At 44.8% G+C, this 71,899-nt stretch overlaps 2 long non-coding RNA genes across 8 annotated transcripts; both read left to right on the top strand.

Annotated features, from left to right (window-relative positions):
• Positions 1 to 17,704: 17,704 nt before the first annotated feature.
• On the top strand, positions 17,705 to 34,094 carry LOC116597007. Of its 7 annotated transcripts, none has more exons than XR_004288440.1 (5): positions 17,705 to 21,141; positions 23,655 to 23,727; positions 24,949 to 25,053; positions 25,203 to 31,180; positions 33,211 to 34,094. It is a non-coding gene; the product is annotated as an uncharacterized LOC116597007 (long non-coding RNA). The 7 variants fall into 7 exon arrangements; XR_004288432.1 differs by having other exon boundaries at positions 25,203 to 30,962; positions 31,104 to 34,078; XR_004288444.1 differs by having other exon boundaries at positions 25,203 to 30,908; positions 31,104 to 34,078.
• A 29,336-nt stretch (positions 34,095 to 63,430) lies between these two features.
• Positions 63,431 to 65,349, top strand: LOC116597028. The gene is made up of 2 exons (XR_004288448.1): positions 63,431 to 64,297; positions 64,397 to 65,349. It is a non-coding gene; the product is annotated as an uncharacterized LOC116597028 (long non-coding RNA).
• The last annotated feature ends 6,550 nt before the right edge of the window (positions 65,350 to 71,899 follow it).

The following is a 71,899-nucleotide window of genomic DNA, read 5'->3' on the forward strand; positions in this document are numbered from 1 at the left end:
CTAAGACCACCACTCTGGTCTCACCCTGCCACTGGCAGGAGTGAAGAGGGGGGCCCAGATTCTGTGTGCTTCTGGAGATACCCCCTCTCATTTTTGCTTTCCCCCACTTGACGTTCGCTGTACATGCACACCTGTCACACACACAGAATCAGGCTCTGCTATCTCCCTCGAGAACTTCGGGACTAATATAGTGAGGCCCTTCATTCTCATTGTGAGAGTCACCACAAGAAGGCTGGGATTTCTGGGTCATTCCTCACCCTCAGCAACCCAATCTCCATTTTGCTCAGTCTATTCCATTTTTTGACTATGCAACTGGGATCCCCCTTGGAATTGCAGGATTGTATGGTAGATCTATTTTTATTTTTTTGAGCAACCTCCATGTTGTTTTTCTTCGTGGTTGGACCAATTCCCATGAAGAGTGTATAAAAATTTTCTTTTCGCCATTTCCTTGCTGGCTCCTGTTGTCTCTTCTTGGTGATAGCCGCTCTAACAAGTGTGAGATGATATCCCATTGTGGTTTTGATGGGCACTTCCCCGCTGATGAGCGAAGTTGAGCATCTTTGCATGTACCTGTCGGCCATTTTCATGTCCTTGTTGGAGAAAAGTCTATTTAGTTATTTTGCCCATTTTTAAATCAAATCACTTGTTTTGTTGAGTTGACTGAGCTCTTTATAGATACTGGATATGAACCGCTTATCTGGTATATGGGTTTGCAAAAATTTTGTCCCTTTCTATAGGTTTTTTTTTTAATTGTTTCTTTTCCCGTGCAGAAGCTTTTGAGTGTGATGTTCCATTTGTTGACCTTTTTCCTTTTGTTGTTTGTGCTTTTGGTATCATGCCCCCAAAATTGATTGCCATGACCAAGATCGATGTTAATTCCCTATATTTTTTTCAAGGAGTTTTATCATATCAGGTCTTGTGTTTAAGTCTTTGTTGCATTTCAAGTTAATTTTTGTGAACCATGTGAAGTAGGGAACCATTTTCATTGTTCTGGCCTGTGTTTCACCAGAAGAACAAGTTTCTATTGACTGGTCTCTTCAAGAGACCACACGTGGGCCTTTGGTGCTTGTGGGCACAGCAAGACTTCTCTGGTCTGTTGACTCCCATCTTTCCCAGGTAGATATTTCCTTCCTTCCTTTCTCCTCAGTCTTCTAGTACATCTTTGCCCCCATTTCACTCTCAGCTGATACATGATCTTGCTCCCTTTTTTACCAAAAAATTGAAGGCAATCAGAAAAAAGTTCCACAAATGCTCAGACCGCACCTCCTGTTCTCCTTCATGTAACTGCATCCCACCTTCCCTCCTGGATGCACTGCCCATGATGCTGGAGGGGTCAGGTCTCTCCTGGGCCTGGGTACCTGTCCCCTCACACCTGCTGGGGGCATCACTCCAGCAAATCTACCCCCTTCCTCCTGCCTCACCAAACTTCCCCTGTCTTCTGGGCATTCCCATCAGCCAAGACATAGGCTATGATTTCTTGCAGAGAAAAACTTTTCAGGAATTATCTGTGGTCATCATTTCCTCTCCTCTGAGTCTCTTTCATGAACGTAGTGGTGAAAGAAACAAAAGAACCCTTGTACTGAGGTGCATTCCCCACACACCTCCTTGGGCTTGCTCATATCTCAGGTCAAGGTCTCCAAGCCCAAGCCCACTTGGCGCTCACTTCACTCTCCTACTGGCCCAGCCACAGTTGCTAGAAATGGCATTTCACTCAGTTTTAGGGCATTATGGCTCTGCTCATCCCACCAGTGTCCTCCGTGGGCTTCTGGGATGGTTCCTTCTCATTTCTCAGACTCTTAGTGTTGGGGTGCTCCAGGCCCCACCTTCTCTGTGTCTCCTGTCACATCCCCTGTTCTGGTTTTGTGTATATATGTATACCCCCAGCTTGTGTCTGCCATGGATTTCTGTCCTGGGCACCACGCTGGTATTTCCAGTGGCCTACAACCCATCTTTGGAAGCTGACAGGCACCTCAGTCTTCACGCAACACTGAGCTCCTGCTTCGCTCCCCATCCCCCAAGCCTAATCTTCTGAGTCTCTCACCTTCCACTGCCTCAAGCCCCAGATCCTAGAATCACCCTGGACTCCTCGCTTCCCTTCACATCCCAGTCCTGTCCCCTCAGCAGGTCCCATTTTCTGAGCTTCGGAACGTACCTGAAATCTATCAGATTCTCATCTCCTGCACTGTTTACCACTGGGGCCCCAACCACAACATCTAGAGCACAAAAAGAACCTCCTGGGTGAGTTCCCTGGGGCTGTCCTAACAAAGTATGATGGATGAGGACATTTCAAACAACAAATTTACTCTCTCCCAGTTTTGGAGGCCAGAAGTATGAAATCAAGGTGTCCACAGGCCTGCATTCCTTCCCAAGGCTCTTGAGTGGGATCCTTCCTTGTTCCTCCAGCTTCAAGTGGCTTCTGACATTTCCTTTGCTTGTGGCCATGTTGTTCCGGTCACTGCATCTGTCTTCACATGGCTTCTGCCTGTGTCTCTCTGTCTTCTCTCCTCTTCTTGGCCTTACAGATTTTGATCTCGAGTCCACCATACGTCCAGGGTGATTTCATCTCCACATCCCTAGCTGCTTCAATCTGCAAAGACTCTATTGCCAATTAAGGTCACATTCTAAGGTTCTGCGGGGGATGTGATTTTGGGGGACACTTTTCAACCCACCCATCTCTCCTCATGGGGCTCCCTGATTTGGTCCTGGCACCCTCTGGTCTGACTTCAACCCAGCAGCTTGAGCACAGCAGTTATCTGTGTAAACCTTGTGAAGGCTTCTGTTTCACTCAGAGTGAAGGCCAAGGCCCTAATGGCCCGGGCAACCTAACTCTATCTGGTCCTCTCACCACCCCCCATCTTCTCTCCCACCCTAGCGCCTCCCCACCTCTGGCTCTCACCCCTTGGGTGCTGGCAGTGCCGTCTTCCTGAACACTTCCTGGAATCTTCGCGTTGGCCAGACACACACAGAGCAATTTATTATCTACCAGGCCCGCACCCCCGCTTTGCCCCTTGCTTCCCGGGCCGGATTGTTCCCCACTGCACTTACTCTGCCTGGAATGGTGCCTGACCCATTGCAGCAGGTTGGATGTTGGATGGGATGAACCAAGAGGAATCCGTCAAGCTGAAGCCGCGTATCTCGGGTTAGAGAGCTGCCCTGGGCGGTGAAACCTCTCCTTCCAAGAGAGCCCGTTCCAACAGCCCTTCAAGACATCCCAGGTGGAGAATGGATGGGTGAAAAACTGGATAAACACCAGTAAGGAAAAGGACAGCAAAACACCTGCAGGTGTAAAACATGAATTACCAAGGCCGAGTTGACTATAAGTAGCAAAAGTCAAAAAAACGCATGCGTGTCCTGTGACTCAAGTTCTACTTCTGGGCCTTCACCTTGAGTCATGGTGATGTGCAGAGCTCTGCATACGGTACTGGGATGTTCACCAGATTGTTCTTTATTAAAACCAAAACGTTGAAAACCACCTAAAAGTTCTATAATAGGAGATCACTGAAATAAATTGTGAATGGATTTACTATGCCTCCTGTAAAAATCCACGTGGAAGAGTGTGAGAAAATATTTATGACCTATCGATGGGAGTAAAATGAAATTTAAACAATGCCTAATGGCATTTTAGATAATAAACTTAATATGAAAATAAAACAGAACATGCATCAAAAAAAGAGAACTAGTTTTATAAAACAGTAAAAAGAAATCAGATGGGTCCGATTAGTAGTATCAGTGGGAGTTGATAAAATACATCAGAAAATCAGCGATTGTATGTTAGCATAATCTTGAAACAAAAATATCATTAGGTAGGCACCAGTTGAGAAGAAAACCACCTAGCCTAAGGGTCATTGCCAGGGACTGGGTTAGACACTAAGCAAACTCACTTATCATCACAAGGCCTGCTTTAGCTGCACTGGTGTGCCCGTGATTATGCTAGGGCCCTGATGGAGGCAGCCTGGTAAGGCCGTTGTAGGGGCCCCAGGGCATCCTGGAGAAGGTCCCTAGTGGAAACCTGGGTAGACTCAGAAGACGGAAAAAAGGAGAGGTTTTGATTTGAATGAACATCAGCTTTGCCTTCCTTCTGAGCACCTCCCAAGGGCTTTCCAGTGTGTTCTACCTACCTACTGCTTTCTCTGGTTAAATGCATCAGTGTTGGTGGGTTCATTTTATTTTGCTACCTAAACCAATCTGAGCTGCTGCTAGGACTGCTTCTGAGACCAGGAGCTGCCTTGCATTGAATTGGGTTGTAGCAATGGGGACGGTCTAATGCAATGACCCAGCAGCCTGACGGGGGAGGCGGCCCTGAGCAGGGGACAGGGTGGGACCCCGGTCCTGGAGCTGAAGAGCAGTACAGTGCAGTCTGGTTGCTTCTTAAAAATACATACATCAGAAAGAAGCCCTGAGATATGAAACACCAACTTCTGAGCAGATGCTATCTCTGAGGAGTGCAATAATGGGTAACTTTTATTTTCTTCTTTTTGTTAACTGTAATGGCTACTTAAAAACAAAACAACAATGGCCATGCGCTGAAGAACATAGTAGAAATATTTCTAAGACCAATAAGAGAGGCTGAGCAGTATCTGAAACTAATATAACACTGTATGTTAATGGTACTCAATTAAAAAAAGAAAAAAGCCTTAAAGCTAAAGTATTGGAAAAATTGAAGTATTGGAAAAAAAAAGAAGGAAAAAGTCAGAGAAGGAAAGAATGAGAGAGGGAGGGAGAGATTAAGGGAGGAAGGGAAGAGGGAAAGAAGGAAAGAGAAAAGGAGAGAGGGAGGAAGGAGAGAGTTTGCAAAACAACAGAGGAGACAGCCTAATGGGTCATCATAGCAAACGTGTGAGTGAGGCCAGGCTTTTGAGTAGAGAGAGCTCCAATGGTGTGGAAGACAGCAGACCTGGTTTGTGAAATCATCCCCAGGGCCTTTGTCATGCTCTTCCTAGTCTTAGGAGAGACCCAAGAGGGCTCAGCGAAGTAATAGAATGAAAAATAATAATAGAATGAAATAGATGATAATAGAATGAAATAATAATAGAATGAAAAAGATGATAGCCATTTGGATTATTTAGCCTAAAAGAAATTAGGGTTTAAAAATTGGCTTTAATCAAGAGGTTCTAGATGAAAACACTGATCAGTTGCAAACCATTTTCACAGAGAATAGAAGAAATGGCCTTAAATTGATAAAGAGAGCTTGAAGAAGAGATCCTTGCCAGGGAGGCTGATGATAGCTTGGCATGGGCTGATGGTGGGCTTGCTCAGTGCTGGGAGGACTGAATAGAAGAAATACCATCTGTTCTAGAAGATCCAGGGAGACTTTCCAGAAGGTTCCTTGAAGTTTCAATCCTGTGATGTCTCGATGAAGGTACAAACACCTAATCCATTCCTGAATGAGCTATCCTGGAACTCGAAGTGTCTGTATTCTTGGCCAGGACTGGTCTTGGGAGAGCTGGTGGCCATCTGTGTGATGGGAGGGCCACCTGCCAAAATACCGTTTGTACCGCTGAGTCATGCTGTCTGAGATCCTACCAGGTGGCAATCATTCTTTGGTCATCAAGAGCCCAATGGAGTGTAAGTGATGCCCTTATGGTTTTCTTTTTTTCTTTCTTTTCTTAAGTTCAGGAGGGAATACGTGTGGAGATTTTGAGATAACTAGTTTAGAATTTTCTCTCTTTAGGGATTGTTAAGAAAAAGTATCCAAAACTTAGAAATAAGGCAAAGGGCACGTCCTCTCAATGTCATACTGAGACACTGTTTGACATGCTCACCCAAGGATTATTTAATTCTTTAGGAGAATATACTTGCGTTTGACTTCACCGTTTACTGGTTGATAAGCCTAGACACAGTAGAGTTACATGTTAACTTGTCGATTTCTGTCCCTTAGAAAAATAACCACAAGGGTTATGGTTTTATTCCCATGTAAGGCGTTAATCAGTTTTGTACCTCACTGAGCAGTGATTCTACCATTCTGTTTTGTGTTTAAAGGTCGTAGGTTCTGCAAATGCTCTTGGAACCATCTTTGCTATCGTACTGGTTTGCTCATAAGTGAAATACATTTTGGACACAGGTATATATTTGTATGTGAGTCATCATGAGTTTGACTTATTGGAAGTTGTGCTTTGACGGGAAGGAGATGAGGTAACATGAGGACAATAGCTTGAAAGAGCATGACATTGATTCTCCTCTGGATAGAGGATTTTTTGGTCATTCTTTGAAAGAGAAGGATTCATTAATTCTCGTGCAATCCATGATTAACCAGCCCCTTGGTGAGCAAAAGGTAATGGAATTTTTTCCTAACCTTAAGGAGGTGTTGGGTTTTTTGTTTTGTTTTGTTTTGCTTTTTGTTTGTGCTTTTTTAGTTTTTTGTTTGTTTGGTTTGGGTTTTGGTTTTGGTTTTGCTGAGAGCTGTGGGTGAAGCCAGTGTGGCCAGAATGGAAAGGAGGGGATTCCGAGTGACAGAATGTTTAGGACTCTGATGGATGCACCTGTCACACTGGAGAGCAAGAGTTCAGAGGCAGAGGGATTCAGGGGGAAGCCTAGGCCCTGACACCGTCATGGGAGAAGGTGGCTGAAACTCCCCAGAGCACAGGAGTAAAGGCAGAGAGTGGCTGGGAGCCAAAGGAGTCACGGGTGGGAACGTGGAACCCCTTTCTCATGGTGACAGACTCTGTGGCAGCAGTGCTACGTACCCAGCGATGCCTAGTGGGTGACCAGAGGAGCCAAGGTTTAGACCGTTTTGGGAGTAAGAAGCACAAAGGGGGAGGTTGGCCATTGGAGGTCCAATCGTCATAAAAATTAATTGGGTGACACATGGGCACAGTGTCAGCCTAAGGTTGGTGACTACCCTGACCTAAGAGCAGAGACACAGGTAAACCTCAGATACCAAGCCTGTCTGGTGTTGACACTGCCTTCAAGGCCTTTCTCGGAAAGTATCCCCTTCTGTCTCAAAAGGGTCTGCTGTTGGGGAAGGTTGAGGATGCCTTCCCAAACCATAGAGAGCAATACCGAGCCCCGGGAGCCTTTGGACGTGCAGGGCTGTGTCACTCTCGGACGGCAGTCTGCAGATTCTTAAACTCACTCCCCACCCCCTACACTGGGGCTGCTCTTGTGCTTCTGTTCAAGACTCAAATGCCACCTCGCGCTGTTCGTCCCAGCTCGGGAGTGTCCCCCAACTCAGAGATGCCTCAGAGGCATCTCCCAAATAAAACCCGGCACCACACTCAGGCACACTTGTGTGGCGCAGTCTCACTCCGTGGGTCTCTGTCACAGCTGCAAATCCCAGATAGATCTCTCTTGTGTTTTTGAACCTGTTTTGCTTTTGATTGTGGTTTGGTTTTGAAAGGGAAGAGTCGCACACCATCCAGCTCCCTGTTTTCTTTCTCAGATGGAGTCATAAAGCTTATTTATAGTGGAACTGTTTTTTTCCATTATGGCATATTTAATTTTATTACCCTACCGCCTTGTGCTTTGAATTACATAGGGGAAGCAACACATAAAAGAATATTCCGTTGTGTTTTTTTCCCCCTCGTGTAGTTGATTGTGGAAAAAAGGATGTAGCATCCTCTTAGTCATTCTGTACCATGATGACTTTTTTTGCCTGTGACCAACAAAATTACATTTTACACTTGAAGGAACTCTCTGAATGAACCCTTCTATGCAACGTATGTGGAGTAAGAGTAAGATGGCCAACCCTACGCATCATACCCGAAGTCCATTTCGGCCATGGGGGATGGTTCTCTCCAGGAATGCCACTGCTGCAGAGCACGATGGTTTGGGCTTCTGGTGAGAAGTTTGAGCATGGTATTTATTTTGTCCTTCCATCTTTCTGTTCAGACCATTTGAAAAGATCACTGAACTCTAGGCACTTGGGGATAGCATTCAGTTATACCCTCCGGGGCCCCTCGGCTTATTTCTTTGTCACTCTGGTCTCTGCTCTCTTCAGCCTGGAAAAAGGACAAGGAAAATCTCTCTCTTTGGAACCAAGGAGGTTTCTTAATTGCTCAAATAGGCCTGTGAAAGCTATGGTTGTATTTCACGTGAAGCTTTTCACATGTTCTAAAGTCATGGGTTTGAATCCACATTTCTTCCCATTTTTCACCAGGTTCTCCAACTGTGTTTTCTAGTATTTTGGACCGAGTAGGTACTTGAATGAGATGCTTCTGCCTCTGTTGTTTCCTTCCTGGAGAGAACATGGAATCAGAGGGGGAGGTGTTTGCCATGCTGGAAATCCCCACAAATTAGGAGAAAGACTGATCAAACCCTATTGTTCTGTCTCGGTTTGTACCAATGAAAGGGAAGTGAATTTTTAACAATGTGTGTTGCTCTCCAAGAAAGAGGTGGCGATGCCGAATATCCCAATTTTCTGTTTTCAGTGGCCCCTCAGTTGCTCTGAAAAGCATCCTACCAATAGGGAAATCAGAACCTTCATATGCTGCTGGTGAGGATGTGAAATGGTGCGTCTGTTTTTGAAATGGCGCATCTGTCTGGCCGTTCTTCAAAAATTTAGACATAGAGTTATATGGGACCCAGGATTCCCAATCCCATATATGTATGTAAACCCAGGAAAACTGAAGAATGTTTGTCCACACAAAACTTACATGTGAAGGTCCATTGTAGCACTATTCCTAATAGTCAAAACATAGAAGCAACCCAAATGTCATTCAGCCAATGACTGGATAAGTAACGTGATATAGCCCTATGGTGGGATATTGGAATATTATTTGGCAGTAGAGAGGAATTCTAGCAACCAAAAATAAAAATAAATCATTAAGGCCATTTTTTTACTTCACACCAAAGAAGGCTTTATACCTAAACATGTAATAATAGTAATAATATCTAAACATGTAATAATAGTAATAATAATAACCATAATAATGCCCATTTTTTAAATTATAGTTACCATCCTGCATCACTCATTTCATTGTCATGATAATCTTCCCAAAATAGGTATTATCATTCCCATTTTCAGACAAGGAAACTGAGGGTCAAAGAAATGTGATCCTTTCTGAAGCCTCCAGTCATTCTGTCTCTGACCTTCTTGCAGTTTCTAAAATGTGTGATGCCTTTGACCTCAGCCTGGCAGAGTCAGTTGGGGTTCGGGGTGGAAAGAACCCATTGCAGTGTGGTTTTGTGTGTCCCAACACCTATTTCTTCAGGTGAAGAAGCAGACTGTATAGACATGTCCAGTTGTCTGTGGTTCTTCATAGTACACGAGTCGGCAGTGGGAGAAAAGGTTCAGTCATTTTGCACCCGTGGCCCGATCAGTAATCAGTATTAACTGTGGGGGCAACTCTGAATTCATGGATAAGAGGAAACTTTGTAATATATTAGTTCGGTCATTCCCTTATGCATGGTAATTCTTTTCCCCTCTGTGGCTTGGTCTGGGTTGGAAGCAAGCTTCCCGGGTCCCGGGGTAGAGTTTTTCTAGTTCGGTTTCAGGAGCCAAGTTGCTCCTGGCAGGTCCTGGGTTCATGCCAGTGCCAGCCTCTCCTGGCGCAGCGACCTGCGCTCCTCTGCCTGTACGGACCCCAGTCGTGGTCCCGATGTCCCCAGCCTGTTCGAAGGACTTGTTCTTGTCGTACTCTGCCAGGCTTTGCACTGGTATAGACACTTTAGCAATAACCCAAGTGTTCTGTGCCACCTTTTTTTCCCCGGTCTGTTGGCTTTTGAGCTCAGCTGCGCAACAAATTTCTGTTGTATTTTATTCAATATTTCCGTTTGTTCAGAGCAGGACATCTCTCCTCATTGTTCAGTCTTCCATGTTGACCAGGATGTCTATATTTTTACTGTTTCTTTTGTGGCCTAATTGTTATGGACTGAATGTTTGCTTCTCTCCTCGCCAACACCCAAATGCAGATGTGGAAGCCTCATCCCCAAGGTGGTGGTGTGAGGAGGGGGAGCTTTGGGGGTGGCTTTGGGGTGGGGTCCATTGAGGTGGAGCCTTCTCCTAATCTCCTTCATGCTATTTAAAGCTATTGGTCTTAAATTCCACTTTGTCTGATCTTGGCCCTGCCCCCACTCTCATTTTGTTTATTCTTGCCTGATATATTTTTCCATCTCTTTCTTTCCAAGCTTTCTTTGTCATTTCACTTGGCTGTTTTTCATAAATAGCATGGAACAAATGGTTCTTTAAAACTCTATTTCAGATTGTGTGTCATTTAGTGGAGGAATTTAATCGAGTCCTATTTATTGAGATGTCTGATGTCTTGGTCTTCTTTTTTCTTTTTCATTTTTTTTTTTTTTTAAATGCATGGTATTGACCAGTCAGGGGGATCTTGGATCAGAGACCTTACCTCTCAAAAGCCTTAAGCCTGGCTATACTGCCTCAGTGTTCCAGGTGTTCCCAGTGAGGAATCTGGTGATATTAGAATTCTCTTCCCTGTGTAAATAATTTGTTTTCATTCCCTGATAGCTGGCATTTGGGAATTCACCAGATTACGTCTAGGCATGATTCTTTTTTTGCTTTTCAAAGTGTTGTTATTAATCCTGCTTGGTATTTGAGTTTATTTCTGGTCCCCAAATTATTCTTTAAGGAGTAAGGAGTATTCTGCTTGTTTTTCAAGTTTTCATCTCCATGTCATTTTTCTCAATATTCAGTAGCCAATATTTGCCCAGTATGCAGTATTCTTGAACATGTACTCCCTACCTCTTCTGTTTTCTTTATGATTTTCATTTCACTGAGTTTTTGAGCTATGCCCTGAGATCAATCCAGTTCATTGGTCATTCAGATAAACCTGTGCACCATCATGAGAAAGTTCAGGAGGGAGGAATGGATGTATACTGTTAGCACGCTAAACTTTTTATGCTGGTTTGCTTGGGGCTGGTTTACACCTCCAAAGTAATAGGATTCCAAACCTCTTGATGGGGAGACTACCTCAGTCAGGAGTCAGTTTCAGATTTCCAGGCTGATCCCAGATGGCATTTCAGTCTGCCAGATCCCGGGATGATTCTAGCTTCTAGAGGAAGTACCAGTGCTGATAGTTTTTGAAGCTGAGTTTATTCTTTGACCGAATTGGGTATTTACTGGAATCACTTCTTTTTTCCCTTTGTGCCCTGTTTATGGGCCCACCCGCTTGCTTTCATCACCCTGAAGTGGGTCCTGGGTATTGTTATCATTTGTCCCTAGGTCAGCTTCCTCACGAGCCTGTGAGTTCCATTTACCTTCCACCCTCAGTCAGCTCAGGCTGCTATGATAGAGGACCACATGCTGGGAAGCTTGAACAACAGAAATTTTTGTCTCCATTCTGGAAGCAGGAATTGCAAGAACAAGATGTCATTAGGTTTGGTTTCTTTTGAGGCCTCTCTCCTTGGCTTGCAGGTAGCCATCTCTTTGCTGTGTCCCCACGTGGTCTTTCCTTTGTGTGTACACATTCCTGGTGTCTTTCTCTATGTCCAAATTTTCTCTTCTTCTAAGGACACACATCAGACTGGATCAGGGCCCACCCTAATGACCTCATTTAACCTCAGTTAACTTTTTAAGGTCTTATCTTCAAATTTAGTCACATTCCGAGGTATTGAAGATTAAGGGTTCAACAGATGAATTTGGGGAACACAGTTTAGTCTGTAACACACTACCTTGGTGCAGGCTTTGTTGTTGGTAGAAAGGTTAGTTGAGAGGCTGAGTGGAAGTCCCCTAATTTGTTCTTCAATCATTTTGACTTTCAAGCAAGTTATGTTGAATGGGATGGTGTCATATGCTCTTTTAAGATAAATAAGTGAACTAGCTCTTTATTGTCTTTTTTTTTATACTTAGCCAGTAATATTTTGTGTAAGTAACTCTCAGTAGTGTAAATACATGGTCCTTCTTTTTTTCCCCCTTTCAAAATATTCTTCTATTGCTTGGTAAAGAAATGAGTTCAGTGCCTTAGGGCAGATTCAATTCACAATCTCTGTGTCAGAGCCACTGGATTTCTCGCAACTGGCCTACATGTGTTTGTGGGGATTTGAATCTGTTACTATGTTCTGGATTTACCTGCCTTAGGAATTCAGTTCTTTTTTTCTTTCTTAGCACACTTTCTCTGTTTCATTATATTTATTTCCACACTCTGCGCCAAGCTCTGACAAATTTGAATTTTTCAAAAAGCACAGAGATATGCATTATACTGATTATGTCTGTTATTTGTGGTCTTTCTAGTTTATAATAATGAAAAGCTGGAATTAAATTTTTTTTCACTTGGCTATTTTACTCTTTTGCTGTCTTCATTTTTATATTTTGCTTTCAGTCTCTCATTGAATTTTTGATCTCCAAAATAGCAATTTAAAATAGCTATCCAATGGTATATGTATCCACAACAGAGTTTGTTGCCAAGCATACAAAATGAATGGGTTCCTTATTCAAATGTTAAATGCCTACATACAGAGTCTATGTATAGAACTGAGATCAAGATCTGGAATTGGATTCCATAATGGATATCATCAGGATGACAGCTTCCAGTGGACTTAGGATTTCATTGAATTTAGTAATTCATCAATGCTATCAATAAAACAATTGATTCTCTTCTGTGCATGGTCTCAAGAGCCAAGAGAAGTTCATGTCTTGGCTACTCTGAACATTTGCTATGACCTACACTTTCCACACTGGTTCTTTTCTGGCTCATGAGGATGATTTCCATCTACTGAGAATACTCTTCCTCTCTTGACCACTGGGAAGCCATCCTGATTTCAAACTAGCCTAGGTGTTCTCTCAAGGCTTCCATAGATCCTAGCTGTTCCTCCTGAGCATGTATATGCTGATTTGCAAGTGACCGTTGATATGTCTGTCCCTCCTTCTTGTCTGAAGGTCCTTTCTGTGCCATGGATGTCTTTGGAAGCTAATGAAGCCTATGAATTGTATCTTAGAATCTTTTTTTTAATGTACAAAATAAAACACATTGAGTTCTGCCTCAGGGTGAGATGCAATAAGCACAATCCATTCTGTCTCCAAGCACATGCTGCTCTAGGAGTTGGTAGCATGGTGAAGACAGAATCTGAAGTACCCCTGAACTAGTTGCAAGATATCATTTTCCCATTCTAAAACCATCCATCCTGGATTCAGTACAGACCAAATCCCAAAAGTAGGCACTGGTGCCAATAGAGAGCACCCCAGGAGAAGCACTACAGTGAGCAGAAAGGAGGTCTCCTAATATTTAGAAGGAGTGGAGAAATCCCCTGTAGAGTTTTGTTTGTTCTTCTCTATTCTCTTGTGCCTCAGCCTTCTAAGCAATCCTATGGACTCAGGAGCATGAGAGCCCTCAGAAGCCTAAAACTGAAGGAGGAAGGTCTTCCCTCTGATCAGAGGAGTTGTGGCCCCAAGAGGATGGGGAGTAAACCCCCAGAGCTTCTTTTTCTGTGTCTTCCCATCATTTATCCCTGGATGCAGATACAGTTAGGGAAAGTGCATAGAAGAGCAGGCTAAGTAAAGCCCCAGATCTCTGGCCAGAGGACCAAAAAGTTGAGCCCTTGGAAACTGGAAAGTACCAAAGAGAGGGAAGAACTAGAGGAAGCAACCTCATGAAGTTGTTAATGAACTTCTGGGCTCACTCTTGAGATTCACAAGAATAGACTGACCCTAAATAGCATACTATTGTTTTTGAGAACTGAAATACAAATAAGATCATTGCCCAGGTTTTTGACTGCCACCTAATAATGCACCCAGGGACAGATCTGAAGTCATGGAAAACAGAACATATATTAGAACTACAGCCCATAGAAGACTGGTTGGAACTTGTGACCTGAATTGAACCTGGAAGATTCTTTGTTTAAAAAAAAAAAAAAATCAACACTCTCTACAGGATTTGGTCATAGTCTAGAGTCCTATAATCTTGTAACATAATCATCAAATATCCAGGATACAGTTAAAAATTACTCAGCACATATGAAGAATTGGGAGGAATCTCAATTTGCATGGGAAAAGACAGTCAACAGAAGCCAATGCTTAGATGACACGGAATTTAAAGCAACTATTCTAAAATACTATAACATGAATAAAGACAAAAAGTCTCAAAAAAGAAATGTAAGATATAAAGAAGAGCTGAAAGGAGACTTTAGAATGGAAAAACACTATAACTAAAATAAAACTCTCACTGGATAGGCTCATTAGCAGAAAACACCAAAATGTATCTTTTCATGGGAATCCTAGAAATAAAAGATGTGTGTACAGAAAATGTTTGAAGATACAATGGCTGGAAACTTGCCAAATTTGGAGAAAGACATAAACCTACAGACTCAAGAAGTCTAGGAAGCTCCAAACAAGATAAACCAAAGAAATCCATGCCCAGACACAAACTGCTGAAAACTAAAGAAAAAATATATTTAAAGATTTTTATTTATTTCTTTATTTTTGTGAGAGAGAGTAAGCATGAGTTGGGAGGGAGAGGCAGACTCTCCACCGAGCTGGGAGCGTGATGTGGGGCTTGAAACCAGGACCCTGGGTTCATGACCTGAGCCAAAGGCAGCTGCTTAACTGACTAAGCCACCCAGGCACCCTCCTTAAAGCACCCAGAGAAAAATTACACATTAACTTACAGGTGAGTGTAATTTAAATAGCCACAGATTTCTCCAGAAAGAAATGAAACATTTTTGAAGAACATTTTAAAAGAACTGTCAACTCATAATTCTATATCCCATAGAAATTCTCTTCAGGAATGAAGATGAAATAAAGACATTCTCAGGTGAAGGGAAACTAAGAGACTTTGGTATCACCAGCTGTATTACTAAAGGAATTTCTTCAGACAGATGGTAAATGACACCAGAAGGCAAGCTGAGACCAGAAGAATTAAGAAAAAACAACAGAAATGTTGAATACCTGGGTAAATGTAATACTCTTCATCTTTTAAGTTTTTAAAGATATAGTTTGGTTAAAAACAAAAATTGTAACATTGTTTAGTGGGATTTTTAGTGTATGTTGATGTGACAAATGTGACAACCCAGCAAGAAGGAGGGAGGGTAAGGGAATGTATGTAGTGTTAATATATCACTTGAAATGATAGATACCAATTCTATATAGACTATGAAAAGTTAAATAGGTCTATTTTAATCCCTAGAACAACTTAAACATTACACAAAGAGATACACAGTAAAGATGCAATAGATAAAATAGAAACTAAAAAAAATGTTTAAACTAAAAGAGAAAAGAAACTACAAGGAAAGGGGAAAGCTAGAAACTAAAAATAGACAAGCAGAAAACAAATAATAAAATGGTAGACTTAAATCCAAAGATATAAGTAATTACATTAAATGTAAATGGACTAAACACACTAATTAAAGCACAGGTTGCCAGAACAGATTTTTAAAATGACTCAATTATATTGTCTATAAGAAAAACTCACTTCAAATATAATGATCTATGTAGTATAAACACAAAAGATGGAAAGTGCATATCACTAACCGAAAGAAAGCTGTAGTGGCTGCAGTAGTATCAGATAAAGACTTTAGAACAAAGAATAAAAAGGGCAATACATAATGATAAAAGGAGCAATTTATCAAGAAGATGCATAATCCTAAATTTGTTTACCAAATAAAAGAGCTTGAAAATACACGAAGCAGAAACTAACAACCAAAAGAAGAGATAGACAAATCCACAATAATAGCTAGATACCTCAATAGTCCTCTCTTGGTCATAAGTAGAACTAGGGGATAGAAAGCTAAAAAGGACATATACTATAAATTACTGGTTTGAACTGACACCTATAAAATACTACACCCCCAAACAGCACAGTACATGTTCTTCTCAAGTATACATGGAACTGTCACCAGATAAATCATATCCTGTGTCATAATAAAAATGTTTTAACAAATTTAGAGAATTGAAATCATGCAAAGTATGTTCTCTGACTATAATGGAATTAGACTGGAAGTCAATAACAGGATAATAACAGGAAAAATTCCAGACCCTTGGAAATTAAACAGTACCTAAATGATCCATGAGTCAAAAAGGAATTCCTAGGGATGCAGGTAAAGCAGAGCTTAAAGGAAAATTTACACAATTAAAATGCTCATATTTGGAATGGGAAAGCTATCAAACCAATAATCCAAGATGCTATCTTAAGAAATTAGAAAAAGAAGAGCAAAATAATCCCAAAACAAGCAAAAGAAAAGGAATAATAGAAATAAGAACACAAACTAATCAAATTGAAAACAATTTCAAAACCAACAGAGAAAAGCAGTGAAAGCAAAACTTGGTTCTTTGAGAAGATTAATGAAATTGATAAATCTCAAATGAGAATTCTAGGAAGGAGAGAACACAAATAACCAATATCAAAGATAAGAAATGGGTTATCACTACAAACTCTGTTCATAAAGTCAACAATTGAGATAAAATGGATGAATTCTGCAAAAAACACAAACTACCCAAATTCCCCTGAGATTAAATATAGGTAAGTTGATTAGCCCTATAACTGTTTTTAAAAAGGAATTTGGTTAGAAACCTATTTTCTGAAATCTCCAGGCTCAGATCATTCTAGCAGGTTCTACAAAATACTGGGAGTGATGGTTCACACTAGCAAATTCTACCAAATAGTTACAGAAAAAATACAACAAATTCTGCACAGTCTTTTCCAGAACGTAGAAGGGGAGGTAACACTTCTCATATAAGAGGAACACTTCTCAAATAATAAGGGCAGCATTAGCCTGATACTGAAGCCAAACAAAGATAGTACAACAAAAGCAGAGTACAGAGCAATACCTGCCAGGAGCACAGTTGCAAAAATTCTCAACAAAATATTGGCAAATATCTAGAATACATAAGCACATGAAGAACTGTTCAAAATCAATGACCATTAAAAGCAATACAAGTTAAACCCTGATGAGATATAACTACATGCCCAGAATGGCAGAACAGGATACTGAAAATAAAAAAAATACTGATCATACTGAGCACTCAAGACAATGCAGAGCAATTGGAATTCATACACTCCCAGTGGGAATGCCAAATGGCACAGTCCCTCTGGAAAACCACTTGGTGGTTTCTTATAAAGCCAAACAAAGACTTGCCTAGGATCCAGCAGTCCTACTGCTGGGTATTTTCATAAGTGAACTGAAAACTTAGGTTCCACAAAAATCTACCTGAATGTTTAGAACAGCTCTGTTGCTACTCATCAATATCTAGAAACAATCCAAATGTCTTTCGGTAGCAGAATGTGTAAGTAAACAGGGGTGCATCCCTACAGTGGAATACAGCTGTTTAGCAATAAAAGGGATGAACTATTGATACACATAACAACTTGGATGAATCCCAAAGGGTTTTGCCATGTGAGACACGTCAATCTTGGAAATTCTATATACTGCATAATTCCATTTATATGAACTTTTTGGAAAAAATGAAACGATAATGACAGACAAATCAGTCTTTTCCAGGGGTGAGAGGTTAGTGGAGACAAATGTTTTGTTTTTTTCCTCACCCAAGTTCACACACCACCTGGGGAGAGGGTCTGTGGACCCCAGGTTAAAAACCCATTCTATGCCATTATATTATATAGAAATTGTCTTTTTTGTTTGTTCTTCTATGTCCTGTGCCTAGAGGAGTGGACTGACATATGGCAGGCACTCACTTGTCTGGTTAATAGAAGAATAAATGAGGGTGCCTGGGTGGCTCAGTCAGTTAAGCATCTGCCTTTGGCTCGGGTCATGATCTTAGGGTCCTGGGATCGAGCCCCACTTTGGGTTCTCTGCTCAGCAGGGAGTCTGCTTCTCCCTCTCACTCTCCCTCTGTGCTCTCCCTCCATCTCTCAAATAAATTAAGTCTTTAATAAAAGAGGATAAATGAATGAACAAACTACTTAAGGACAAACATATAACAATATATTGAGAGACTCTAGAGACTTTTAGAAAAATGTTTAACCCAACGAATGATCACTGTTCATAATTATGAATTGGACTGTCTCTGATAACTCCTCTAACTGTACTTTTCTGGTTGGATCACTGATCAAGTTTTGTCTGGTGTTGTAGTACCTGCACTGTTCCTGAGCATCTCTTGTTTCCATCCCATAGAGGGAACACAATTAAATCTTTTCTCAGAATTATTCAGCTTGCTGTCACCAAAGATGGTCGATAACTGTCCTCAAGGTACACATTGCAATTAGTGTTTGAGATTTCTCAGGCCCTGCAGGACAGGACTTGGTAGGTGCAATGCTGAGGCTATAATGAGATTCTGTCAATGGGCATCATTCAAGCTTAGCAAGGAGTCCGGGGTGAGAAGCAGAAGTGGGCAAGCGCAGGAGGGCACTCTGCAGGAGAGAGGCACCCTTGGGACATTGATGGGTACCCGAAAACCAAAGTTGGTGTTAGAACCAGAGAGCCCTCCACATGCCCAGCTAGTAGTAAGGGCCGGTGAGAACAATCACCAGAAGGTTCTGGAAGAGTTGCACAAACCTAATGAGCAGCTACACTTTCCTGACCCTGTCATGTACCGGCAGTCTCCTTGATGGTCCCTGGCAGGGCTGTTCCAGACCTGAATAAAAGACTGGAAAAGGCTATTACCTTACTTCATTCAGTCAAGTCTAAGATACCCTTGGATGTAAGACCCACCATTATTTTATGTAAGAAGGGAAAAACACTGTCAGTAGACTGAGGGGTGCCTTTAACAACAGTCCTGACTGACCTAGGAATCAATCACAGCAGAGTTTCTTGAAATTAATTTTCATGTCTTCTGAGAAATTTAGCAATGAAACAGCTATCTCGATGACAGAAAGTAACACAGCTTGTCTGTCCTTGTTGGTCTCTCCCTTTCGGAGGTTTCTGAGGCACTTGGTTGTTCCTTTGCAAGAAAACATGGACTTAATGATCATTCCTCTGTGACAAATATTCGTTACTAATACCACATTTACATCCTACTGTTTGGCTTCTGTGCCTTTCTGAGTACAAAATAGCTTGTCATTTCAATGCTGAATCATGGTGGAATTTTTTTTTTTTTTTTTTTTTGAGAACATTTCTAAATGGCAGTTAAGCTCTCGGGTTGAACTAACAGATGCACATGCCTCACAACCGAAGTGGGGACTGTGTGAGAAGCCAAGTGGCTACACAGACAGGCAAAGGCAGTGTTGTCATAACCCCCACCACTTAGACCAACAGCTAAGGCACGGCTGACTGGGATAAATCTGGATTCTAGAGCTGTTTACGTTGTGAAAAACTGCATCTTGGAATCGGTAGAATACAATGATTTTGTCAGATTCCATGATCTGGGAGAGAGTTCTGCGCCTAAGACGTGTTTCTTGAATGTCCTCTGTTTGCCGGGGAATGTTCTAGACCTACGGTCGATGGTTTCCCTAACCACGTGGAGCTCACTCACACTGAGTAGGGAGAACACAGGATCAATGAATAACCAGAGAAGTAATCACGTGGTTTTGAGTGCAGTGAAAGAAGTGGATGGGGCTGAGATAGAGCCTCACAGAGAGGAGGGTCAGGGTGTGTCAAACATTTATGCTAAATCCTCTCCAATCTTGCTGATTTCCAACTGAGTGGACTTTTTGATTTCGGTCTCTGAGAGTCGCTGAGGGCCTGCAGGGTGATCGCCTGCCAAGGTTTGCCCAGGACAGAGGGGTTTCCTGGGATGTGGGAATGGCAGTCCAGAGACGGGCAGTCCCAGCCCCCCTGGCACACTTGGTCTCCCTGCAGCGTTCCAGCTCGGTTTCCTTTTGGTTTAATATTTGCATTACTCTCACCGTATGGAGTAAAGTTTGATGCTAACCTTAAAACTGTGACTTATTTTCTTCCACTTCCATCTCTTCTATTTGCATAAAAAGAGGTTAATTTGATAGATAGGAGTAAAGTCTTATAATCCCCAAATGCATTCAGTCGGTGAACAGCACTGATTAAGCTCCTAGGTCACGTCCTGGGGGTGGGGGGTCGCTGCAGTGGGGGGGCCAGGTGGCCCCGAGGGGGAGGGGCGCCTGTCTCAGAGGCTGGAGGAAGACAGGGACCGTCCACCAAGTACTCCAGGAGTTGCCAGGAGTGGGCGTCTGATGATGCGGAGGTGAGGAAGGCAGGGGAAGCTGCCTTCTGTTTGTAATTTTTTTTCACTTTAGATGAACAATACGAACCACAGGCTTCAAAGAACAGCAATTTTCTTTGCCTTTGAAATGAGGTAAGAGCAAAAACAACGTCATGCTTTCATGTTAGGAATCATTTTGGTCACACGGCGTGGCTCTGTTATGTAACTAAAAGACTGGCTCAACTCTGGACTGCAAACGCTTTCATGACTATATGAAATACATCATTTTTCTCTTTAAACCAATGGAACGTGTATTCTTAGCTTTTCCTTCAAGGAAGGGGCCCCCGCGTGGAGAAGCCATTTCCGCTTCTGTGAGCTAATGCCGTGGTTGGGGCTCAGTGACATTGTCGTCTTTATTAGGGTTCACGAGCCCTCAGGGAACATCATGTCCCATCTCTGCCTTCAGCTCAGGGTTGACCGGTAATGACTCGCCCGTCTGCGGCAACAGTCAACAACTACTGTGTGATTCCTTTTCTTGCCCCTGCCCCTCTCCATTCCATATCCCTCCTCTCTCTCTTAAACAATTAGTTCCTTCTTTAATGGCTCATTGCTCTGAACACTGTGGTCTGTCTTAGAAGCACTGTCCTCTGAACCAAGCCACCAACTCTCTACCTGATCACTGTTGTTTATTATTATTATTATTTTTAAAGATGGAGGTTGTCATATGAAAATGGGGGCCTTGACTCTTGAACCTATGTCAAAACTTTATTTAGCTCACACATGGCCAGGAAATAGAATGTAGGTATGAGAACGTGTGTGGTTGGGCACGCTCACGTGTGCGTGTGTGCACGCACCTGAAATAGTACAAAACCGAAAAGACATAAAGTTAAGTAAGATTGATAATCAGTTTTTAAATGAGATGTGTTTTACGGGTCGAAGTTATTTGAAAGCTGAACAGCTGGTGTCAAAAATAGACTTCCCATTCCTTCCAAAGTGTGGCAAAAATAACCACATGCCTTTCTTGGCCTCCTGACTCTCACCCCAGAGGGTTTTCTTGTATAGGAACCAACAATGCCTTGGATGGAAACTCTGGATAGGCTAGTCATTATTTTAAGATTTAGGAGATTGCAGATTCTTGGCAGACCTTGGTTGTTTTTCTAGAGTAGTAGGCAAGTAGTTGGACAAAAAGCAAGAAGCCGATCTACGCCGCTGGCTTTGGGTTCTTCGTGAACAAATGAGACAAGGTGAGTGACTGCTCTGATCTTCCTGCCCTTGCTCCGTGAAGAAAGGTTCTGGTGGCTGCAGCCCTGGTGTGTGGCTCTTAGTCTCTTGGAAAACAACGGGACCTTTCCCCTTTGCCTTTAGGCTTGCCCGCCACTGGGAGGAAGACCTAGACGATGTGTGTCTGGTGCCAGCACAGCCCATCGAGGGGTTAGAAATAGTAGCATTGCTTGTGGAGGGAGAACAATCACTCCATTGTCAGATTTTCCCCCACTTTTCATCCAAACGCTGGGCTGCTTTGTAGCACAGTTGGAGATACTGTGTTGAGGAGCCTTTGCTCATGGCAACGTTTCCTCTGTTCGCTTTCTGCTGCTTCTTACACTGGAAAATTCCATCCTTTAACACTGGGATTGTATGTCACCGTTGCTGAAATGATAGACAGAGTTCACTTAATTTGCTGCAAGCATGAGAGAGAGCCAGAGAGAATGGGAGAAGCATAGCATTCCCTTGTATAAAGAGAGGATTGAACAAGGTCAGTGAACCAAAGAACCAGCAGGTCACAAACCTCAGGGGGTCATGAAAATCTTCCCAGGTTTCTTGCCTTTAAGAGCAAAAATGATGCGTGTTTAGATTTAAAAAAAAATTTTTTTTTTTAAACGAATTTAAGTTTGGCCATGATAACTGAGCTGGAGAAGTATTTGAAGGCTCATTATTCTTGTTTCTGTACTTTAGCATGTTTTTCAACATTTCAATGATAGGAAGTTCTTTTTAGAAAGCATTTAAATGTTTCTATCTCTCATCCCAGAATGATTCCAGAACCCCTGAGTGGGTATCATGTACCCATGCGTGGCAGGGATGGTGGCCGAACTGAGCATGCTCGTAGAGTTGGCCTCAGTCACTTTAACTGAGGTGAACCCCCAAAGCTTCTAACCTGTTGTACAGTTTCAAGGCCCTTATTCTTAGCTATATGTTCTTTGGTCCATATCTTGAGTGGATCCTTTGTTAGAGACTAGAAGTGTTAGCAACACAGATGCTGAAATTCATGTTGTTAATGCAGTAAATTACCTGATGCTAATCTTCTTTATCTGAAAATGATCTTTTTCTCATCAAAATCTATCCCTCTGAAGATGCCCCTGGACTTCAGAAACTAAATATTACAGAAAGAAAAGACAGTGACAATTATGTCTACTTTTGGTTTTCATTGATAAAGAGCCAATGATTGCATAGAAGTGATTACAACTAGCCCTAAGTTGATTTTCTAAGCACAAAATATAGGAATTTCAGACATGAGGTCATGAAGGCGATTTTCCTAATTAATTTCAACCTGTGTTTTAATGTAAGCACCAAACAGCTAATACAAAATAATTCTTTTATTGACTTCCTACTCGTATCTGGTGGCCTTGCAGTTGTCACCATGAAATTTATTGTCTTGTCATTGTTTCCTAGTGACTTTTGGGCACAGGAATGGTAGAATTTGGGACGCCTAGGTGGCTCTGTTGATTAAGCATCTGCCTTTGGCTCAGGTCATAATCCCGGAGTTCTGGAGTTGGGTCCTATATCAGGCTCTTTGCTCAACAGAGAGCCTGCTTCCCCCTCTGCTTGCCACTCCTCCTGCTTGTGTGCCCTACCCCCTCTCTCTGCCAAATGAATAAATAAAATCTAAAAAAAAAAAAAAAAGGTGGTAGAATTTTCTAGAAATAGGCCATGTGGGCACCTTGTAAAGTTTATGGGTTTTAGATGCACACTCCAGAAATTCTGTGTTAATCCTCACATTCAATTAAATTTTAAAATATGTTGAATACTAAAGATTATACCAACATGAAATTTACAATGTATGTGCAGAAGATAGAAAATATCTTTTACTCCCAGTCTCTTCTTTTCATAATACACTGTATTGGACATCTGTGCATGTCTCTCACCTCCTGGCCCACCTTTGATGCCAGCCATTGCTGGCAGGTGGACCCAGACCATGCCTTGTTTCAGCTGCACCATATGTCTCTCTTTCAGCCTTGGGCTCCTCAGGGACTGTCTCCTGGTCTCCTGAACATGCCTGTACAATGTAGAAGTTGTAAGGGAGTCAACACCCCATAAGACCACCTTCCAAAAGAGAATGGAAGTCCATGGGATAATGCTTTCCCTTTTCTTTCCTCAGGCTGAAAATTCCATTGTGTCTTCTACACAGCTTCTTAGAAGGGTCCTCACAGGAGACGAGGTGGACCACATGGCCACCTTCTCTCCTTCCTTCTTTGCTTCACTCCCTCCTGTCTTGACTCCAGTTTGCTGGGATCACTCTCCAAAATAAGTTTCCTGTACAAAAGCTTTTGTCCCCAGCTCTGCTTTCTGTGAGGAACCCGGGCTAGACATTAGAATAATGTGCTAGAGTTAAGATATGAATATGGATTGCGCAGGGATTGGGTGGGTTGTATATCTCTGTGAGTGGCATTCAAAGAGAAGCTTGGGAAACACTGGGCCGGATGTCTGTTGGACTCACAGCATGTCAAATGAGAATTGTCAGGTCCCCATTCTGCTCTAACAGGTTGGTGGGTGTCTGAGTCTACCATGAAGAACAGTGGAAGATCCCCAAGCCTTGTCAAGCCTGTACAACACTTGTGAGTATGTATGACATCCAAGGGAAACAGAGAACAAAATGAAACAAAATGTTTTCACCAACTTTCAGAGATCCCCCAATCTTGGGAGTCTTCTGCACTATTTCTGGTTCTAATTCTAAAACTGCAAGTGATGCTGGCTTCTTCCAAGGAAATTGGTGGCCTGACTCCAGGGCATGGTCTCTGCCTACAGGGAAAGGTGGAGGAGACCCAGGGAGGGCTTTTGTCCTGATCCCTCCCAGGGAAGGGTGGCCTTTGCCTCAGCCAGGTTTTTGGCTGGATGCTCCGGATTGTGAAATCTACTTACCCCCCTACCCCGTAGCCTTTTTGTACCTGTAGTGTCTAGGCCAGTTCTCAAAATGTGATCCCTGGACAAGACCATCTTTTTCTGAAGGGAAATTTTCCACTAGGGGCAGGGTCGGGGGTGGGGGTAGAACTTCCAATTCTGGGTCCTTCCCCAGATCTCCCACAGTCTGTTCTGAGAGCCTTCCAGGTGATTCTGATGCTGGCTCAAGTTTGAAAACCACCTCCCTGGGCTTTTTCTTTCTCACCGGGGTTTGTGGGCTTTGGGGGGCCTTCAATGTGGATTTCACACTCCTTCCCAGAGAATGAGCTCAGGAAACAAAAGACGCCTTGATTAGTCAGGAGGAGAAAAGAGGCTAGAACTGTGTAGGCAGCTACCCAGCTTATAAGCAGATCATATTCTGGACTTTGGAAGTCAGCTGTTTGGAATGTGAGCTGTTTTCCTAGGAATGGTAGAAAGGTTCCCACGCCAGCACACAGGGCATATTTAATCCTGAATCTAGCTGAAATACTGCTGTGTCACAATGAAAAAGAGCAGATCACAATGCTCCCGTAGTATTAGCAACCACTCAAAGCAGAAGAAAGTGATAAATGAAACACAGAGATAGTATTTTATTTTGGCTCACATTGGGGGGTTAAGAAAAGGTGGATTTGCAGGCAGACGACAAGGTATAAAAGGGGATTTGTCAAGACTGAAGGAGTTGCTGGCCTTTCTCTTTAGAATGTCATGATACTAATTCCTTTAGTTCTAGTTTCTTAAATGTGGTTCTGGACTGCCCCCCCCCTTTTTTGAAGGCAAGTTTCACACTAGGAGGGTGTAAAGAATTCTGAGAAAGTCGGCAAGAGTTGAAAAGGAGAGTGGAAAGAGTAAGGGGACTGAAGAGAATGTGATGTGTTTTCTGTTAACTCGATCATCCACAGAGACAGAATTACCCTGAGGAGTGAGCAGTGAGAGACGGATGGGTCAGGATTCTCCCCTTGACAAAAGAGGACAGAAAGCAGACAAAAACTGACCGCCCACTGTCGGTAAACCACTTTTCATTTTGATAAATATCCGTGAATGATTAGTCTTATATGAAAAAAACACCCGACCGCATGGTTCGAGAACCTTCTCTCTCATTGTATTGCCTTGAGACAATCCCATTTCCTGTCCCTTGTCCCTTGTCTGACAACAGATGGGCAGCTGACCAGAGGCCTTGACAGTGTCCACTGATTTGGTGTCAGAAGGTGATCTGGACCACGCTGACGTCCCCCTTCCTCCTCCCAGGCATTCAAAGTAAGGAGTGCCCAGAGCATTCGTTCGGTACGCATTGGGAAGAGGTACGTGGCTAACTATGATCCTTTTACGTGTTTTCAAATCAAATGCTTCTAGCTAGGCTTCCTGGGTTGGCTAAAATCCTTTCTTCCTGGACTCAGGATGCATTTACTACCCATTCTATTTATGTATCATATGAATTATCATCACTGATGGTTGAATGGCTGGAGTCAGAGAAATGTGGTAGCCCTAATGGAATTAATTAATTGAATAATATTGCCTGACAAATGACTCTGTATACCAAAGAGGGCTTGAGACTTAATTACCGATGTCATTTATCTCTCTATTTGCACCCCAACAATAAGCAACTCCTTTCTCATTAACGTTGGGTCATTTTCCAAAAGGAAGAAAAGAGGCCAAAATATCAGGAAGGGGGAAAAAAAATTGATGTCTTTGTTCCTCATCTCATTATCCTGATAAATCATAACAGACTCTGTTAATTAGATGGGCAGTCTTAACTGGCTGACTCCTGTCCAACAATTACCTCAGAAAGAAGCACCACTGGGAACATTGCCTTCCCTTGGGAAGAGATGAAAGGAAGTCTGTAACAAAAAAAAAGGGATCGTTCCCCCAACCGTGCTGGGGGGATCACAGTTGTCAAGGCAAATTTTGAGACTGAAGGGCGGGACCTGTTTCAGGGATGGTGCCTGTGCTTTATGGCGACATGGGGTATCTGACACTGCCTTCCTAATCTAAGGCTTAGGTAATGGTGCTCGGTGCCTCAAACTCCCCTGGGGAGATTAGAGCCTAATTAAAACAGGGGAACAGGTGTAAGAGGGCCTGATTTGATCTGGTCAAATTAATTGCTGAGATTGGGCTTGCATTTGGTGACTGGAAACAGTGAATTAACTGTCACCGGAATACAGCTAATCCCTCGGTCTCACCGCGACTGTGTATAAAACAGACTGAACTTGCTGGGAACACAAACACAGAGGGATTTGAAGGCAGGTACGATGCATCCTTGCATGGGAAAGCCTGGGCAGTGAGCCTAGCCCCAGAGGGAGGCCACCATCAGACACTGTCTGCCTGGGATGGGGCTGGTTTACGCCCGTTGTCCCTGAAAAATTATTAATAGGGCCCCCTTTCATTCTCAAAATAAAATGTCCCTGCATGGACAATAAATCAAATGGCTGCTATATTTTAATGCCAATTTTAAGCTACTTTTTTTTTCTTTACCAGAAGAGTGGTGTTATAGGTTGAACTGCATTCTCCCAAAAGGTATCAAAGTCCTAACCCTCGATACCTATGAAAGTGAACATTTGGAAATTTGGGTGTTTGCAGAAGATTAAGTTAAGATGATATTATCAGGGGGACCTCTGATCCAATAGGACTGGTGTGCTTAGAAAAAGGGATCTTGGGATATTTGGACAGAGAGGCACACAAGCACATAGGGAGAATGCCATGTGACGGTGCGGGCAGAGATGGACAGGATGCTTCCCCAAGCCCAGGGGTGCCAAAGATTGCCAGCAAACCAGGAAAAGCTAAAAGAGAGGCCCGGAGTAGACCCCACCTCACAGCCCTCAGAAGGAACCAACCCTGTGAACTCCTTGATCTCAAGACTCCCACTTCTAGAACTTCGAACCAGAACGTTTCTGTTCTTGAAGCCGCCCATTGGTAATGTTTGTTATGGGCCCCCTAGCAAACTCATTCAAATGTGTGCTGGTTTCCAATTGTCTGAAAACACTCTCATTACTCTTAGTTTGTACAGTTCACAGAAATGAGCTCTGTTGGTGGCAAAGACCAGTACAAGGCTGGTGTGAGAAGTCATCAGTTCACTGACTTCTCAGTGCCAGTGCTGGGGGTGGGATGAGGGAGACAGACATGGTTCCTGGTGTCCAGGAGCAGCAGTTTGGTGGAAGGGAGGCAGTGCACATGACCTTGTATTTAATTAGTTAGATATAAATATGTATCGACTATGCAGAGAAGGGAGGGAAGCACATCCTGGGGCTGGAAAGAAAACATCTCCTAGAGAAAGGGACTTCTAAGCTGACCTGATAAGCAAGGGTTACCTGGATGAAAAGAAATAAGGGATCTGTGGGAAAGAAAAAAGAAATAAGAAGCATGTGTGGAGTGTGTAGGGCAAGAGAGAGCCAGAAGTGTACGCTGAAGTGTACCCAGAGAAACCCAGAGAAACTGCAGGAGCAGAGAGAGAAACTGGAGAGGGCCGAGTTCCAGGTGAAGTCGCAGGTCTTCCTCTCAGCCCTCATCACCTCATTGATGAGAAGTTTAAAGACACATCATGTCCCAGACCCTCCCCGCTAGGGGCTGGGGGATACAAGTGGTGGAGACTAACAAGCAAGCTGCCAATCAAGCAGTTGATGGCCCAGGGCTGGGAAAACAGGTGGGAGCAGCCAGAGAAAACAAAGCCACCTCTTCTGTCTTGAGAATTCCTCTGAGGTGAGTCTTGAGGTAAAGCTATATGCAATGGCTATGGAGGGGATAGGAGAAACCGAAAATGTTTATCCTTGGTTCAGAAGAAGGGAACCCATTGGTCCCTGAGCTTTCTGGCCAGTAGTTTTCATGTGACTAGACTCGGAGAGATCACATATTCTGTCCAGAAGCACTGATTCTTTCTAAGTGTCTAATGTGATTCTATTTACCTGAAGCAGAATTTGGGTTTCTCCTTGTCTAGGTTTCATTTAGGGACCTGGCAAGACATTTCAGAACATTCTACAGAAAACCTTTGTGATGCCCTCTTGCCTTGGAGGTGCCAATGCCCCACATCCTCGGGCCTTGGTTATTGGGACCCACCGAGATGACGCCATCTTGGATTTAGGTTTCTATCTCCTTGGCTAGAGTCTGAGGGAATATTGAAATCAGTAGATTCAACCCATACTGTGCAGAGGGCTTTGAACTCTAGGTTTGGGGGTTCTTAGGTGCTACCCAATCAGAAGGGGCCATTAACAGTGCCATTTGCAAGATGGATTTCTAGGTTGGATGTTTGTCTTCTCGAGTTGACTTTAATTATCTGTCTCTGGTGGGCCCCAGGACAAAAAGTTTTGGTCAGGCAACACTGGGCTCTGGTTTTGTAGGCATGGCATTCATTATGTAAGCATACAGGTCTGCATTTCAAAATGAAAAATAACAATAATCATTAAAGTTTCTTTAGCCTTCTTGTGTCCAAACCACTCTTGCAAAACCACCTCTGGATGAGCTTTAAGTGTCAGCAAATCAGAAACATGTGGATTTAATTTCCTTTGAAATACACCAAGGGAACGAGGGGCAATGGGGCTTGGCAACCAGCTTCTTTGGGTTTGCCAAACCCCAAATATCTCACACTCAGGAAGCACCGTCCTGCTGGCCCCCCGCAGTCTTATCTGGCCGGTCCAGCCACCACATTTCTTGCTGTCCCAGCTAGGTTTACTCTAACCATTAGGCTGTTCTCTTGGTCTACTCAGCTGCCAGAAGGACGCTGTTAACACCACCCACATGCATAACAGAGCCTTGGAAGAGGGCCAGGCTGCAATGAGGTGTCAGGTTGGCTCTGGTCTTATCTGGACGAGCAGACCATCTTTGCAGCCATAACCGTGTCTTTAAAACCCCAACCTACTGCGAGAGAGTTTTTTCCAACTTGACTTCTAGATGGGAAAATATTTGGCTTTTATGGTGGATGATGGTATCAGGCCCCAAATATATCAGGTTTCGTGACCATCCAACTCTCATGCGTATAATGTGAAACAGGTCCATACTCTGCGAAGACCACAGCCGCCGCACCATTAGGTTCCAAGGTAAATACGGGCCCACAGACCTCCTGGGGAAATAGAGAAGAAGTTTCCTTAAAGGAGAGGAACCCCACAGGCGGGTTGTCATTATGCGTCTCCAAACCCCTGAGCTCCTGGTCTACTCTAATCGAAGAATAAGGACATGCCGATGGGTCAGTGTTGTTCCTGGTCCATTGTTTTTCTTTCTGGATATTCACGCCTCTATTTTCCATGTCTGGTGTCTCTTTTACCTTAAATAACAATGTGCCCTTAATGCAAAGGACACACTGAACCTTAAAAAAGTACTTTTCGCATTTGAAACAACTAAGGCTTTGGTGCCTGTATGTCACATATTTACATATGCTGACTTTTGATATCTTCATCTCCCTGAAGAGGCCACTGAGGCAGCCCCAGAGAGACAGAGTAACCTACACATGACCCAACTGGTCAGTGACAGCCGCGCCTTGACCTTGGGCTGCTGAGATCCAGAAATGGTGTTCTTTCCAGTACATGCTGTTGCCTCCTACTCCGCCGTGATGGTTCATTTTATGTATCAACTTGTCTGCCCAGATATTTGGTCCAACGTTATTCCGAGTGTTTTCGTGGAGAGTGTTTGGGGAGGAGAATAACACTTAATAACACTTACATTTTGGTAGACTGGGTAAAGCAGGTCCCCCACCCCCCCCACCCCCGCCTTGCAGTGTGTGGGGACCTCATCCGATCTGTTGAAGGCTTGGATAGAACAAAAAGACAGACTCTCCCTTGAGTAAGGGATGCTTCTCTTGCCTGTTGCATTGAGCTGGGACACTGGCTTTCCCTGCTTGGGCTTGAACCGAAATGTCAGCTCTTCTGGGATGTGGAGCCTCCTGGCCTTGGGTTAGAACTTCACGGCTGACTGTCCTGGACCTCGGGCCTTTAGAGCTGGACTGGAAATATACCCCTGGCTCCCTTGAGGATCTCTCTGGCCTCCTTACCCTGAAGATCTTGGGATTTGCCAGCTTACACAATGGCATGAGCAAGTTCCTTATAATGCCCCTGTCTCTGTCTGTCTGTCTCTATCTCCATTTATCCTATGGGTTCTTCTTCCCTGGAGAACCCTGATACAACCATTTCTTACTTAATCTGCTAGGCAGTCCTGCGAAGGTGAAGGATCATCGCTGCTTGCTAGAAGAGGGAAAACCTAGAACATGCTCATTTTCTCCACTCACCTGGACCTGCATAGACTCCGGACATCAGGACTAAGAGCAGAATCCAGGGGCACCCATTCCTCACTCTGTCCTCTTTCCCAAGTCTTTGGTAAAGCAGCCACAGATGGCGTCGTTAGGTTACTTCCAGAGTCATTGATCTCCAGACCTTCTCAAAGGCAAATCTGCCTGAGGATCAGGTGACAGAGAGGCCGCTGCTGTTTTGTTTGTTTTTCAAATTCCACCTTGTAAATACCAGCTACAGAAAACTGTGTGGTGAGGAAGGAATCAGCCTTGCAAGTTCCCACCTGGAAATAGGGAATGGATCCTCAAGGGTAGAATTACCTCTGAACAATTGGGTGCTGAGCACGCCACAGGGATAGCTGGCTGGTGGAATTTGTGTGCAAGCAAGGGCAAAACTTGTATTATCTTTGTTAGTTCATGGAAACGCCAAGGCCATTCTGTGGGTCGAGACTACTGACACCTATCCTGGGTGTTTACTTTGCAAGGCCTTCTCCTGGCTCAAGCCACCCCAGCCTCGGGGTTAAGAAGAAATCCCGTTCTCTACCCCCCCCACCCCCACCCCCTGTCTCTTGCTTTGACAGTATCCAGCGGTGGCAGTCCAGGGCAACAGCGGAGCCAGGAAACGCTGTCCTGACGGTCTCCTGAAAGCCAAGGGCGGTTGGTGAAGGAACGCTTCTATCCACTTGCATCTTCGCCTGCTCTTGCCAAGTGGTCAGAAGCTCAGGCGGGGGCGGCTGTGGCCTTCTACTGCTATGTCCAAGCAGCAGAGAGAAGTCCTGTGCTGGGCGTCAGCAACCCCCTGGGGCGCGCACCCCACCCCCACCCCTGCATGCGCGCCCTCTGTTTCTGCAGGAGCTCAGAAGCCAGGGGCAGAGAAGGACTGCTAGGAAGGCAAGGCCGGAACTGATCCTGCGAAGATGGGGCAGCAGGTGGGACTTGGTGCTTGCCAGCGGGGAGCTTTGGTTTTCATTAATGAAATCTAGCCAGTTGCCACCCGGGGACAGTGGGGACAGGCATGGGATCCTTGGACGGCGTTAAGTGAATGGGATTCAGTCTGGCCAAGGGGGGAAAACATTCTTATCCTGTAGCTGAAAACCTCCGCTGTCTCTCTCAGCCCCCCAGCCCTAGAACAATATGATTTTCAAAAGATCTGGTTTGGGCTTCACACTGTGCACGAGTCGCTGTGAGCAGGCAAAGGGGAAAAAAAAGAAGTTTTCCATTTAAAAAAATGAGCCTCAAATTCACTCGTTCTTCCTGAAGCCAAAAGCTCCTGATTTCTACTGGCTTCTCTCTGATGGATAATGGGTAGTTTTTCATACTTTGAAAAGCACTGCTTTTTTTTTTTCTCTCCGGTTGAGTAAGCTCTTTTGAGTGGGGGTTAAACTAGAAAAGCCATTTCTCATGGAAATGGCTTTATTTCCATTATACCCACACAGGCTTGTTTTCAGAGCCGCTCAGAGGTGCTGGACAACGTACTCTGAATTGAGGAGGAAAAGGGAGATGGCTGAAACACTTGCTTTGAGGGACGAAACCAAGCAAAGAGCTCTATTCATTCATACTGACCTTGGATATAGAGATATCAAGTAATGCTACGGTTCAGGCCTAATTATTTGCTGAGGAGCAGGCAGGGCTCCTGTTCCACGTTTTGTAGCCGTGATCCTTCCCCCGCGGGGGGCCCCGTATCAGATGCTGCTCCCCCGTGGGCCGGGTGCGTTTGATGGGTCCTGGCACTGCCTGGTCACATTCCATCTCAGCAGAGCCATCCTTAGCGGCCAGCCAGTGCAGTGTCATTGGTGATACCACAGAATAACACAGACCTGCCCGTGTGACGCTGGTGGCTTTCTACCTGGCTGGTGGCTTTCTCCCCCCCACCCCCCAAGTACTTCCAGCCTGCCAAAGGATCAGATCGCGTGTTAGATTTACTTAAGGTAGCCTTTACAAATATTGATTCAAGTTGAAATCTCCCCACTCCAAAATAATAATATAACAATAATAACAGATGCCTCGCCCGACCCCAGGTCAAGGTTGTAGAATCACGCGGGGGTGGAGCCTGGGCATGGCCAACATTTCACAGAAATCTCAAGCGGGTCCTTCTAGGGAAAGCCGGGGCTGGACCTGTGAACTAGAGGAAGGAAAGCTGTCTCTTGGCCTTGTTTTCAGGGATTTCGGGGTCGTCTGGCTCTGTGGTCGGTGCTGCCCCGTTGGTAGGTATGAGCTAAGGGCAGCCCAGTGTACTCATGGTCCTGGAGGGGGTCGGTTTCACTGTTGTGAGCCCTGTTGATAAGGAAACAGACGCGTCACAGGCCAAGTGCACCAGGCAGGAGAACACACACACACACACACACACACACACAGAGGCCCTCACCCTGGTCACATGGCTGGGTGTGCGGGGTATCCAGTAACCACAGGAGCTGCAGTCCCATGACCTCGACTTCTCGTCTGTGGAACTGCGCTCACCCACATTCTGGTTTCCCATTGTATAAAAAGGTGCTTAATTTCTATTAGTAGCATTAGAAACCTTTTTTCTTATGACCCGTGGAGACTTTCTAAGCCCCATAAAGCCTATCCCCCTTGTTGTTGGTAGGCCCCCAGCCCTCTCCAGTGATGACAAAAAGGCTTACAGGAGACATACTTTAAATATAAGGGCATAATCAGGCTAAAAGGAAAAGGATCGGAGAAGATGTACTGTGCCACGTCAAAGCCTAAAAAGCTGGCGTGGTGATCTTAAGATCAGACAAAGTCAGCTTTAAGATAAGGAGTATCCACAGAGGCAATCCCCCAACCCCAGAAGGCAGTCCCCCTTCTGCCCGCCCTCCCACTGTCTGGGCGCCCAGCCCTTAGACTCTGCCGCCTCCGTGGGAATGGGGAACTGGGTAGGGGTGCCTGGGGGCACTTCTCTGGGCACTTCTCGGGGCTCTTACTGCCTCCCTTTCTTTTCCCTTCTGCTCCCATCTTCCAGGCCCTTGGCATAATCTCATGCAGGGATTTAGCATTTACAAAAGCAGGAATCCTTACAGCTGGCTCCGATCCCTAAGGCAAGGAAGTGTGAAGCTTGGCTGCCGGTTGGAAATTGGTGTGGGTGGGGAATAAGGGAGCCAAAGACGAATTAGTACTTCAGCCATTGATCCTGCCCAAATACCTGCCACCTCTCCCAGGGGCTCTCGGGCCTCCCCAGGCTCTTGGTCTCTTGTTTGGACAAGAGCTGCAGACGTGCTTGACTTTCCTATCTTTTCCCTTCCTGACCCCCGACTTTAACCTGGGTAAAGCCGCTCTCATTTTTTTTGCAGGAGCCGCTTGGCTCCCTCAAAAGCCCTGGTCGAATTGAGCAGAAGGAAGTTATTCCCCCAGCGAGAGCATATGGATGGGAGATGTGGCTTCGGGACCAAATCCTCACTCGGGGTGGTTGCTGGTCTGACCCGGCTCTCTGTGCAGAGGTCCTCTTGGGGAAGAGAGAGCCGTTCTCACTCACTGACCCAGGCGTGTTCTGTCTTTTTTTTTGTTTTTAAAGATTTTATTTGACAGAGCAAGAGAGCACAAGCAGGGGGAGTGGCAGGCAGAGGGAGAGGGAGTAGGAGGCTCCCCATTGGGCAGGGAGCTTGAGGCAGGACTCACTCCCAGGACCTTGGGATCATGGCCTGAGCTGAAGGCAGACACTTAACCCACTGAGCCACCCAGGCGCCCCACATATTCTGTCTTACAAGGAGTTGCTCTGGTAGGGCAGCTGGGGTGGCTCACTATCAAAGGAGGTCTGTGGAGGTGAGCACCTGCATCATTTGGAGAGCTTCTTAGAAATGCAGATTCTCTCAAAAAAAAAAAAAAGAGTAAAATTAAAAATTAAAAAATAGGGGTGCCTGGGTAGCTCAGTGGGTTAAAGCCTCTGCCTTCGGCTCAGGTCATGATCTCAGGGTCCTGGGATCGAGCCCCGCATCGAGCCCCACATCGGGCTCTCTGCTCAGCGGGGAGCCTGCTTCCCCGCCTCTCTCTGCCCACCTCTCTGCCTACTTGTGATCTCCCTCTCACTGTCAAATAAATAAATAAAATCTTAAAAAAAAAAAACTGTTAAAAGTAGACCATCGTCCATGTGCTGAGTGTGGGAACCTTCACCTTCCCCCCCCCCTCCCCGCTGGGGGGATATTGAAGCATCCTCTGTAGTCTCTAGAATTTGATAAAACTCTAGAGCACAGTTTGAAACTGATTATAGTTATCTCTTTACCCACATGAAAAATATACTCATGAGATCTTGTTTAGCAAAGAAAACCGTTTACTAATCAAATTACGGTATAATCCAATTTTATATTAAGATAAAAGATATATATATATATATATACACATATATATGTGCACACACACACACACACACACACATACATACACATACATACAGTGATGTATCGATCACTCATTTTCCCAGGCTTCACTGGTTTGGGGAAAGAATGAAGTCACTTTAATCATAATTACTCGAATCCCCCTAGCTGGTGGTCCTCAGTCTCCACGAGGCAGCACCTGCCTCCACGGTCCTCCCAGCTATCTCCGAGGAGCCTTCACGGTGTTTCTCTCCTTTTAGGACCATAATCAGCCCATAGTCTCCCTCTGGCCCCCTGGTTTCCATCACCTGTAGAGGCGTGTGGGGACAGTCCTAGCCCTGCTTTTGCTGCTGGTGCCCGGGGGACGTCTGCCCCAGATGTCCACCCCGCCCACTTTGCTGCAAACATCTGTCTGGGTCCCATGCTGTTTTCTGCAAAGGACGAGGAAGATGAACCTGGGCTGTCCCAGGGGGCTGAGCCCTGGCTCAGGGGCAGGCAGGGAACCAGAGGCCGCGTCAGCAGTCATGCGGACCTCCTCGTCTTCTGCCTGACCCTACGCCCCCATGCACTTAGCATGGACTTCCCGGTTCTCTCCAATGAGCTCACTGGGGCCCCCCATGCTCATCAGCTTGAGCTGGTTCCGTGTGTGTGCATGTGGGCATGCGTGTGCATGTGCGTATACATCTGTACACTTGGGTATTATTAAAGCAATGTAAATAGAAATTAAAAAAAATTTTTTTAGGATTTTATTCATTTGAGAGAGGGAGACTGAGAGCCAGGGAACAGGAATGTGGGAGGGGCAGAGTGAGAGGGACAAGGTGACTCACGGCTGAGCCCGCTTGAGGCTCCATGGCAGGACCTGGGCCGAAGACAGACACTTAACAACACTTAACGACTGAACCACCCAGGCGCCCCAGAATGGAAAATTTCTATAGTCATTTCTGAATGGCAAGATTGGGGTGCCTGAGTGTTCTAATTTTTTTCCTTGTGTTTTTAAAATTTCTCCAAGAAACATGTGATACTTGTATTTAAAAAGTGAAGAAGCTCTTGAAATCAGTTATGACTCTAGTCACCGAATACACTTAACATAATTGCCTAGGATGTTTTTTGTGAATTTCTTGCCATCCAAGGCGAAGTATTTTCCCTGTGTCAGTTTTTGAAGGGATGGAGGCAGGCACTGGGAGGGGAGGGAGGCAGGTAGTGGGAAAGGGAGATAGACCACAAGCATAAAAATCATGTAGAATTGTAGTTTCAGGCTATTTCTAGTAGAAGACACTTCTCCTTTTTTATATTCAATTTTTCATAAAATCTCAATATCTATATACTCTTAATAATAGTTAACACTGTGTGTCTGTATCTTTTTGCAGCTTTGGGGGGATTTAATTCACATATAACATTGTGTACGTTTAGGATGTAAAAGTATTGGTCTGATACCCTTGTTCTCTCCATCTCTATCTTTGATTATATAGATCTGAAGACACTGCTTTCCAACAAAGTCCAAACATCCCACACTTCTGGGATGTGGTGACCCGCTCTTTCTAGAATGCCCATTCACTGGGCTCCCTGCCCTGCAGCCTGTGGGAACAAGGCTTTGGGGACACAGCTGACAATACAGGGAGTGTCCCAGAGGCTGGTGCTTCACTTGGGGGTACCCCGGCATTAACACTGGCATGTGGCTAGGGAATGGGGGCCTCCAGTTACAGCATGGAAAGGGGGACCATTGCAAAGCTGGTTATTACAGAAGGTGAGTCAAGTCGCCGTGGGAAACCATAAACCATCCTTGTTCCCATTAAATGCGGCACCGTGTAGCCCTCCCTTTTGCTGCTAAAGACAGTTGGCTCCAGGATGATTTGCAGAAAGCTTCCTCTTATAATGGGGCTTTCAACTCAGGTGGGAACAAGACGAGGGGTTCAAGGGCGCCTGCGCGGTGGGTCTCCACTGACTTTAGTTCATTAGCGGTTTTCCTCTGAGGGAGTCCCCAGGCGCAGTGGATTCTGCTTTGAGAGCTGGACTTTCCAAGTGCCCTGTTGCAGGGGACAAAATTTCAGTTCCCCTTTCACTGCAACAACAAAAGAAGGCTCATCCCAGGCCCTGTGGAGACTCCCAAATTTGTGTCGTTCCCTGTCTGAGCCACTCCCCCATCTGACACATTTGCTTTCCTTTATTTTCAGAACATCCCCTTTGAAGTTCTGTCCCTTCTCCTCATTGCTCTCTGTCTCCCAGCTGCCCCGCTCCCCACCCTGCAGTAATGCACCTTGCTTAAAGCCACGGCAAGAACAACTTCAAGGTGCCTCCCTTTTTGTTTGCAGTGTTCAAACTGGCCCCTTGTCTTCCTCAACTTGCCTGCCCCCAGCAGAGCCCAAACCACCCAGGGTTGTTTTCTAAAGAGTTTATATATTTGCTTGGGAGAGAGAGAGGGCACACACAGAAGGAGAGGGAGAAGCAGACTCCCCGCTGAGCAGGGAGCCCCATGCAGGGCTCCATCCAAGGACCCCGAGATCCTGCCCTGAGCTGAAAGCAGAGGCTTCATGGAGCCACCCAGGAGCCCCCACCCCACTTGTCATTCGTCATTTACCTTTGGCTTAATGACACCAGCTAACATTTGTTGAGCTCGGACTTGGTTTCTAGCACATGAGTGACTTTGCTTAATTCTGAGAGTAGCCCAGTATAGTAGGTGCTTCATAAACCCAGCTGCTGAGATCAGACAATGACTCCTGGCAAGAGCCTTGAGCCTGAGGTCTCAGGTAGAAGGAAGACAGAGTTGCCAGCAGCCCAGACCTCCTGGTTCCCCGGTCTGTGTGGCAAGTCCCAGCGCCAGTGCTGGGCGTGGGTCCTCTGAGGAGCCTGCATCAAAATTTTTTAAAAATTCCAACCCTACCATTCAGCATTTTGGGTAGTTTTAGCCATCCCTCAAGGACCTTCTGCCTTTGGGACAGACCCTGGGGAGCTCCCACGTGCTGGGCTTTGGGTCAACCTCACGAAGCCCCCAGTTCTCACCACTACGTGGCCCGAGGAATAACACAGAATCAAAGAATAAGATGTTTCACTTGCTCAGTCATTTCCGCATCGATGTCACATTTAATCCTCAGTCGGGTAACTTTATTATTAGTCCCATTAAATTTTTTTTAATTAGAGTGAAACTCATACAACGTAAAATTAGCCACTTGGGAGAGAACATTTCAGTACGTTTGGTGTTATGTAACCACCGCCTCTCCTTTCCAAAACATTTTCATCACCCCTAAAAGAAAGCACAGGCTCATTGAAGCAAGTGATACCCCAACCCTGGGCAAATACCAGCCACTTCCTGTGTCTCTAGAGTCACCTCTACTGGACATGTCCCATAAATGCAGTCATAGGACGTGTGGCCTTCTGTGTCTTCTTTCCCTTAGCATCACATTTTCGGGGTTCACCCATGCTGCAGGGTGTGTCGGGACTTCCTTCCTTTTTACGGCTGAGCAGCAGTCCGTGGTACGCGTACCCACCTTTGTTTATGTGGGTTCATCTGCTGATGGACTCCTGGGTTGTGCCATTGGGCTCTTGTGAATAGGCCTGCTAGGACAGTTGTGTAGGAGTATCTGTTTTGAGTACCTGTTTTCAGTTCTCTTCCATGTGTACGTGGGAGTAGGGATAGCAGGATCTCACAGTAATTTTGTTATTTAACTTCTGGAGGAAACTATTCGTGGCATTTAAAAAAAATATTTTATTTATCAGAGAGATTGAGCAAAAACACAAGCAAGAGGAGCAGCACGCAGAAAAAGGAGAAACAGGTTCCTTGAGCAGAGAACCCCATGTGGGACTTGATCCCACGCCTCTGGGATCCTAACTTGAGCTGAAGGCAGACGTTTAACCCACTGAGGCATCCCAAATCCATACCTAATTTAAAAGCAAGGAATCAAGAGTTTGAGAGAAAGGAGTTGCCCAAGGTCATGTGACGAGAAATGACAGAACCAGCACTAGGACCCAGGAGCTCACACTGCTGTCCTTCTAAGGACGGACCTGCAGGCTGTGGGGGACATCATTCATTCACTCACCAAACATTCCTCAGGAGCCTGAGCTCGGCTTTGTGGCAGATTTAACAGTAAGTTCCAGAAAGGAGCTTCCTAATGCCAGAAGCTTCAGAAGCAAACAAAACAAGGGTAGTATTTTTAATCATAAATCAACATGACCGGCTCACACATAAATTGCATTAAGCCAACATATCTATTTGAGCACAGTGATGTTCTCTCATACATCTTGCTGCGTATTTTAATTCCTGCATAGGGAGTTCATGCTGATTCTCCAACAGACCTAATAGGTCCTGCTCTCTCTGTTTCTAATTGTCTTTAACTGTCTGCATTTCTTGATTGACCCCGGGGATGGGCTATTGCATGCGCAAAGGGTTAAATACCAGGGTCTGGAAGAAAGACTTTAAAGGGGCCTGAGGAGGGGGGCAGGGAGGGTGGGGAAACAGCAGGATTTAGCTTTGGGAATCTTATTTTCCTGCGGTTTCCAGGGGAATTTTACTATAAAGAGGCAAATTCTCATGTCTCCTCCTGACCGTTCTCGGCTCACTGGCGCATTTTCTGTGCAGAAAGGTGACATTCAAAGGCTTCAGCTGAGCTGGCTTTGATAACAGGCTCGGGCTCCTCCTGGCTCCCACCCTCCCCGGCCTCCCGTCCCTGGCCCCGCTGGCCTGATTAATCAGAACCCTGCCAAGCCCACTGAGGAGGGCTCCCTGGCTAATCTAATCTCCGTCCCCACGCGGGACAGACACCCCCGCTCGGCCAATGAGACGCGATTGTGCAAGCTCGGCCGGCCGGTGGAAAATTCCATGCGCCGGCGGCCGCGGCGGCCCCTGGCGGTGTCGCGCGCTCCGCATTCCGCCGCGGTCCCGGAGCCGGTCCCCGAGCCGGTCCCCGAGCCGATCCCCGAGCCGGCCCGCGGGTCCCCTGGCCGGTCCCCAAGCCGGTGCTCTCGGCTTCCAGGCGCTTTTCCCGAGTCACCGTTCGAGAAGCTGGTTTTGTTTTTTTGTTGTTGTTGTTATTGTTGTTTTACGCAAGAAAAGCTGGTGATGCCTGTATCATGGGGGGTGGGGGGGGATGTAACTAAGGTCCCGCGCGCGCGCGCGCGCACGCGCGCTTGCGTGTGTGTGTGTGTGTGTGTGTGAGAGAGAGAGAGAGAGAGAGAGAGGGAGAGAGAGAGAGAGAGAAACACACACAGAACGCACCGTCCTCAGCCCCCCTCTTGCCCAAGCCAGCTGTAAGTCCGGTCTGGAATTGTCCCCCAGGTTCCTCCGTTGGGCTTTGCAGCTGAGTACGTGTAGGGAGAATGAATGAATCGGGCATCTTTCTAGATCTATTCATCCAAGGACTGCGGAGACCTTTTAGAAGTGGCCGGTGGGTCCTAGAGAGCAAAAGATTGGGAGTTAGCAAAGGTGGATTAGCAAGGTGAGGAGGGAGATGGAGAGCAGACCAAACCCCGTGCAATGGATCAGGGCCATAATCCAGAGACGCGCAGAAATGTCCAGGGCCACGAAGAAGGGACATTTTGCTCAGTCGGCCAGTGCGGAGGAGGGGGGGGGTGCAGATCGCAGATAGGAGAGGAGCGAGCCAGACGAGAAGGGGGAGGCGCTGGGGAGCCTGCGTTCCAGCCCTGGTGGGAGGCGGCTGCGTTTCCATGAAGCTGGGCTGTGTTAGCGATTCCTATCTTTCTTAACTCCAGGTGAATTATTGCAAGAAATCCACGTTATTCAGGGGGATCCGGGCCTGTGCCTGCTCCTTGCAATAAGAACCTAGGGAACAGAGTCCAAAAATGAGAGCGCAACCTTGCCCCAGAGCTGGTTCTGCCCGCAGGCGATCACAATGGCTTCTTCTTGAAGCGGGAGGGAGGAGGGGACGATGGACCAGGAGCTATCTGGGAGGAGAAAGGAGAAGGAAAAGGGAAAATACAGGTTTTTCTTTTTAAAGGAGACTATGAATCTTCGGGAAGCACCATGATACGGAAAGAAGGGGCCATCCCCATTCCAAAAGCCTGAAGTGGCTGAACCAAGCCAAGCCCAGGGAGACAGAAAAGCCGGATGCTCCAATTTTGCTGGGGACCCTCTAAAGGTCCTGGAAAATCTAACTTTTCTGTGTCTTAGTTTTCACCCCTGCAAAATCAGGATTATAACAGTTCCTGAAACTAAAATGAAATGCAATGGTATGAAACTGGTATGAAACTCCTTGTAAGGAAATATATGGAAGTATTTTTGCCCACATATGCAAACAATATATAAACTGCATCTTCTCAGTAGGTTAACTGACAAAGAGTCATGGCTGAATTAATGGATTGGTGCATATATTCATGTTTTCAGCACATATTAACTGAGCACCTAATATGTTCCAGACATTCTTGTATGCCTGGCGAGACAGCAGTGAACAAAAACAGCAGTCTCTGCTCTTGGGAAACTCATGTTGTTGTGGGAAACACAGGACATAAAACAGATAGAGCTATAGAATATTCAAGGTGATGATCTGTGGCTAGCAGGAAAGGGGAGTAGGGACTTGGAAGGTAGGGGGATGATTTTCTTTTCTTCTTCTTTCTTTTTTGAGAAAGAGTGCGTACATGCACATTGGGGGGAGGGCTGGGAGGAGCACAGGGAGAGGGAGAGAGAATCTTAAGCAGACGCCCCCTCTGAGCTCAGAGTCCCGTGGCTGGGCTCTCTCTCTCTCGTGACCCTGCGATCATGACCCGACCCAAAAACCAGAGTCAGATGCTTAACCCACTGAGCCACCCAGGCACCCCAGGGAGGGATTAGTGAATAGGGTGAATAGGGAAGGGCTCATTGAAAAGGCCCTCTTTGAGCAGAGACCCAAGAGGTGAGGGGCTGAGCCCTATGGATTTCTGGGGAAAGAACCTTCCAGGGGTGGGATTGGGGGAGCCGGCCAGTGCAATGGACCTGAGGTGGGACTGTGACCCTCCCAGCTGGAGGAAACCGAAGGCAGGCGCTGTCCCTGGAGGGGGAGTGAGCGATGGGGACGAGGTGAGCCTTGGGACAGCCAGCGGACAGCGGTGCTGAAGATTCCCCCTTGGGGCTTCGCTGACTGTACCGTAACTCCATCACTAGCTTGGAGACTGGTGGGCAACCAGTGAGCATTCACTGGAAGCCTCCCTGTGCGTTCGAGCCTGTGCAGGGAGGCGGAGCTCCAGAGCACGAGGAAGGATGACACAGACCCTTGCTCTGATAGGGGCTACGCACGGTCTTGAGCTGCAAAAGCAATTCGTGACCGACAGAAAGCAGTTGCTAACACTTGCTGAATTGTGCAGATGGGCCCTGAAGGGGCGAAGAGACCAGGAGCTTTGGGAAGGAACCCCAGAGGTAGCCCGGGACTGCGGGGGCTCATAGCAGGTGCTTGTGAACCAAGGGCGTGCCTGACGTTGACAAGCAGGGAGAGCTCTGTGGCTCACCTGTCTCCTCTTGGGTTGGGGTGGCTGGCAGCTGCTGGCAGCCACCCCGAGGCGCACAGGCTGGCCTTGCCAGACCACCACTGGGGCTACTGCGGGTGGCCTCCGGCCACACTGTGATAAAAGGTCTCGTGAAGAAGGAAATGACCACGCCGATTGCTGAATGGAATGTTTCCCCTGGAGAAATCGCATAAGCAGTCAGGTGTCTGGGCCTCGGCCTCACTCCCTCACTGGGCCAGTCCACCAGGGTCCTGGGGTCAGCGCCGGCGGGGAAGTGGCTTCCTCTAACAGGCCAGCCTCCTTTCCACGTTGCTGAGTCTCCTTTGCTCTTGTAACCCTGTCTGAGGCATCTCGCCAGGCAAGGAGGGTGATCAGGGATAGAGAAGTTGGCGGAAGCTCATTCAGAAAACAGCACAATGCCGTGCCACTCATTGCCTTTTGCAGAGTTGGCCCTCTGGCCCAGGGCTGGCTCTTAGCAACGCTAGAATGCAGCAGTGGTCCGCCCTCAGAAGCCCCCAGGCACCTCCTCGTCACATGGGGGCCAAGTCTCCATTCTGAAATCATGGGACTCCTCACCGCAGTCTCCCAGCCCCGGGCTTCCAGCTCGAGAAGCACCCTTGACCTCCCTGGACAGGCCTGAGCACGTCCTAAACCCTTCCAGGCCTCAGCTAGACCCACCCAGGCTCTGTGAAACCACAACAGCCACATGCTTGTCCCTCAGCTCAGCCCCGTGGGAGCCAGGTTGCTCTGGGGACAAGGGAGGGAGGCAGAGGGAGCATTGTTCTGCGCTTCCTTCTCCTAGCCGAACAGTTATTGATTTCACGGTGTGAGTAAGTACTAGAGCATAAGATTCAAAAAACCAACCGTTATAAAACATTACCTAGTGCAGGGGCATCTGGGTGGCTCAGTGGGTTAAGGCCTCTGCTTTCAGCTCAGGTCATGATCCCAGTATCCTGGGATCAAGCCCCGCATCGGGCTCTCTGCTGGGCAGGGAGCCTGCTTCCTCCTCTCTCTCTGCCTGCCTCTCTGCCTACTTGTGATCTCTGTCTGTCAAATGAATAAATAAAATCTTTAAAAAAAAAAATTACCTAGTGCAAAACACCTTTTCTCATCAGCTCATTTTTCACCCCTCACCTCAAAAAGTAGCCACTGTTATTAATTTATTTATCTCTAGATAAATATTTCTTCCTTCCTTCCTTCTCTCTCTCTCTCTCTCTCTCTCTCTCTCCCCCTTCTTCCCCTCCTCACTTCCTCCCTTCCTTTCTTTATTGCCCATACAAGCAAATTAACTATATATTCTTTTCCCACTTCCTACTCCTACTTGCTGTTCTGTACCTTGTTCTTTTCCGTTAACTGTGTCTCGGAGATCTTCCCGTCATGGTGCATAAAGCATGTCATGTTTCTCCTTCACTGATGCTTACTGTGCAAAAGTTGCCTGAACAGTCTCCTGCATAAGGACATTTAAGTTGTTCGCAATCTTTTGCTTTCAAACACAGCTGCCGTGGATAACTTTGCAACTCACGTAGTATGTGATTATGTGTATGCAGAAGGTCAATTCCTAGAAGTGAAATGGCTGAGTCAAAGGTAAATGCATCTCTAATGTGGACAGATGTTGCCAAATTGCCCTCTGCAGGGGCTATGCCAAAGTCTGTTCCTGGTAACCGCCCGAGGAGAGAGCGCGCCTGTGTCTCCAGAGCTCCCCAACCAAGTTTGTTTTCAAGCTTTTGGATTTTTGCCATTTCTGATAAGTTATTTTTAAATCAGTATGGTTTTAGGATGTAGAGTTCTTGTTATGATTGACGTAGAGCCCATTTTCATATGTTTAGGAACCAAGCGTATTTCCTGCAAACTGTTCATATCCGTGTCCATTTTCCTCTTGGTTTTTTGGTCTTTGACTTATGCGTGTGCAGCAGCTCTGTGGGGGAAGCAAAGGCCCTGTGGTATGAGTGACGCATATGACTCACTTTGTCATTTACTTATTGACTTTGCTTAGGATGGTTTTTTGTTTGTTTTGTTTTGTTCTGTTTTAGAAGGTGCCACAGCATGGAGCTCAACATAGGGCTTGAACTCAAGACCTCGAGACCAAGACCTGAGCAAAGAACAAGAGCCGGGCGCCTAACCCACTGAGCCACCCGGGGGCCCCTGCTTTGGGCGGTTCCAAAATTTGTTTGCTTTCTTTCACGAGGAAGGTTCTGATTTTCATGCAGTTGAGATTATCAACCATTTGTTTCGTGGCTTCTTGATTTTGAGTCATAGTTAGCTAGGCTTTCTTCATATCCCATTTTTTTTTATGTTTTAAATTTTCATATTTAAGGTTTATGCAGATGGAATTTATTCTACCATAGATGCAAAGTCTATATACAAAATATTTGTTATCAGAGCACCTGGGTGGCTCAGTTGGTTGAGTGTCTGACTTAAACTCGGGTCATGATCTTAGGCTCCTGGAATTGAGCCCCACATCAGGCTCCCTGATAGCAGGGAGTCTGCTTGTCCCCCTCACTCTCCTTCTGTGCCCCCCCAACTCATTCTCTCTCTCTCTCTCAAATGAATAAAAATTTCAAAATATTTCTTAGTAAAAACATTTATCAGCTGGTCCATCTTTCCCCTATGTATTTGAGATGTTACCTTTATCTTAAAATTTCTGTATGTATTTCGATGTTTTTCAGGCTTTTCAATTCTGTGCCATATGTCAGTCTGATTAGTCATATTCTACAATTACAATGGTTTAATTATTGAAGATTTTATGTGCATTTAAATACATGATGTAGCTCTTCCTCATTTATTTTCTTTATCGAAATTACTTGGGTTATTCTTGTTTATTTATCCATGTGAAAGTTAAAATCACCTTGAATAGATAAAAATTTCTTTTTATATTTTTATTGCAATAATATTTACAAATTAACACTTGTAAGTTGAGGGATATTGACATAAGGCAGTCTCCTTGTCTAAGGACATGGTATGTCTTTTAATCTACTCAAGTCTTGTACTTTCTCTCTCTCTCTTTTTAAGATTTTATTTATTTATTTGTCAGAGGGAGAGAGAGCAGAAGGAAGGGAGTAGCAGGCAGAGGGAGAAGCAGGCTCCCTGCTGAGCAAGGAGCTCGATGTGGGACTTGATCCCAGGACACTAGGATCATGACCTGAGCCGAAGGCAGATGCTTAACCAACTCAACCACACAGGCGCCCCAATCTCTTCCTCTCTCTCTCTCTCTCTCTTTTTTTTTTTTTTGGTTCACTTATGAACGTTTGAAAAATTATGTAGGCCTTGCTTAACAGTATCCTGTTAAGCTTACTTTTAGTTATTTTACCTTTTTTATTGTAAATGATGTATTTTCTTATATTTTATTACCTAGCTGATTTGCTTGTATAAACAAAAACTATTGATTTCTGTAGATTAATTTTACATAGCCTCCCATCCGACCATATTCTCTTATTGATTGTAGTGGTTTCCATTCATTTCTCTTAGGATTTCAAGGAATAAAACAAATCCCCTGCAAATAGTGGTAGTTTTACCTCTTTTTGCTTGATTTGTATACTTTCAATTGTGTTCTTTTTCTAGTTGTGTTGGCTAGTACCTCTAGTACAAAATTAAATAATAGTGTGATAGTGAGCAAACACTTGTCTTATTCCTGACTTAAAGGGAAAAGCTTCTAGTATTTCTTGATTGAGTGTGTTTTTGGTTTTGAGTATCAGATATATACTTAAAAGGTATCTATTTATTCTCATGTTGTTGCCTGTGAAAAATAAAGAATGAATTGTCAAATTTTGTCAAATTCTATTTGAACATATATGAAGGTGACTACCTAATTTTCTTCTTAGAATTAAGTGGTTTTCCTAATACTGAATCATCTTCGCATTCTCAAATAAGCCACGTTTGGTCCTGGTGTGCATTATTATCTTCACTTGCTGATAAACCCTGTTTGGTAGTATATTGGTTAACATTTTGTTGATAGGAAAAGTGCACAAAACTTAGGCATATAAGTAAAGGAGTCTATGCATGTGCTTATGTGTGTGGGAATAAATGTACATAAGCAATATTTGCATAAGAATCTGCACATGAAGGTATGAAAAGCTAATGGAATAGAAAAATACATGATTAATCCTTCAAAAAGGCAAAAAAAATGAGGAACAAAGGAATAGAACAGATGGAACAAATAAAAAACAAATAGCAACATGGTAGGATTTCATGCAGCTATATTGGTAATTAGTTGAAATGTAAATGTAAAATGCTCCAAATAGAAGAATAAAGCAGTCAGACTAAATTTAAAAAGTTGAGACCCAGGCATAGACTGTTTACGGTGAGCACAAATCAAATATAAGGGCCAGGTTAAGGATGAAAGTAGAGGGTAACAAGTTATACAACACAGTACTAGCAAAAAGAAATTTGGCTGAGTTAATGACAGACTAACTGTACTTTAAGGCAAGAAGTGTTACTAGAGTGAAAAGGAAGTGTTTCCTTCTGATAAAAGGGTCAATTCAACAAGAAAACCCAAGAATCTGACCTTTGTATGTCCTTGATAATATGATTTCAAAATAAAAATGAATAGAATTAAAGAAATAAATCAACAACCAGAGCTGAGAATTAATCATATTTTTTCTACTCTATTTTCACATCCATTAGCTTTTTTAAATTTATGTTTTTATTTATTCACTTATATACTCTCTATGCCCAATGCGAAGCTTCAGCTCACAACCCCCAAGATCAAGAGACAGATGCTCTTCCAACTGAGCCAGCCAGGCATGCCATGGTCCATTAGCTTTTTAATTATACTTCTTTGGGGGGTGATTGCCCTAAAGATTTCATTATGCATCTCTGACTTATTATCTTTGACCTTAAATCGGTATTTTTTTATGAGAGGGAGGTAGGGGCAGAGGGAGGGGCAAAGAGGGGCCCAGCATGGAGCCCTTTGTGGGGCTCGATCTCATGACCCTGAGGTCTTGACCTGAGACGAAATTGAGAGTCAGACGCTTAAAAGACTGAGCCACTCAAGGGCCCTTGAACTGGTACTTTTATCTATTAATTAATAAAGCAATAATCTTACAACAGTTTAAGCCCATTTACTCCATCCCACACTTAGGGGTATTGTTGTATAATTTTACCTCCTACATATGTTGTGAAGCTCACAAGACATTCTTTTTACTATTCTGGTTTCAAATCAGAAAATATTCTTTTCTCTTTTCCCATGTATTTATTGTTTCCATTGTTCTTTGTTCCTTTCTGAAGTTCTGTGCTTCCATCTGGGAACATTTTTCCTTTACTCAAAAAGACATGTCCTTTAGTATTTCAAGTAGTGCTTTTCCACAGGGGATGAAGTATTTCCGGGTTTGTTTGTTTCTTTGATGCCTGAAAAATTTTGATTTTTGCCTTTATCTGAAGGACTTTTGCTAGTTATAGAATCCTACTTTGATATTTTGTTTTCTTTCAGTGCTTTAAATTTATCATTCCATTCATTGTCTTGTGGGTTTTCACAGTTTCTGTTGAAAAAGTCAATCATCAGTTTTACTGTTGCTTCATTGAAGGTCATGTACATTTTTTGTTTCTGGATGCCTTTAAGATTTTCTCTGTGTCATTGATCTTCATTGCTTTACTTAGATATGTCTAGATGCATTTTTCTTTTTATTTATCTTCCTTGGGGTTCACTGGGACTCTGGATCAATGAGTTGACATCTTTCATCAATATTATAAAATTCGTGGCCATTGTCTCTTCAAACTTTGCTTCTGCCCTTGTTTCTTTCCTCGCTTGACTCCAATTATACACATATTAGACCTTTAGACTATGTCTCATGTATCAGTTATGCTCTATTCTCTGTGCTTTATATTGGATTTCTGTGTTGATCTATTTTTGAGTTTACCAGTCCTGTCTTCTGCTGTATACAGCCTTCTTTTAAAACCAAGTTCTTAATTTCAGCTATTATATTTTCATTTGTAGAATGCCCACCTGATTATCTTCATGGATTCCATTTATTTCCTTTAACACATTTATCATGTTATTTTAGAAGCATAGAGGCTGCAGATGGTATCTTCACCAGTGAGAGTTGCCTTTTCCTTCTCATAGGTGAATAAGTTAAAAAGCAGATTGCTGTAGTCTGATCAGAGACTGAGCTGAGTTGGGGCTGGTTTCCAGTTTAGTAAGATGCATTCTGCCTCTGGTTTGCCCTGAAAGTCCTGTCTTTTGGAAGCTTGAGCTAAGCAACCACTCCAAGCACATTAAAATTTGGCATATGTCTTGAGGGAAAGACTGATCACATGTCTGGCAGGACTTTCCACTCAATGGGACTGTTTCCTAAGAACCTACAAGACTGCAGAATATTTCTCTCTGCCTTTCTAGCCCAGTCCCAGCCTTTTGGACTCACCCTTCCCCTACCACCCGCAGCCCTGCCCCAAACTTAGCAAATGCCTCAGGAAAATTAGCCTTGTGTTTTAGACTCTTTTTTTTATTTATTTAAAGAATTTACATATGTATTTGAGAGAGATAGGGAGAGCATGAGGCAGAGATGGGCGGAGGGAGAGGGGGAGGGACAAGCATACTCCTGGCTGAGCACAGGCACAGTCCCAGGACCCTGAGATCATGACCTGAGCTGAAGTCAGATGCTTAACCGACTGAGCTACCCAGGCATCCCTGGACTCTTTTTTTTTTTTTCCTTAAAGATTTATTTATTTATTTGAGAGAGAGAGAGAGAGAGAGAGAGAGTGAGCGAGCACACTGGGAGAGGCAGAGGGAGAGAGAGAATCTCAGGCAGACTCCCTGCCAAGTGCAGAGCCAGACTTGGGGCTTGATCCTAGTACCTCGAGATCATGACCTGAGTTGAAATCAAGAGTTGGATACCCAACCAACTGAGCCACCCAGGCACCCCATGTTTTGGATTCTTTTATTTTCCAATCCATTGCATTAACTAAAAGTTCTGCTGCTTTCTCTTTCCGTGTAATGTGTTAGAGCCAAGCTGACATCAGCCCACAACCAGCTGGTGAGTATCAGCTCGTGTACGATGAAATCTTACTTCTCCAGAATTTTCTGTTTATCTAGTCCCTGTTTTCGTGGTCCTCAACTGTCTTGAAAATACGGTTATTTCAAACTTATTCAGTTGTTGTCACTATCTTACAGAGAATGTCGATCTTTCTGACCTATTGTATTCAACCTAGAAGCCCAAATACCCTGTTTGTCAGTATTTTATGTAGTGCTTGTTGTTGTCATTGTTTGTTGGTTTCTTGTTTTAGTATCCATAAGTGAAAGTAATGTATGAGGGTTGGGTTTCCTTTTTCTTCTTTTGGTGGGGGGAGTTGCTGTTTGTGGTGTTTTTTGTTTGTTTTTGTTTTTGTTTTTGGTGAGCACTCCTTGTCAGGATTTGGTAGTATGCTTATTGCATGAAGAGCATTTAAAAACATTTCTCTGAAAAATTCTGTAGCATAGTTTAAATACCACTGGAATTACTCCTCTGTAACAGAAAATCACCTTGGTCTGGAGCTTTTATTGCAGAGTGGCAGGGAGAAACTGTGGGACAAATTTCTTTGCTCCTGTGCAGCTATTAGTTTATTTGATTTTCCATCTTTTCTGGAGTCCATCTTTTCTTTCACAGCACTGTCAAACATAAATATAATATAAGTCACACATACAATTTAAAGTTTTCTGGTAACCACACTTAAAAAGTGAAAAAAGCTGGTAGAGTTATTTTAAATAATATTACATTAACCAAATATATCTCAAATATTATCATTGTCAGTATTCAACACATGATCAATTGAAATTACCAGTGAAATGTTCATTTTTTTGCTTCATAACTCTTCAAAATCCAGTGTGTGTTTTATACTTACAACACCGGGCTAAGACTGGCCACATTTTCAGTGCTCAGTTTCCATGTGTGGCTAGTTGCTGCTGTATTGGAGACTTCAGCTCTAAACACTGTCCTTTTCATCCATGTTTCCAAATGTATTTGAAAAATTATTTTTATGGTGCTGGACAAACTAGTTTTAGATGATTTGTTTAATTTCCATGGTTTTTCCAGTTATTGGATCCATTTAATCTTATTTTATATATTTGCCCTTTCTTCCTTCCTCGATTTCATTAGCCATAAATTTGTATATTTTATTATTTTTTTCTTCAAAAAAAAAATCCCCAACTTTTGAATTAACTAGTTCCATAGTCTTCTATTTCATAATCATTATATTTTATTTATTTAAATTTTTATTAATTTATTCCTTTAGCTATCCTATCCTTCAGTCTATTTGATGATTTTTTCTAACATATTTATTATGTTATTTCCTTCACTTATTTTTAATTTTTCTGTTTGTTAATAAAACTATATAAGGCATATGCATTTTCATTCCGTGCTGCTTTTGCTCTACTGCTGTAAGCGCTCACAGTCATATCTTCCTTATTACCCTCTTGTTCGGTGCTATCAGTTTGTATTTTTTCCTTTGACTCCACAGTTGTTTGAAAGAGTGTTTAAAATTTTCCAGCAAGTAAGGGCTTTTTGTCTTCAGATTTTTGACGTTAATTTCTACATTGTTATTAAAGAATGTTTTCTGTTCTGTTTTTGTTTTTTGGGAATTTTGAGGTCTGTTCTGTGGCCACTTGAAAAGGAGATGTTCTCTAGTTCTCTTATTTATTATGTGATTAAGTTCTCTGTTAGCCTTGTTAATTTTTTTTCCCACTCGCCTTGTAAAGCTTTGAAGATGGATTTTTCTCTTTGTCTTTGGTATTCTGTAGTTTCACTAGGATGCTTGTAAGTATGGGTTTATTTTAATGATCATTCTCAGATTTTGGTGTACTTCTTTAACTGAGGGTTCATATCTTACTCTGATATTGAAGATCTAAGCCCTCATGTCTTTGAAAATTGCTCTATCCTTTCTTTTCTGTCTTGGAATTTCTCTTAGTTGTAAGTTGATTTTTCCCATTCAAGTGTTCACTTTTCTCAGTTTCTCTCTCACCTTTTCCATCTCTTTAATTTTTGAGGCACGCTGGGTAATTTCCTCGATCTTTTGGTTCACTGATACTCTCCTCATCTGTGGCAGAAACACTACATCAACTCTAGTTTCCCATTGGAAGTTTATATGTTTTCTTTCTCAAACTTCTATTGGGTCCTTTGGGCCTATCCCCATTCTATTTCCATTCTAGGCCTATGGCTTATGTTTCTTCTTTTATATGTCTAAATACGTTAGGTATCTCTTTTATATTGCCCTATTAGCTTTGGTTCTTTTTTTTTTCTTCTTCAAGATTTTATTTATTTATTTAAGAGAGAGGGAGTGAGAGAGGGAGGGAGTGAGAGCATGAGAGGGAAGAAGGTCAGAGGGAGAAGCAGACTCTCTATGGAGCTGGGAGCCCGAAGCGGGACATGATCCTGGGACTCCGGGATCATGACCTGAGCTGAAGACAGTCGCTTAACCAACTGAGCCACACAGGCGCCCCATCTTTGGTTCTTGATATTCACTTTTCCCCAGCTGTGGCATCTGTGATTTTCCCTCATGGCAATTCATGCCTCGTGCGCTTTACTATTTCTGTTTATCTTTAGTGTGGCTCATATTTTCATGGTAAGTCCCAGTTGCCTGAGTTTGAGGACCACCTCTACAGGGCAGCTTTGATTTTTTTTTTTTTTCCCACCAGGACCCTTATGGATTTCTTTAGTATGGAACTACCTTTGACATTGATGTTGTGGCTTGGACCACTGTGCAGGGCAGATAGTGTGAATTTATATTCATCAACAGTGCCAGCCTGGGTGTCTGATTTCTAGTATTTTTCTCTTTCTTCCCCAAAGTCTGAGTAGATGATGGGTGTCCTTGCCACTTCTCAGACTGGTGGGTAGAATATTTCTAATCCTCGGTTCTCATTTCCCGTCAGGAGCAGCACTCTGCAAACCCTAGCCCCGTGTTTTAGATCAGCTCCTCTTCTACATGAACATGGAGTCTGTACCTTTCAACTGGTATCAAGTCCTGGTTTCCAGAAGTTTCTCATCTTGACTTCCCCCTATCACTTCAACTTTTCTTGCCTCAAAGCCTGACTATGAATAAATCTTTTTCTTGTTAAGTTTCATCTGGAGACTTTTATCCACTTAAAGCGGGAGGGAGGGGTTTACCAAGATAGTGACCCAAATTCCACAAATAAAATTTGAAGAGAAAAATTTGCTGTTACCATAAGGCAAAGACAACTCTATGGTGGAATAAAATTCAGAACGTTCTTGAATTTTTAAGATAGACTGCACACTAAAGAAATGTTGCTGGAGGCAGAGATTTGGGCCAATTTCCTTCATCCCTTGAGGTTACGTGTTTGTTCTGTTTTGTCATCAGGGGTACTTCTGTGGAAAAGTCTGAGAAACAGTGCCCTGAGATGACCTTGACTGCTGAAATGGAAATCACTCTGTGGGCAAGTCCCTGACACGTAAATGAACACCCAAGGTGAAGAGCACTCACCCAGCTCAGTGGTCCACATCCACTGTTTTGCCTAGGCCTGCTGTAAAATATCAGGAAGCAGATCTTTAAAAAATACTATTGGGCTCCTGGGTGGCTCAGTTGGTTAAGCGACTGCCTTCAGCTCAGGTCATGATCCTGGAGTCTGGGGATTGAGTCCCTCATTGGGCTCCCTGCTCAGAAGGGAGTCTGCTTCTCCTGCTGACCCTCCTCCTTCTCATGCTCTCTCTCTCTCCCAAATAAATAAATAAAATCTTAAAATATATATTTTTAAAAATTATTTATTATTATTTTTAAAGATTTTATTTATCTATTTTACAGAAAGAGAGACTGTGAGAGAGGGAACAAAAGCTGGGGGGGGGTGGGAGGGGGGAAACAGGCCTCCCACTGAGCAGGGAGCCTGATGCAGGGCTCCATTCCAGGACCCTGGGCTCATGACCTGAGCTTAAGGCAGACGTTTAACAACTGAGCCACTCAGTCGCCCCTTTAAAAATTATTACTACACATGACAAAAAGTTATAACATTACAAAACACTACAAAGTGGAAAGAAAAGGAGCCCCAACCAGTACCCCCTCCCTTTCCCTCTGATTCCCAAAAGATCACACTGCTTATAGCTTCTCATGGACGTTTCCAGAAATGTTATGTGCACATGGATTTTTTTTTCCATTTAGCATAAATAGGATCCTGGCATACTTGCTCTGTAGATTTAGTTTCTTTTTTGTTTTGGGGGGGTTTTTGTTTTGTTTTGTTTTTACTTATTGCTACCTTTTGAGTGTGTTTTCCTATGAGCACATGTAGCTGTGCCTCATGTTTTCCCATAGGGATTTCCTATACAATCATAATCCTCTCTCCATAGACCGTGAGTCTACATCCCATATTTTTTGCTATTTCCAACAACAATTCAGGGAGTGTACTTATGCAGACATCTTTCTGTAAGTGTGTGAGCAAAACCTAGAAGGGAAATGTGCATCTAAGCCTTTGATGGATAGGGTTGGACAGCCCTCCCATAGTGCAGCAGGTGTTTGAACTGTCACTTAATGGTGGGAGAACTGCCTGGTGATCAGGACTTTAAGGAGCCTCCAGATTTGTACCCTCTGCTTAGCATCCCCAAAGAGTGCAGGGATGTTGCCCCCAGTTGAGGACAAAAATCTGGTTATTGATACCAAAATCAGATGCTTCTTATTTTTTGAAGAATGTGGTTGCTTGAGTGCCTTTTGGGATTCCCAAAATGGAGAGCAGACCTGGGGCAAAAGCCAGGAGGGCAGAATAGAGGACAGTGGATGAAGAGTTCCTATCACTGAACGCCTCAACTATTTGGATAAGTAATACATTTCACTATTTTAAGAAAGTGGTATTAGGATGCTTGGGTGTCTCAGTCGGTTAAGCGTCTGCCTTTGGCTCAGGTCATGATCCCAGGGCCTTGGGATTGAGTCTCAACATCAGGCTCCTTGCTCAGCGGGGGAGCCTGCTTCTCCTTCTCCCTCTGGCACTCGCCTGCTTGTGTGCTAGCGTTCTCTCTCTCTCTCTCTCTCTCTGACAAATAAATAAATAAAATCTCCTTTAAAAAAGTGGAAAATGTAAAAACACACAAAAGAGTTAATGAAGCTACTAATATGTGGGCAATTAAATAATGCTATTTGTTTGAATAATTATTTAATCTATTAAATAATTAAGTAAGACTACTTTGTTGGGGGGTAGTTGGCACATGAAGTAGGGAATGAAAACAATTCTAGCACAGAGACAAACTGGATCTGGGGCCATGGCCCTTCGTTCTTGGAAACCAGTTGCTAAACATTTTAAAATTTCTTCTGTGTGTACTGTATATGTATGAAGTTTGAATGTAAAGAGAATGAAAAGTTGTTTTGTGCAAATGGTTACCAGAATTGACACTGGCCTTGATGATCTGTAACTTTCTCTCTTAATTCTGATGAATTGTTATTTTTTTGCATTGTTTTTTGGTGACTGCAGAGTACAGAAGGGATGTGCCATCATCCATTTAGTTAATCCAAATACCAGTAGAGTTCTGGTAATTTGACATTTTGACATCGCAATGTCAAAAGTAGCACAGAGTGAATATTCATGAGTGTGCAGGACTGGCTTGCACACTCCTTTGCTTATTTCCTCAGGATACGTTTTTGAATGTGGAATCACTGGTTCAGAGGTTACGTATGTGTTTAAGTCTTTTTGCTCTATTTTGCCAAACTGACCTCTAGAAAGATTGCATGAATTTGTATCACTCCTAGCAGGACATAATAACAGCAGTGCCACTGTGTGGTATTTCTTGACCATTTTATGAAGAAAGAAACAAACAGGACAAAGAAAAAAAAAAAAAAAGAAAAAGAAAAGAAAAGAAACAAATGCATCTCATTTTTAAACTTTTTTATTACTGGTGAGTGTTAGCATTTTTATATGTTGTAAATTTTATATCTTTTACGTAGGTGTTCACTTAGATAAATTGGTCTGTAAGAGTTCATAATACAATAAGGATAATCAAACCTTTCTCGTGTGTGTTGCACATATCCTCCATTTTCCCGGGGGGGAATTTCTTGATCATTTTCTGAAAGAGATTTGACACAGAGTCAGGTCTGTCTCCCCCCTCTCCATCCTGTGAGCTGGCTACAGGTTGGTTAGCAGCTGTCTTTCTGCAGAGGATCCGGAAGCCCAGAGTCTGAGAAATGCTAGTGGGGTGCTGGGGACAAGGGTTTGGCAGCCAGGTCAGGTCATGGTCAACCGTCATTCCATAGAATCACAAGGTCATGGGGGCTCTGGGTAAGGATTGCTTTACCAAGGTCTGTGTTGTTTGTTGAGTGTCTTACTGTGATCCCCCTCAAATCAAGTGTGGAGCCTGTTGTTTCCACATTCCAAGCCGGCCGCCGTGATCTTGAGCCTCCTTCTTTGTCCTTGGTGGGTGCAGGGTCAGCGGGCTGTCTTTTCATGGTTTGTCAAATGATTCCCTGGACCTAAATGTCACTCTGGGCACTGGGACCTTGGATGTTGTCCTCATTCAAAACCCATTCATCTGTAGTCAGCGGTCCTTGAGCGGCATGGAATGCAAAGGCAGCTGTTTTCTTGGTGGGGGTCATTATTAGAATGCCTAGAATTCCTGCAGCCGTCTTGATACCAGACGGAGAATGAAGCCCACACCAAAAGCAGAGAGAGGAAAAGAACTGGGTCCTTGTTGACATTCTCGAACCACTTATCCAACTGGCCCTGAGGCTCCCTACAGGGAATATTTATGATATAAAATAATACATTCCCATATTGATTATGCCGGTTCCAGTCAGGGTTTCTGTTATTTGCGGCCAGAACCTCCCAGTGGATGGAGGAGTTATAATGCCAAAACCCCATAAAGCCCACAGCTTCTTAGCACGTCCCAGGAGCAGTATCTGGAAATGCACAGCAGTGTTGTTCGTTTGCAAATCTTCTCTGAGATGACATTTCCTTTACCCCCTCCTCTGGTGAGCCAGTGCTCCTACTTCTGCTAGGGTTCTCTCCTCCGTCCTCCTGGCTCCCACTCTTCTGGGAAAGTCCAGAAGACCCTTCTAACCCAGACCTGTCTCCCCTTCAGGCTCCTGTTTGTGAGGAAGGATGAATGAATCACTGCTTACTAGTCAGGCTCAGCTCACTACCGGGGGGACGGCTCACTATCGGGGATAGCTCATTACTGGAGGGGAGACTCATTGGTGGGAGGGATGGCTGACTAGTTGGGGGACTACTCAGTTGTGGGGGAGTGACTCATGACTGGGGGGGATGGCTCCCTGGTTGGGAGGCCACTCAGTAGTGGGGGAGTGACTCATTAGTTGGGGGGATGGCTCCCTAGTTGGCGAGGGTGGGGAGTGGCTCACTAGTGGGAGGGGCAGTTCACTAGTGGAAGGGCAGCGAAGATTTCCAGCTGGAGAAGATTGAGAGAAGACCAGTCCCATTGAGTGTATTCGCTTGGGAACATCAATGATATGTTCTCCAGGACTCAGTCTTTTTCCTTCTCTATGCCTTGTCATCCTTGGAAACGGGCCTCATCCTCCAGCTGGTTTCAAGATGGCAGCATCAACCTGAGAACTAGCCTCCCGGGTGAGGGAGATTTTTCCTGGGGCTTTCTCTCGGTGGAGAGGACTCTCCCTTTCCTGCTTCACTGTACCCCCAGTTGCAGGTCCTGTTCATGTCCCACTGGCCGTCAGTGTGTTGCAGAGTCATACTGAAGGAATCGCTGGCTACTGAGGACGGAGGGCCCCTTTCCGATTCGGCCCTGCCCCGGGCTCGCCAGCTACGTGGGAGTGGGGCGGATGCCTGAACAGGATGGGCCTTCTCTGCAGAGGGAGGAAGGGAATAATAGATCCTGAGACAGTCCAGGGTGCCATCTATAAATATGATTTGCAGAGTTTCACCATGTTCCAGAACTCCATCTATGATATTTGTAACACCCACCTCACCCCATGAGGTTGTAGCATTACCTCATTGTACAGAGGCGTAGACGGTGCTTGGAGGTTAAGATCTTTCTTCGAGATTATTAAACAACCCTTTTCCTAAAATACTGTGGTAAGAGAGTTTGCAAGTGGGGAGCCGAGGGATGTAATTTCCCAGGTGGTGAGTGGCGTTCAGCCAAGTGCAAGGCGATGCCCTCCCACCTTCCTGTCAGGCCAGGAGACCCCCAGGAGCAGGCTCCCCCCTGAATGCTCCTTGCCCCGAACTGTTGAAAACCATCATCAGCCGAGGCAGGCCTGTTCCTAATAATGGGAAGGCTTGCCAGGTACAGGGCAGAATTACCCTGGGGAGCAAGTCAGGCACAAACCTTTCTGATTGACATGTCTTTCCGCCCACACTCCGGCCCACTTAGGGCCACCCAACAAATGATGCCCTGGGGCCTTGGCATGCAATTAAAAGTGAAGAAATGCTTAATCAAATCATGCCACTTGAAGTGAGTTGGGCTGGAAGGAAAATGCTGCGGAGCGCTGGCCACAGTGGAAATTTCCAGGCCCAAGCAGACACCAAATACTCCCAGGTTGTTTTGAAATAGATACCGTTGTGTTCTGTCAAGTTCTGAGATCCGTTTGCAAATATTTAAAAACCTTTCCATTAACAAGGATTGCTTTAGGAGATCACACGCAGACGTATACGCACGCATCCACACACACCTCACTCCCCCCAGCACCCAGGCTTCTAGTACGTGCACGGGGGAAGCAGAGCCCCACAGCAGGCCCCGCAGGGCACCCCAAGTGTCTCTTCATGCCGGCTCAAACCCATGAGTCCTCTCTATCATCCGCTGAGACAGCTCCGTTTTTAAAAAAGTTTATTTATATTTTCCCCCCTCAAAAATGTCATGACTAACTTTCCATTCATTATCAAAATATTCTTTTGCCACTAATTTCCCTTCTTGGTTAAAATAAACAAAGAAGCAAACCCTGTTGGCACTGCATCTTAGGATGCACTCGGCTGTAAACAAGAGAAACTTTTCTTAACGGATCTCGAAGAGCCCTCCTGTGAGAATTCCCTCTGTTTATCAGCTTCGTGTGGCACGGAGGGCAAGCAGCTATTATGAAGTTCAGGGGCAAGGGGAGGCAGTCGAGAACATGCCGGGTCCCGGCATCTCATCCTTCAAGGTGATGCTCCAGTTTCTCAGGCTAGGTGCCCCCTCCCCCACCATGTCCTGGCCAAGGACACAGAATCTTGGGACCTGGACCTTGGGGCTGACTACTGTAGAATTCCAGGTGGCCCTCTTACCTCTCTGCCCCTCACCTTCCTTACCCATAAAATGAAGCTGTAGGATCTTATGATCCCTAAGCCCCCTCTAGCACTGAAATTTTAGGATTCTGATTTAGCAATGTCTACATGGCAAAAAGCCAGGGGGGATTCTTGACAACAACAAGAACAACAGCAACAACAAAATCTTGGTTTTTAGGATCCGGAACATGCAGTGAAGGATCCCATGTGAAATCAAAACATTTCATTTTCGGAAGGTAGGACACAAGAGAAGTAGGTCAGAAAACTAACTCACCCAAGGCTTCCTTTCCAACAACACAGCAGAAAGCCTGCCCCCAATGCCCCAAACTATATCCTACAAAGGGAGGAAAAGAAACGGGGTGCAGAGCACCTCTTCTTAATTGCCCTGAGCCAGGGGAGAGTTCTCAGCCCTTTAGCCTCACTTCTATTCTGTGACCTAATCTGAATGACTCTCTACCTGCAGGTGTGTCCGAGAAAAGTGTTGAGGGGTCTGAGCTTAGGGATGACTCTCTTGACAACAGAGAAGGGAAGAGGTCTGGGGAAGGGACTCACCTTAAAGTAAATCAAGGCAGGCCATTGAGTCCTTCTGTGATAGATGTGGCTATTGATAGATGAACATCTACTGCTAGATGAGCATCTACTGCTCAATGAGCATCTACTGCTCAGCATCCTTTAGGAGGACCTCTGGGGTGGTGTCCTGGACTTGTTCTACATGGAAAGGATGTTGGGGAGAAAGGACCATTGTTAGAAAAGGTGTGACTTTTTAAGATTGCCAAAAGGAGATGGCATTGTCTCTGCCGGGGAATTCCCCCCTTGGGGTGTATGGCATTGACGTGGCCAAGCTTTCTGGAGACCCCTGATATAACGTACAGTCCTACAGTGGGGTTAGGTCCTGCAAGCCACAGCAGTGAACGTGAACTGCCCTGGAGCATCTCGAAATGGGAAGGGACTTGAGGGAGTGGAAGCTTGGAGGGTGGGAGAGATCGTAGCCATCCCCCTAAATCAGGGCAGCCTGGAGAAATAAAGGTGATGCTGACAAAGCTCTAACGGCCGGGCTTCAGTCCTGGCTTCCGGTTCAGGCCAGGAGATGGACGCTTGTGCCAGTTTCAAGGGAAATGAGAACAAGGAGGATGATACACTGCCGGCCGTCTTCCATAACTCTAAATTTGTTTAATTTAAAAGACTGTTTTCTATTTTGAGATTATGTCTTCTCCAGTTTGGGTATTAAAAATGTCCTTTCTTTTATGAAGCGATGGCAATAGGTGGGTATTTTTTAAAAATGTCCTTATTTGACAAAATAAAGAATTGGCACATCCAGCTGATGCCTGTGGCCAGTTCTTCTAGTTTTCTCTAAGTATTGGTTTTCCCCTTCTTCCATGCCAAGAGAAATTTAAGGGGGCATGCGACCACCCAGAATAGAGCCTACAGTTCCCAGTTTTCCTTGGAGCTAGGTGTGACCAGCTGTTGAAGTTATGGCTAATGGGATGTTTGCAGAAGTGATGCCTGCAATTTCTGGGTAGTGTCCTTAAAGAAGGGGCCTGTCTGCTCCCTGCTACTTTACCTCTTCCCGAAGGCTGGAACATGGGCATGGAGTTATCTGGGACCATGCAGATGAATGCAATGCATTTGGAGTGGCAGAGGAACCAGATAGAAGGATCCTGGGTACCCCCAAACCATAGCATTATCATATCAGCCCAGGATGCTTATGTAATGTGAGAGAAATGGACACTTGCATTTCATGTCTCGGCAGATAAAATGGGTCAGCATTTACATGATATTTGCAATGATGAAAATGGACAAGATTATCCAGGAATAGAGAGTAGAGGGAGAAACGAGAGGGCCTAGATTGGAGCCTTAAAGAAGTCCAACATACAGATATATAGAGGAGGAAGAATACCTAACGGAACTGAAGAGGGGCGGCTGGAGAACTAGGAAAGGAAAATGGTGGGGAGTGGCCACTGGGAGAGTGTATTTCAGGCAGGAGAGAGTTCCAGTTCCAGTGGTGGTGAGACCGGTCAAGGAAGAAGACGCCCAACATGGCTGTTCTGTTTCGACTGGAAGTGACTGGTGATCTTATCAAGGACTGTTTCATTGTAGTGGTGGAATGAGAGCCCGGGGAAGGGAGTGAGGAGTAAATGGGAGGTGAGAGAGAGAGACAACATGTTCAGAAAGTGCGGCCAGGAAGGAAAGAGCAAGAGGGCAGGAGCTGGAGGGAAATGAGACTTGTTTCTTTCCTCTTCTGTTTTCTTCTCTCCTCTCCTTAATTTCACCTCATCTTTCCTTTTCTTTTCCTCCCTTGCTCTCTTATTAAAAACTGCAGAATCCAGGGCACTTACCTACTCATGGGAAGGATCCAGAACAGAGAAGAGATGAGGAAATAGGAAGATAGTTCCTACAAACAGCTCCCGAGAAGATGGGAAACGAGGGAGGCAGAGAGCATTTGCGAAGGAGCTGGCCCTCCACAGGAGGACAGAGAGTCGGCTGCAAACTCGGGAATGCGTGTTGGGCAATTGGTTCTTTTTCTCCGTGTGACAGGATGCAAGCTGGTCCATGCAGCTGTGGGATTTGCCTCCTGCAGGACTCTGCCAGCCAAGAGCAGGTATGGGGAAGATGGATGCTGACGTTCATCCCAGGTTTGAATTTTAGTAGATCAGGGATGTGAGGACAGAGGAGGAAGAGACTGTTTAGTGTGTGGAAGGGAGTAAGTAAATGACTAGACCATTGAGTCTAAGCAAGATAGAATAGAAGCTGAAGAGAGTGAAAACAATGGACAAGGAATATCTGGAGGGTTCATTGTCCAAGGGCCCCAGTGGAGTTGAGTAACAGACGTAGGGGGGTTATGGAATTGAGGGAAATGTTAGCATATGGATGGGAGCACTTGGGTTTGAGATTCAGAGATGGAGAAGCCTGGAGTGTCAGTCAAGTCTACATGGGCATGAAAGTAGGGGCTGAGGAGGAGGAAGCGGGAGATCACTGGAGATGGGAGGGCACGAGCACAAGAGGCCAAGATCATGCCTGGGCCAGTTGTAAGGATTCTGAAGCAGCAACCTGAATGGGGGTGGAGAAAGTTGTGAACCATTTGCTAAATATTGGTTGGATGAAGAAATGTATCAAATGAAGTGGAGAAATGACCTAGACTAGGACAAGGAAAAGACCTGGATGACCTTAGCCTCAGTAGAGCAAGTAATTTGCAAAACCAGGAAAGAAATGTTCTGAAGGAAGATGTAAACCCAATTCCTAGCCCCAAGGTCAAGAGCACACGAATAAAGTTTCCATTTGGGAAGCAGATGCAATATCTCTCTCTGGGTCAGCCAGCAGCAGCCAGCTTGGTCACCTTAGCACTCTAGTAAGCTTTTATAAGTAGAGGCAGGTTCTAGGGCCCCACCTAGGCTAATTAAATCTGAATGTTTAGGTAAAATGCCTGCCTCTACGGCCGGCTTCATAGGCTTCATAGGCGCAAGTCCCACTGGGCCCCCCATTTGGAAGGACCCCAGGCTTAGTTCCATGCAATCTTGAACTTCTTAATAATTTCGGAACAGAGGGCCCTGCAAATTCATTTTACACTGGACCTCACACATTTGGGTAATCAGGCCTGTTTGGGTGGCAGTATCCTTTGCGAAATCTCCCCAAGAGAGGGGCGCCTCGCTGGCTCATTCGGTAGAGCTTGCGGCTCTTGATATCAGTGTTCTAAGTTTGAACCCCACGTTGGATGCAGAGATTACTTAAAAATAAAGTCTTCCAACAAATCAAAACCATAATGAGATGCCACCTCATTATCAATCAGAATGGCTAAAACTAACAAGTCAGGAAACGACAGATATTGGTGAGAATGTGGAGAAAAGGAAACCCTCTTACACTGTTGGTGGGAATGCAAACTGGTGCAGCCACCCTGGAAAAGAGTATGGAGGTTGCTCAGAAAGTTAAAAGTAGACCTTCCCTACAACCCAGCCACTGCAGTACTGGGTATTTATCCAAAGGATACAAACGTGATTCGAAGGGGACACATGCACCCCAATGTTCATAGCAGGAGTGTCCACAAATGCCAGAATATGGAAAGAGACCAGATGTCCATTGACAGATGAATGGATAAAGAAGAGGTGGTATATATCTATATCTATCCACCTATATAGATATATGCAGGGGCGCCTGGGTGGTTCAGTGCGTTAGACCCCTGCCTTCGGCTCAGGTCATGATCTCAGGGTCCTGGGATCGAGCCCCACATCAGGCTGTCTGCTCAGCAGGGAGCCTGCTTCCCCCACTCTCTCTCTGTCTGCCTCTCTGCCTACTTGTGATCTCTCTCTCTCTCTGTGTCAAATAAATAAAAAAAACTTTACATAGGTATATGCATCTATATATCTTTTATACACACACAAACACACACTGAAATATTACTCAGCCATCAAAAAGAATGAGCTCTTGCCATTTGCAATGATGTGGATGGAACTAGATGGTATTATGCTAAGCAAAATAAATCAGCCAGAGAAAAACAAATACCATATGACCTCACTGATACGTATAATTTAAGAAACAAAACAGATGAACATAGGAGAAGGGAAGGGAACATAAAATGAGATGAAAACAGAGAGGGAGGCATCCATAAGAGACACTGAACTCTAGGAAACAAACTGAGGGTTGCTGGAGGGGAGGGGCGTAGAGGGCTGGCATAACTGGGGGATGGGCATGAGGGAGGGCACGTGATATAAAGAGCACTGGGTGTTCTATGCAACTGATGAATCACTGAGTTCTGCCCCCGAAACTAATAATACAGTATATGTTAACTAAGTTGAATTTAAATTAAAAAAATATATATAATTTCCCCCCCAAAAGAAAGAAAGAAGGAAGGAAGGAAGGAAGGAAGGAAGGAAGGAAGGAAGGAAGGAATCCCCTCAAAGGATTCTGATGTGCAGCTAGGATTGAGAATCAACAAGTTAAGCCAAGAGTTGGAGGGGCCACACGAAGAAATGGCTGAGGGTATAGGGTGGCAGACTGAGTAGGAGGAAGATGGCAGAGGGTATGAGGGGGACGGCGCGTGCACAGAGGTTTATGCTTAGTTTATGCTTGGTTTCTTGGAGAAGGATGACTGCTGGAGCCTACCAGCTCTGCTGTGGCTTGAAAGAGAGGCGCGCTGGTGGGGTGTGGGGCTGGAGAGCCTTTGCCGTATCGTCTTCCGGGGAGTGCCTGGGCAGCCTCGGTGGGGGGTGGGTGGGGGACTGGATAGAAGAGCCTACGTAGGGGTAGGGACAGGTGGGAACAAGCTGAACACATTGCTTGGGCTGAGGCACTGTAAGACTGTGCGGGGGGCTGGGGCCGGGGTGGGTGGGAGAGCCTCCAGGGCTCATCAAAGCTGAGAGACTCAAGACGTGGGTCTGGAGGTCCAGGTTTGGGGGCCGCCATCTCCTAGGCAGAACGTGGAGCAAAGCCCGTCTCAAGTTTCGAGCCCTCACAAGGCTCAGGGAACCTTACCAGAGACGCGGCGTGGCCATGAGAATCTTGTTTTCCCCTGGGAGTCTGAGAGGAAGTGAGCAGAGCTATGTAAACCGAGACAGGGCTCTGGGAAGAGGAGGCTCCCCAGAGAAACGCACCACAAACACAGGCGCCACAGGGTCACTTGTCAATGAAATGTTGGTTGTTTTTCCAAACTAGGAGAGATAAGAGGTGGTGAAATCTTCCCTCTGCTTCAGCCGTTTACTATAAATATTTCTTTCAAAATCAACCCAGATGAGGCTGGGCCTTAAGGAGAAACCAGGTACAGGAGCCCTGTTGTCCCGTCTCTGGGAGCTGCTGTGTCCGGGGCTGGCCACAAAAGCACCAGGTGCCTCTGAGGCTGGTGAGACCCCTGAGACCCCTTCGGAAAGGATGCCATCCTAAGAGCAAAGGAGAAGCTGCCAGAGGAAAGTCTCATCCCAAGTCTTGGGCAGTGGCCATGAAGGCAGCAGACACCACAGTCACTCTCCCAAACTCAAGCATGGCTGGGCAGCAGGAGAGGTTGGCAAAGGTCATCTGACTGGGGACACCTCCAGATTTGCCAGAGCAAATCTCAGCACTTGCTACTTGAGGAACAGCTGAGGCATGAGGCAGCCTCTCACCTGGGTACATTTTTATCCACCTTGGCCTCACAGGGGCCTCGGCCCTCCTGGTCACTGGCCTCCAGCCTCTTGTGGTCCAGGGGGATCCATTCCAAGAGCAGCTGCGGTTCCCCTCCTGCGGTAAGGTTGAGTTGACCCCAAGTGTTCTCGGAGTGATGGCGGGGCTGGGGGGTGGCTGCCCAAGCAGTGAAAGTCCACTTGCTTTTTCTCATCCCCTAGCAGGACCAGGCAGCTGCCCAGGGAAGACCAGAGCTCGCTGGAGAAGTGAAGTGTCATTTCCAGGGACCCAGGCCACCACGGATATTCTCCTCTCCTCACAAAGGTCCTAAACTGATAGGTTCTCTTGGGCCACTGAGAACTGCTCTGAAGTCTGACTCTGTTTTTTGACTCGGTCAGGGAGAAACTGGCCAGGACGGTCTGCCTTACTAGTCGGTAGGTTGGGTGGTTTGCAAGTAAGTTACCCTTTGGCTAACTATCCTTAGTACTGAAATTTCCAAAATTTCTTTTTGGAGAGGATGGATTCTCTCTCTCTCTGCCACATAAACCCAGCCACAGTGCCATGAAGAAGGTCCCATCTGCTCACGGCTTCAGGCTTACAGTATCGCGTACCCAAATGTGCGGTGTCCAAGAACTTGGGTGTCATGCTTCTCCTGCAGCTGATTCATCCCTGTGGACATGAGTGAGTGCTGCGTAAGGAACGGGCTCACACCTCCTGAGCATTCCATAGGGACATCACTTGTGACTGAAGATCCCCTACCTCTCAAGCATTCTCCCATTCACCCCAAGTCCCATGACTTAATCTCTCCTTGAAATCTCTCTCTCTCTCTCTTTTTTTTTTTTTTGCTTAAGAACCTTGCCCCAACCTCTTTAATTTAAAGAGCTTCTTGCTTTGTTGACTCTTTCCCACCCACTTCTGCTTTGGGGTTAGAGGAACATGGGGGGCTTCATGTTAGGAAGGTGGGGAAAGAGAGGAAGACTCTGGATTCTGGAAGATGGTAGATTGTCCCTCACCAGTCACCTTGTGACACACTCCCTCAACCCTGGGTCCTGAAACCCTTGTTCTTCAATGTCAGTCTGCTGAGATTTGATGAGTTTATGAGGCCCCTGCTTGCTCAAGAGTGTTCGTCACCTCACTGACCTCGAAATATATTAAAAGGTCATGTTCACTTGTCTCTTTCTGCTGTCTGAGGATTTTTCTCCTTCACCGGAACAGGTAAGGGGAAGCCATCCTGCCACATTCTTGTCCCTGCAGAAAGCTTCGTGACTTTGCAAAGTTGAGAACGAGCTCCTTCCTGTTTCCGGAAGTGTGTGGGTCAGTATGACCGTGCAGCGCGCCTGAACACGTGGGGCAGTCCTCTCCCACCCTGGCCACAGTGGATACCTTCCTGGGACCCAGTGCCAGTCCTCCTGCCAAGGAATCAGAGTCTTTTTCCCTGATCTGAGGAACGAGACCCCCTGACCCCTGGGGCATTTCCTGGCTCAGAACCCCTCTGATGTCTCCACAGCACCTGTTTTTGGCTGAGGGTTGGATATGCAGGTTCCAGCACCTCCTGGTATGGGGTGGGTGTTGCCCCATGTCTGTCTGCAGCCCCTGACCTAAATCAACAGTTTCCATACTTTCTGATTATGTACCCACACCCATTTAGTATAAGGTTGGAAGGGGGTACATAGTCCCTGTATGTTTACTTATAAACGGCACATGCTGTAAATTGTAAAACATAACTAACATTGAGGTTAAAAGAAGGAACAAGATGACATAAACAACGTTTTAATTGTTAATTGCAGTGGCTTTGTATGATCACTAGTTACTCCCTCAAGGCATAATATGAATCTAGGTTTAAGGTCTGTTGTTAACAAAAAGGGATATAAATACACAGCTGAAGTAGTTTTCTTGTTAATTCAGAGTCATTTTTGACCTGCTTCCTGTCAGATCTGATCAACTCCCCAGGGTTTTTATCGTACTGTGGGAGATGGGCGGGGGAGGGGGGCAACTGTAGGGGACAAGTTAGCTCTACTTGGCCTTTTCGTGCCCTGTGCAAACGGCGTCAGCATTGTTTATGGTCAGGTTTTTTTGGTAGTAATCCTCAAACTACCCATTTGTTTCCTGAGAATTGATTACATCACAGTGAGATTGTCTAATCCATAAATCTCCTTCACTGGGTGCAGGAAAAGTGTTCCTAGCCTCAGGCTGCCAGAGAGCTAGTGCCTCCCTCAAGAGGCCTCAGATCCTGCATGTGAGGGACTCTGCCAGGGACCAGGAGCGTCTTTATATTAAATATTAGAATATTCGCTTGCTCGAGCTGCTGTAACAGAGTACTGCCAACTGAGTGGCTTGAACAATAGAAGTTTATTGTGTCACAATTCTGGAGGCTGGACCTTTGAGGTTAAGGTGGCATGGGCTGCTTCCTCCTGAAGGCTGGTGAGGAGAATCTGTTCTCAGCCTCTCTCCTAACTTCTGGTGGTCGCTGGCAATCTTTGGTGTTCCTTAGCTTGTAGACACATCACCCAGATCTGTCTTTGTCTTCAGTCTGCTCCCTCTTCCTCTTTTCCTCATGAAGGTTCACCCCCAATTCCACTGGGGGCAAGAAGTGTGTAAGTGTGCAGAAGACCAGGCCTTGAAGAGTGCCATGTGGAATTCCACAGAAGATTAGTTTCATGATGGACTTCTGGGATCATGGACACGGGATCAGTGAGCCACCATCAAGCCTCCTCTCCCTTCTTGCTTTGGAATGAAGTTATGCCTTCACTTAAAGCTGTCCTTCTTATTTCCTCAGAAAAGTTAAACCCTGTGACCCAGCTATTCCGCTCTTAGGTATATACCCCAAAGAATTAGGAATGTTATCAGACAGAAACTTGCACGTGAATATTTAGAACAGCACTATTCACAATAGCCAAAAAGTGGAAATGACTCAAATGTCCATCAACTGGTGAATGGATAAGACAGAATGTGGGTGACCTGTACGATGGATATGACTTCACCATGACCAAGAGTGGAGTACTGGCACATCTTCTATCATAGATGATTGAGAACATTATGTTGAGGGAAAGAAGCCAGACACAAAAGGTTGGGTGTTGTTGTATGATCCCATTTATGTGAAATGTCTAGAATAGGTCGGCCTATAGAGGCAGAAGGCAGATTAGTGGTTGCCGGGGGGAGGGGGCTGGGGGCAGGTTGGGGGAGAATGGGAAGTAGTTGCTTCATGGATGGGGTTTTCTTTTATGGTGATGAACATGTTTTGCAACTAGGTAGAGCTGATGGTTGCAAAAGGTTGTAAATCACTGAATCATGGCATGGTGTACTTTAAAATGATTAATTTTATGTTATATGAATGTACCTAAATTAAAAAAAAAAAACTAGAAGCAAGAAGGGGAAGTCTTGGGGGATCCTTTACCGTAAATGGCTTGAGGACCTTCCAGGTCCGAGTAAATAGCCCCACGAGGGAGCACTGAGTGATACCTTCCAGGGTAATGGTAAAGTTGCAGTTGGCCTGGACAGCTTCCAGCAAGCTGTCCATGGGAAAAGCCTCGCAACAACATGGATTTTTATTATTTTCTTTAATCAAATGGCTTGGTGCTGTCTGCTGTTCAGAGCTCTAGAACAAGGTCAACGTATTAGTAACCATGGCTTACACGACCCCTTCATGTCTTCTCTATCTCACTCCCGAACCTTAAAATCTTGTATTTTAAGTTCCTCCTGTTTTCTTTGGAATGCTGTTCATTGACTTGGAATGACTATGATCTCCGGTGGAGAATAACATGCTTACTGGGTAAATAGCTCCTTCTCAAAAGAGCTGCAAAAAGCAGATTATGTGCAAATTCAGAGAATGCTTTTTGGTGCCAAGCTCTGGTTGGATTTGAAAGGTCCTGTCAAGTTTCAGATTCACAGCTTGACATTTACATGGTTATTTCTGCCACTTATTAACTGTGGTGTGTTAGTAGCAATCTAATTATGATTGTCCTCTTCGTTTGTCTTATGAGAGGCAAGAGGAGATTGCTTTAAGACAAGAGTTCACCCTGGGATGCTCTTCTGGAGCACATCTGGGGAAGGATGGGGGTCAAAAGAGCTGATGGCTTTGGCACAAGTTCTCTTTGGTCTGTTACGTTCCTGAAGCTTCTGCCCCAAGAATCCTGGTTGCCAGGCATTTCTGCTGCTCTCGGTCCAGGAAGAGGCAGAAAGATATGCTCCTGGGACCTGAGAAGCTGCTCCAAGTGCAATGTCTTGAATAGCCTTTGTTTCTAGGAGATTCTGAGGCACATGGTTGGCAGCTTTGCCTTTCTTTAAGGTGGTTCAGAAAACCAGCCTGAGTAGGAATTGGGAGGAGCCAATATCCTGGTTTTTGAGAAATTTGTTCTAATTTTTCACATTCTGACATTAAGAAAATGTCTTGAGCTGTGATTCCGAGCTTTGTGCCTGAAGCGCAAGGGGCATCTGCTCTGTTCGAAAGGGGCCTGGCCTCTCCAGTCTTCTGATTCTAAGATTCACCTTCCCTCTACCTTCCCCATGGTGAAATGTGTCCTGAAAGGGAAGGGTGGGGGACAGAGTAGTAGGGAAGAGAGAGCACAGGGCAGCAGAAGAGAAGATCTATGGGTTTTTGCCTTGGAATGAGCTTTACTGGGCTCCTCCAGCCCCAGGTGAGCTTCTCAAGAACAGATTGAGTCCTCCTGACTCTTCGCAGAAGAATCAGGAAGAATAAGGAAAGCACAGCGGAAAGCAAATAAATAAAGTAAATTGCAGGGACAGAGGACTGTAAGAAGTTTCTAGACCTGACACCAAAAGCATGCATGATCCGTACAAGGGAAAATGGGTAAATTTTACCTCCTCCAACTTAAATGCTTGCCTCACTGAGCCCTAAGACCCTCTTTAAAGATGCACCCTTCCTGTTACTGCTGGCTGGAATGGCTTTGTCTCACACACATGTGGTCACACCATGGGGACCAGCCCTTCAAGGCCTTCAGAACAGCTCTGTGTTTTAGGGAAGGGAAAGTTGGAGTTCACTCACATTTTTCTCCCTTCTTGGGAAGGGACCTATCCTCCTGGCATCCACTTTTATAAAATCTAATTAAGTTGCTGATGGACGCTGCCCCTTCCCCAAACCATCTTTGCTTTTTGCTGTCCTTAAGTTTGGATGCCATTGACCACACCCCAGAGGCTTTGTCACTGGATGGGAATTTTGAGTCCAGGCACTTGGAGCAAAGGACACCAGTTATCCAGAGTCTCCAAGACTTCAAATGTGTGCAGCCATTTGCATTCTGCCTGACAGAGGAGTTTCTAAAAAGAAAAAGAAAGGCAAGACAAAATCAAATGAATGTCCACACAAATACATCAAACGGCGTTTTGACAAAGGAGCAAAAGCAATTCCACGGAGGAAGGATGCCTTCTTCAAAACATGGAGCTGGAGTGCTTGGTGCCCACAGATAAAGATACCAAAACCCAAACCCAAACCTCGAACCTCCGCCTAAACCTGACATGTTAGTACTCATTATTGTCCCTCTTACTCATGATCACATCATTACTCATACATATTACACAAAAATTCACTCAACATGGACATGGGCTTAAATTTAAAAAAGTAAAAAAATAAAAATGCTAAGAAAGAGAAAGGAGAAAATCATAGGGACCTAGGACTAGACAGAATTTTTAGACTTGATATCAGAAGCATAATCTGTAAAAGGGAAAATTAATAAAATCCTCAAAATTAAAACTTTTGCCCAGTGAGGAGAATGGAAAGACACATTACAGCCTGGAAGGAAATACTTGTGAAATGCATATCCGATAAAGGACGTGTATCTGGGATATATAAAGAGCTCTCAAAACTCAGTAGTAAAAAAAGTCCTAAACAATCCAGTGAGCAAATGGGCAAGGACACGAACAGACATTTTACTCAAGAAGATACACCGAAGGCAATAAGCACAGGACAAAAAAAGTTCACCATCAGTAGCCTTTAGGGAAATGCAAATTAAAATGGAAACCACAACGATATATCACTATCACCTATCGGAATGGCTAAAATAAAAACCAGTGATAACACCAACTGCTGGCAAAGATGGGGAGAAACTGGATCACTCACATATTGCTGATGGGAATATAAATGGCACAGCCACTCTGCGGAAGTCTGGCAGTTTCTTACAAAACTCAGCATGCACTCACCATATGACCCAGTGATCACACTCTTGGACGTTGTCCCAGAGAAATGAAGACTTATGTTCACCAAACAAACAAACAAACACACACACATAAACAAAAAAACCCTCTACAAAAATGTTCATAGCAGCTCTATTTGTAACAGCTTCAAACTGGAAGCAACCCAAAAGTCCTTCAATGGGTGAATGGCTAAATAAACTGGTACATCCATATCTCTCTCAATCTCTTGCTTGTGATATGATACTATAGTTAGGCACAATGATGTCTCAGGAGAGAAACTGGGTGAAGGGGCCTTCTTGAATTATTTCTTACAACTGCATATAAATATACAATTATTTTCTTTTATTTTTAAGATTTCGTTTATTTATTTGAGTGAGACAGAGCATGATCAGGAGGGCAGGGAGAGACGTGGTCTCCCTGCTGAGCAGGGAGACTGATGCCGGGCTCACTCCCAGGACCCTGAGATCATGACCTGAGCTGAGCTGACTGAACCACCCAGGCATCCCAATCACAATTATTTTAAAATAAGTTTTAAAAAAAAAAGGTAAATTGAAAAAGTCAAATGGATCAGATGCTAAGAAGTAGGGAGCCGTGGCACCAGGATGGGCTTTTTGAAGCCCTCATAAGGCAGACCACAGAGGATATGGGAACAGAGAAAGAGGAGCCTTGGTTTGAAAAGTGCAATTAATAATAGCATTGTCTTTTATGATCCACCAGGTATGCTCTTTGGTATTTACTCAAATGAGTTAAAAACTTATGTCAGTACAAAAGCCTGTACACGGATGTTTATAACTGCTTTTTTCATAATTGCTCACAGAGTCCTTCAGTAGGTGAGCGGATAAATGAACTGTGGTATATCCATACAGTGAAATATTAAACAGTACAAAGAAAAGAGCTATCGAGGCATAAAAAGACATAGAGGAATCTTAAATGGATATTATTAGATTAAAAAACACCCATCTGAAAAGCCTAGATACTGTATGGTTTCAACTGTGTGACGTTCTGAGAAAGGCAAAACTTGTGAGACTGGAAGAAGGTTGGGGACTGCAGGGGGTTTGCAAAAAGGGAAGGGAGAATAAAGAGGCAAAGCACAGAGGATTTTTAGGACAGTGGAACTACTCCATGTGGTGCTATAATGGTACATACACGTCATTATACATTGGTTAACCCACAGAATGCATACCACCAAAAGTGAACTCTAGTGCAAGCTATGGACTGTGGGAGCTAATCATGTGTCAGTGGAGACACTGTGATGAATGTAAGAAGTCTAAAAAATAAAACCTATTAAAAGTAATAATAGCACTGCTTTTATGAACACCTTTGCAGAATTCAAGGTGCTTTTAGGAACATTTTAGGAACATTTTTAAGGAACATTTAGGAACATTTTGCACAATTCAAGGTGCTTTTAGGAACATTTTAGGAATATTTTTTAGGAACATTTAGGAACATTTTCTCCTCAAGACCATCAAGACGATGGTCTTGACCATCGTCAAGACCATGCTCTGGGAGGAAGGGGTGGAAGGTGGTGGGTGTAAAGTGGGAGTAAATACTGTGGAGAGCACACCAGCAAGGGGCCAGAC

The sequence above is a fragment of the Mustela erminea genome, chromosome 1, assembly GCF_009829155.1.
Source record: "Mustela erminea isolate mMusErm1 chromosome 1, mMusErm1.Pri, whole genome shotgun sequence".
In the NCBI taxonomy this organism is placed as follows: domain Eukaryota; kingdom Metazoa; phylum Chordata; class Mammalia; order Carnivora; family Mustelidae; genus Mustela; species Mustela erminea.